This window comes from Felis catus, chromosome A3 (assembly GCF_018350175.1).
Source record: "Felis catus isolate Fca126 chromosome A3, F.catus_Fca126_mat1.0, whole genome shotgun sequence".
NCBI classification, from domain to species: domain Eukaryota; kingdom Metazoa; phylum Chordata; class Mammalia; order Carnivora; family Felidae; genus Felis; species Felis catus.
Window position 1 is genome coordinate 47,272,349 of NC_058370.1, and position 72,089 is coordinate 47,344,437.

The window sequence follows — 72,089 nt, forward strand, 5'->3', positions numbered from 1 at the left end:
ACTCTTAATGATAGAGAACAAACTGAGGGTTGATGGAAGGAAGTGGGTGGGGGATGGGCTAAATGGGTGATGGGCATTAAGGAGGGAACTTATGGTGAGCACTGGGTGTTGTATGTAAGTGATGAATCACTAAATTCTACTTCTGAAATCACTGTTACCTTATATGTTAACTAACTAGAATTTAAATAAAAAACTTGAAACAAAACAAAAACAAAACAAAAAACAAAGAATAAAGACCATAGGAAAAAGCACTGTAAGGACTCTGCTAAATGCTGAAGGGGATTCAGACACCGTAGGTGAGGAAAGAACTGGAAAAGTCATTTGCCAAATCCTTTCAATGACTCTATAGGAAGCTTCTCGCATAGATGAAGACATGAGATTAGGCCAATGGGGGCCTGAGTGTGCCGAGGTTTGCTTGTTTTCTATGATATGCAGATGTATGAGATGAGACACCAGTGTTCTGAGAAAGGATGAATGGACCACTCATGAATGTCTTTTGTTTTCAGCTTCATGATGCTGCTTCAGACAAATCTCAATAGTGTGGTTAGTAACTGAGCTCACAACCCTGGTGAGCTCACAGGTCTATATACAGTCACAAAGGTTGGGAAACAATAGTCCAAAGACAGACAAGAGAGAGGGAGAGGAAATATAAGGGCAGGTAATGGGAATATAGTACCAGTCCCCATTGTGTGAAACAGCGTCCAGTTAGAAGCCAGAAACTGATGTAAATGAGAGTCTCGGGCAGGTGCTCAGAGAACAGCTGTCTCTCACACAAAGAAAACTCATATTAAAACCACTGTGTTTACTGTACAATTACATTTACCTTTAATGTCTTCTGAGCATTATTCACATGCTCCATTATTGCCTAGTGAACATTTTATTTTACCTAACAAGGGATTGATTTTTCATTCTGTCCCTACTGAGTAATCTCTTTCAGAATTAGGGAAGCCAGAGTGGTCACTGGGTCGACTTCTGAAAGACTTTGTCCTGACATTTTATAAACTATTATATAAATGAGGTGAGAAGCCTGGGAAGGCTTGGGTTCTTTCCCATTTGACTCCACATCACATTTTAGTCAATAAAGCACTTAGCAGAATTCACGTTTGGTTAGGCGGAGGGAGAGACCGAGCCAGGCGGTATCAGACAGGGTCTTCATGCCACACGGTACCAGCCTAACTCCCACCCCTTAAAATTAATTCCAATGGAAGAAGCACCCCTCCTTTATTTAATAAAGATATTTTATAAGTGTTAAAATATGAGAAGTGTTTTGGAAGTTACATTGTAACTAACTTTCAAGAAACTACTTTTTATTGTGCTTTGCTGTGTCATTAAAAACTATCCACAGTTATCTGAAAAGGCTATTAAACACCTCTTCCTTTCCCAACAAACATCTGTATAAAGATAGCTTTTCTTTATATATTTCAAACCAAGTACATGACACAAACATAACACAACAGCTCAAATACAGAAGCAGATATGAGAATCCAGCTGTCTTTATTAACCCAGACATTAAGGAGATTTGCGAAAATATTTTAAAAAATACCACTCTTCTCCTTAAATGTTTTTTTTTCTTCAGGAAAATATCGTTATTTTTATTAAAAATATATTAGCCATGTTAACATTCAATGGCTTTATTATTGTTCTTTCAAGATAAACTAATGAATTTTTTTTTATTTTTCTCAGTTTCAATTATAATATGGTGAATATCAAAATCAATAGATGTAGCCCACATAAATCAATGCTCTTTGGGGACATCAGTAATTTTTAAGAATGTAATGAGGCACTAGGACCAAAGAGTTTGTGAAGTGCTAAGTTCTCATCAACTTAGTTTTATAGTGAAAGGCAGAACCTTCAATCTACCTACCTATCTACTTGTCAATTTCAATCACAAGAAAGTCAAGATGTTGAAGGAATCTTTGAGGAATCCTGGAAGAGTTTCTACACTAGTGTGTTAATCAAGTTCTGAGCTGAATCCCTTGACCAAAAGCTCTTTGATGGTCTCCACCAACTCTGTATAGTTGTATAGCCCTTGATCTTTCAAGGAAGAGACTTAAAAAATTAAGTGATTGCATCAGGGAGGGGAAGACATATGTCAAGTCCCAAGGACATGCTTCCTGTGGGGTCCATCTCCTCACAAAGGATTTCTCGGTCACTACATACAGCTTGGAGCTGCCCAAGAAAGCAGACACAAAGCAAGTGAAAGTCCCCAGCCCTGCTCTGTAGGAAATAATGAAGAAACAAAACCATACCAGGAGATGTGCCTTAGACACTTTCTGCATCTGTTTGAGTTCCTTGAGGTGGGTGACTTGGAGCTGAATGGTGTGCTGGCAGGATGCCCCATGCACCCCACTGTCAGGCCCTGCAGGGAGGAACACCCCATCTGTTTCCTTCCCATAGGTAGTCTTGCTTCAGAGCACTCACCAGGGAAATAGCTAACACAGACTATGTTATGAGTACAAGGGGACACCCACCTTCTCTTATGATCCCTGAATGCCCTGTTATATCTTTGGCATCAGGAAATAAAAAATATTTTTAGAACATTTTGTTACTTTCGTTTTCAACCAAAGCCTGTGTACCACTATCCACATGATGTTTTATTATTGCATGTTTATAAAGCATTTAAATTATATGTAAAATGAATTGCTGATTAAAAAAAAGCAAAGTGAAAAAAAAGGTCATTTCTATTCCTCATGAGAAGACAGGAGCCTATTTGTTCAGTTTTATATCCTGGGGTTCCCACAATGCTTCACTCATCATAATTTGCTTTGTAATTTATTCATTTGTTTATTTATTTGTTCAACAAAATTCCAAGTATATTCTAAGTAATGGGGTAGGAGTATTACAAAGAAATATTTCAAAATGCAAATCATGAGAAATATGACCCAAAAGAGTCACAATCATTTAATAAATATTAAATAATGGTATATGAAATAACTAATTATTTTAGTGTATCCACCTTTTACAGACTTTTTATTTAAAAAAAATTTTTTTTAAGTTTATTTATTTTGAGGCACCTGGGTGGCTCAGTTGGTTAAGTGTCCAACTTTGCTTCAGGTCATGATCTCGCGGTTCGTGGGTTTGAGCCCGCGTTGGGCTCTGTGCTGACAGCTCAGAGCCTGGAGCCTGCTTCGGATTCTGTGTCTCCCTCTCTCTCTGTCCCTCTCCCGTTCACACTCTTTCTCTCTCAAAAATGTATAAACGTTAAAAAAAATTAAGTTTATTTATTTTGAGTGTGTGCGTGGAGAGAGAGAGAGAGAGAGAGAGAGAGAGAGAGAGAGAGAATACTAAGTAGGCTCCAGGCTGTCAGTGCAGAGTCTGATACAGAGCTCTATCCGACAAACCTTGAGATCATGACTTGAGCCAAAATCAAGAGTCAGATGCTTAAGCTACTGAGCCATTCAGGTGCCCCTACAGATAATTTTTAAAAAAGAGATTCAGTAATTTGCCCAAAGTCACACTTAATTTTTTCAAGAATCAAGAAAACATTGGAAGGTTTCTTCCTCATTGCTGGTCCTCAAATAGGTATTTAATAAATATTAGTTTCAGGGTGCCCAGGTGACTCAGTCAGTTAAGTGTCTGACTTCAGCTCTGGTCATGATCTCATGGTTCACAAGTTCAAGCCCCATGGGGCTCTCTGCTATCAGCATGGAACCCACCTTGGATCCTGTGTCCCCCTATCTCTCTGCCCCTCCCCCATTTGTGATCTCTCTTTCAAAAATAAATAAACATTTTTAAAAACGCTTTAAAAATTTTAGGGGCGCCTGGGTGGCTCAGTCGGTTAGCGTCCGACTTCAGCTCAGGTCATGATCTCGCTCTCCGTGAGCTCAAGCCCCTGGTAGGGCTCTGTGCTGACAGCTCAGAGCCTGGAGCCTGTTTCAGAGTCTGTGTCTCCCTCTCTCTCTGACCCTCCCCCGTTCATGCTCTGTCTCTCTCTGTCTCAAAAATAAATAAATGTTTTAAAAAATGCTTTAAAAATTTTAGCTTCTTTTCCTTTTCTCTGAATCCAGATCCTGGTCACTTTCTACCAAATTCCCTTTTTTGCTTTGTTCTTGGTAGTCACATAGAATTGAATGTGATGAAATAGACCTGCTGACTCAGTCACAGAGGGAAAATATCACGAACACTTCTGGCTCCGAGTGAGTGCAGTTGATGGATGAATCCCAGCTCTCGGGGATTGTGCTTCAAGGGATACACCTGCCTGAGGTTGTTAAGGAGGGATCTATTTCTAAAGAGAGAACAGCCATAAATCAGAAAGAGATAAAAGCATTTAAAAACAACAAAGCAGGCAACATTTTTTGAGTAATTGAGCCTAGTTTTAGAAAACAAGAAATGTCGGTGTCAGTCCTTGCCTTTCAAACATTATTCTCTGTTTGGTTAAGCTATACAAACACCAGGACTCTGATGGAAGGAAGACTTTTCTTTTTGTACGTTGTACATAAATGTCTTTAATCTTTTGAGTTAGGAATTTATTGGTTGAGTCTTCATGGGTAAATTCAGCAAAGCTCTGAAATGGTCTTTCCTCGGAAAAGAAACTGAGGTGGGAGGAGGCAGGGAAGGGTCAGTGGGGCTCAAACCAGAAAATCAATCCCCAACCCCACCCTGCAAAAAAAAAAAAAGTGTTTTCCTGGCACAAGAGAATAGGTGAGAGTCCAGCTGACCTTTAGCCAGCTTGACTCTGGGGTGTAGGTCAGGTGGGGGCAAAGGGGCTGCCCTTGAGCTTAGCAGTTGCAAATGAAGGTGCTTGGGATTTCAACAGCAGCTACAAACAAAACAAACTCACACCAGAGTTTGAGTCTCACAGCTGGGCTCTGGCCACTTGCTCTGGTTTTTCTCTTTTTGCCTTTTCTACAATTCCATGGTCAAGGCCATATCACAGCATGGCCACATCAAGGGCAGCTTAGGAGCTGGGATTCAGCCAACTCTCTTGCTGGGTTGTTGAAAATAAGCAAGGAGTGCTTCCTGAGTTGGTTGAGAGACAAGGAGAGTGTATCAGAAGAAGCAAAGCTGCCACTTCTGGTTTCACTTCTGTTCCCTCTCCTACTATCCCTACTCCCAGCTTTTGTCCTCACATCTGCATTTCCAGCTCCGTGAAAAGATTTTGCACATGATGTCTGCAGAAGGCAGTTGGATCTGTGACAGTTTTGCTTGATTGTTTTAACAAGAAGGGTAAATTTTTAATGGTTGAAATATATGAAAGAGGTCTTAATCTTGACCCCCAGAAGTCTGGGAATTTGCTATTTTTTTTCTGGGAATTTAGAAGGGGTAACTTTCTATAAGATGTAAACCAAAAAACTCTTAGAAACTCGGTGTGGGGCGCCTGGGTGGCTCAATCAGTTAAGCATCTGACTCTTGATCTTGGCTCAGGTTATGATCTTGTCGTTTGTGAGATAAAGCCCCGAATCAGGCTCTGTGCTGACAGCGCAGAGCCTACTTGGAATTCTCTTTCTCTCTCTCTCCCTGCCCCTCCCCTGCTCTCTCTCACTCAAAGTAAATAAGTTAATTAAAAGAAAATAAATTTGGTGTATTCGTTTGCTAGGGCTGCTGTAACGAGTGACACAAACTGGTTGTTTTAAACAATGTGAATTTGATGTCTCACAATTAGGAGGCTGGAAGTCTAAAATCAATGTGTGGGCAGGATTGGCTCCCTCTGATGGCCATGAGGAAAGGATGTGCTCCAGGCCTCCCTCCTAGCTTCTGCTGGTTTTCTGGCAACCTTTGGCATTCCTTGGCTTGTAGAGACATCACTGCAACCTCTGCCTTCATGTTGGCAGGGAATTCTTCCTATGTATTGTCATAGATTGAATAACTGAATGAGTGGAGGGATGAATGAATGAGTGAATGTATTCACAAGTGTGGTCGGAGCACTGGAGTCTAGTTTACCCAGGTTGAGTAACTTGAACCCTGGAGTTAGAATATCTGGCTTTGAGCCCTCCAGAGTGCTCTGTGACAGGTGTTTCTGCTATTGAGGGACAGGAGTGGAGTGTTCACCCACTGGAACTGCCCTCCAATTACCAAAAGCTGTTCCATATATGTGTTAAGTGTTCCCTCTCCCTCTTCCGGGCTCTGTATTCGTGGATGACTGGACACTTCTCCAAGGCTGAGCTGGAGACAAGGGCTTGGTGTCTATAATTATTGGAGAGGTGATCCTAGAAAGGTGGAGTGTGGCAAGGGGACAGTGAGAGAGAAAAGGAGGCGAAGCAGGACAGAGTACCCCACTGAGTGGTTACTGCTGCAGGTGTCTGCTTGGGACCCTATGGAATGTCTCAAATCTGTGCTCCAAAGGTCTCCCTTACACACATGATCCTCCTCCATGCTGGGGGTGGCTTGGAGAAGTGAGCTCCCTTGCTCTAAGGAAATAAGACCAGAGTTTTGAGAGCCCCTCCCCACACTTCTCCCACACCTGCAGCCCTAAATTGAGACTGAACACCTCTGGAGGATGGCCATGACCACCTCCCTGACTCCCCCACACTCCCCTCCTGCCCCCTAGCCCCTCTTCTTGCCTGTGCCTGAGCAGCCACCTCTCTCAGGCTCTCAGACATCCCAGGTGCACTGCTTCCCCCGGGATGACCCCCAACTCCTGCCTCTCAGCTGGAACCCTTCATCATGTGGAGCTGGCTCTCCTCACTGACTCCCCAGCTCCTTCCTGGCTTCCTGTGGTGCCTTCCAGATTGTAGGCCTCCAGAAAAACTGCCCCCCCTCACCTGACTGAAAAATTCTATTTTTTAGGCTCCACAACTTCCATGAAGAAAGACTGCCTCCCACCCCCAAAACACACACACAAACATACACAGCACACACATACTGTATATACACACACCACACCCACCCTCCACACACACACACACACACACACACACGCACACATCACACCCACCCTCCACACACACATACAAACACATCACATACATAATACGCACACACATACCACACCATCCACTCCTCAAATCCCTTAACAGATTACACACAAAAACCCTCACACATACCCCATGCATATAAAACACACATACCATCCACTACACATATACACACATCACACACACCTCACATACAATACGCATACCACACATATATACCACATACTACATACCCCTCACATCCCCCCACACACCCACACACAAATCCTTCACATCAACCCACATACCATACCCATACAATATACACACATATACCCACCACACACACACACACACCACCACCACCACCACCACCACCACCAGCTCCTTGCTGTGTGTTCTTGTACTGGTTTAGTTACAGCTCTATTACTGGTCCCCACATCTTTGTGTTACGGTTATTTATACTCCCTCCCAATTTTTTCTTATTTGGTCCATAGAAGCAGATTTTATGTCTGGTTAATTTTTTTTCCCCAAAACAAATCAGTGTCACAGGCATGGTGGCCTCAGTGAACATTAGGTGAATTAAACTGAATATGATAACATTGGAGTTAATTTAACAGGTGGAGGACATAGAACAAGTAAATGCACAGCAGTGGGGACTCCACAGGCCCTTTAGGGAAGGTGGGCCTGCCATTTTCCTACATCCACAGACTCACCTCACCATCTTTCTGACTGTGTACTCACTGAGAGGCATATCCTGATTTCAAAATCATTACGGCAGGAAACGAACTTCTGCATTGGGTCCTGGGACTCAAAAGTCCCCTCTGATGGCAGCAATGAAGGACCCAGAGGAGATGTTCAACCAAACAGAAGGGAGGCTGGAAAAGCCAGGTCAGGACTTGGATTTCTACGGGAAGGTCATGGGGAGCTGCCTCAGGGCTTGGAGCTAAGATGCAAAGTGATTGAATCTGTGCTTTAATCACTGACCATTAGGTATATTTATGTGGAAAAATCTTCACATTTTGCAAATAAGCCAGGTATGCATTGTCTGCCTCATCGGAAATTCCACACACAGCTAGACGCGCTCACAAATTCACAATTCAGAATTAATTGGTTTTTAGGCCATGCATTTAGGTCAGATCACCCAGACACTCCATTTCATGTGGTGAAAAGAAATTAAGTCAATTTTCCCCCACCAGACCCTCAGCTCTCATCTTGCAGGCCTGGCGAGCCGTCCCTCTGCACGCACGGGAGGAGACAACCTTTAAAGGCATTCTCATTATTTCTCAGGGAGATGTCATTAAGTACTGTAAACATGTCCTGAATGAGTCCATGTCACAAAGACTGCAAAGTGTTTATAGAATAAAAACCTATAAGCACAAAAATGAGATAAAATGGGGAGGGGAGGGAGAAAGAGGGAAAGAGAGATTTTTTTTTTCTTTTTAAAAGGAAAAGGAAATGTGTTCTTGACCAACTCATTTAGCTAAAGGTGCAGACTAAGGTGTATTTGTCCTGAGGAGTTTTGACAAGAGGAAAGCAGTGGTAGAATCTACCTGGTCCAAGGGCCCACCCTTCCTGTTTCTGAGCTCCTGGCAGACATCACTAATTGAACACACCCATTTTCTCTGAACTCACACCTGGCAGACATTCCTAATCGATCACACCCACCTTGTCCTCCAAATTCACACCTGGCCTCAGAATTCTCGGCAATGGAATGATCCAATCAAGCAATCTAAGTTGAGTTTAAACTTCCTAATATGTCTGTTTGCAAGAGGTTCAGGATATCCCTATTTCAAGTCTATGATACAGCATTATAACAAAGAGAATGATTGGCCAAGAAGAGATCAGCACACCATTTTTTTGACATCCTCTTATTTGTTATTTTACTCTGTATGGTTGTTTACGATCAAGTTAAGGAGACAAGAGGCTCAAAGTCTGCATTGATTGTAATCCCCCAGAGCTGTACTGTGTGTGCATCAGGCCCCAGGATGATGTCAGGAATAGATGATAAATAGAATTAAGGAGGATTGCTGTGCTCATTTCCAAGGTGGGATGGCAGCATCCAGTTCTCTTTGGGGCTCCACCCTCAGCTACCAGAAACACTTTGCCCCCATCACGCACACAGTAGAAGTGCCTGGGAATTTACACCACCACACCTTTGCCCCAGCAGGCCAGTGGTCTTGCCTTGGGGAGGGAAAATTCTGAGACACACATTATGCACCAGATACCCCTCAGGGTTAGGCTGAAGCTACCTTCTGAACAATTTTGAGATCACACACCTGCTTGACTTTCTTGCTTTGTGCTCTACTTCTTCCACCCACTCACCATCCCTGGGAATACTTTTTAATACATTATCACTTGCATGTGAATTCCCATCATGGACACTGCAAACCTTACCTGTGTTTTGTCACTCTTAGGTAGGCCAGACCCACTCCTGGGACCCCTCTTTACCTCTTCTCCCAGGCTGTACCTGGCCAGGTCTCCATACTAGACAACAGGGCATAGCTGGAGCAGATCTGACCAGCTGTGCAAGTTTCTTTCTGTGATGAACACAGACATCACCTATCCCTCATGCCAGGAGCTATGTGGGGACTGTGTGTCAGGCAGACCTTGAAAAAAATGTCACCACACAAATGACACAAAATCACAAAAGATCACCCAAAATCTTCCCAGGAAGAAGCATGAGAAGAAACTACAGGGAAACGTCAATCTCTGGTAGGGAAGTTTGGAAAAAATTTTCAGGTATATAAAAATATTTACTGAAGGGGTGCCTGGGTGGCTCAGTCAGTCAAGTGCCCAAGTCTTGATTTCGACTCAGGTCATGATCTCATGGTTCATGGGATTGAGACTTGCATTGAGCTCTGCAGTAACAGTGTGGAGGCTGCTTGGGATTCTCTCTCCCTCTCTCTCTGTCCCTTCCCCATTTGCACTCTCTCTCTCTTTCTCTCTCCCAAAATAAATAAACTTTTAAAAAATAAAGACAAAAAAATAAAAATTAAAGTAGATTTTTTTTATAATCTACTTTTACTTAATCATAAATACGAATACAGAGTTAGCATTTGTGAGGCTATTAAGTAATTTACAATGTATTTTTACTCATTTGATTTATTGTATTTCACAGACACAGTAATTTGTACTGGTTTTAAATAAACAAGGACAACTTTTACAGTAAGATGGGTAGTAGTTTCTTTATAGCAATAATTTTGGGGAACTATTCTGTTTCAAATAGGGGCAGCATTATTCAAAACAATCTTGGGTAATAAAATTTTCCTTAGAGCCTATAATACTTCTTTAAAAACACCAAAAGGACAGGACTCTTCCTATGTTTAAATGTTTAAAATCAATCAGAGCCAACTATTTGAGAAAGAAGAGGGGAAATGTTTAAAAGCTTCTGTAGTCAAAATTAAAATGTGGCAAGAAGACAACTGGGTCAGATGCTTCGAAATTTGTGCAGGGAGGAGATTTGTGCCTCATCGAAGGACCGCACTTAGGGTAAGTGAGCATTACACACACAGAAGCACTGAAAGGATGTCACCTACTCTGAGTTATATTTATATTTTGTTGCATTTCTATTTTTATTCTATTTATTTTTTTAAGTTTATTTATTTATTTTGAGAGAGAGAGCACGCGCGTGCAGGCGCTTGCAAAGTTGGGGAGGGGCAGAGACAGAATCCCAAGCAGGCTCTTCATTGTCACCTCAGAGCTGGATGCAAGGGTTCAAACTCACCAATCGTGAGATCATGACCTGAGCCAAAATCAAGAGTCAGGCGCTTACCTGGTGTCACCCAGGTGCCCCTTGTTGCATTTTTTAAATAGCCATCTCATTATTTCCAGAATATATTCAAAGGATATTATTTCCATTTCTATTGCCTTCCTATCCTGGGCCTCTGTTCCAAACTGTGGTCTGTGCCTGGAATACCCCAGGGGATGCTGTTCAAGACTTTTCTGAACCCTCCAGTCTGAATATGCCCATCCTGAACAGAATGCTGAGCCTCTGTAGTGCTGGTCCCCATCAGAATGCCAGACCACCAGAACACCCTGCCCATTACATCTTTGTTAGCCCTGCCGGTGCCCAGTGCAGTGTTCTCAAAGCTGAAACTGGACATTTGGAACTGGAAAGACATACCCCAGTATGACATGAGAGGAACTGAAGCTGGTCCCTTTCCCTCTGCTCCCCTCTGCAGCCGAAGCCTGCACCTCAATATGTGGAGCGTGGCTTTCACTCCAGACTCTTGCTTTCCGTAACTGCGGTACCCACGCAGTAATCATATGTTCTGAGGCCAGCAGCATTTAGTCTTTCTTAGAGTTCACTGCGTGTTGTTTTCCATCTGGAATATAGCCCTTGACATCTGAACTGAAATCCTTTACCTGGAGTCCATCATCTGGAAATTCCTAAAACTGAATGCATTTTTTTTTCCTTGCAAGAAGTACCTGTCACTTTAAAAAAAAAAAAATTTAACGTTTATTTATTTTTGAGAGAGAGAGAGAGAGCAGGCGTGCACGTGCATGAGCGGGGAAGGGACAGAGAAAGAGAGAGACACAGAATCCCAGGCAGGATCCAGGGTCTGAGCTGTCAGCACAGAGCCTAATGCCGGCCTCGAACCCAGGAACCTGGAGATCATGACTTGAGCGGAAGTAGGATGCTTAACTGACTGAGCCACCCAGGCATCCCGTACATGTCACTTTCCTTAGATTCTGAAAGGGGTCTGTGTTCATTTTCTATGGCTACTGCAACCAGTGACCACACAGTGGCTTAAAACACAGATTTCTTTTCTGACATTTCTGTTAAGTTGGAGGTCCAACATTGGCCTCATGGGGCTAACATCAAGATATGGGCAGGGTTGTTGTGCCTCTGGAGGTTCTAGGGGGCCATTCATTGCCTGAGGAGAATCTGTTTCTTTGCCCATTCCAGCTTCCAGAGGCAGCCTCTTTGCCCATCTTCAAAGCCAACATGGCAGGGGTGGAGTTTTGAGTCCTTCCTCTGTGTCTGTCTTTTACAGTCACATCTTCCTCTGAACTCCCCATTTGTACCTTCCTCTTCCACTTTCAAGGACTCTTGTGATTATTTTGGGTCCCCACAAACACCTTCCTAGAGAAAACAGACCAAAAGGCATGTCAGGAAATGTCATGGGTACTCATACATCAATACTTCACTAATACCTCCTGCATCAAGTATGTATTGAGTATCAAGTCCATGCCCATGTGTGTGCTTAGATGGTAAGGCACAATTAGAAACAAAAAAATGTATAGGGTGACAACCATCTTGATTTGTGCAAGACAGAGGTTTCAGGGATGCAGGATTTTCAGTGCTAAAACTGAGACAGTCCAGGCAAACTGGGATCATGGCACACTCTAGATGCCATCTCTCCCCTGAGGAGCTGATAACCCAGAGCAGGGCATGAACAAAATGTAGTCGACCATACTTCACCAGTTGCTGTATGTGTTTTGAAGGGAAAGGGGAAGGGGTGAGTTAAAGATGAACAAAATGGTGGCATAACTTCCTCTGCGAGCATCCCTTTTGGATAACACTGATTGTACTCCAAACACCTGCCAGAGGTGCGCTAAGTGATCTTTAAACCTCACAGAAGCACCACAAAGTGAGGATAGTCATTGCCTACAGCTTTCAGAGGAAGAAACAAAGAGAAATAACTTGTCCAAACTTCAGAAAACCACTGTTTTAGGTCAGGTGCCCCAGGAGCAGATCCTGACAAAAGGAATCACAAGTAAGCAATTTATAAGGAAACACTCCCAAGAGAAAGGATAAGATTGCAAGGACAAGATTTAGGAAAATTTCCATACATTGTGTGCTCTCTCTCATGATCTGACAGGGGAACTCCAAGGTGTAAATTACCCCTCAGTTTTTCCCAACAGGAAGTGGAATCCATTCTCCCCCACCCTTAGTTGGCTGGCTAGGGACCATTCTGGGAGCATGTAAAACTACCAGGCGTTTCTGGTTCTGTCTGCCAGATGGGCAAAGTGGCTTCTGCTTAGGAACTGGACACCAAACAAGAGTCCTGTATTTGGGGCTGTTGAAAGCAGAAGACACCAAGGCTGGGAGAGAGGACATAGAAACAGAGAAGGTAGCTAAGGTGGTCTGAGTGGAGTATCAGCAGCATCCACATCTACTTCAGCTAGTAAGTGGTAAAGCAGAGTGTGAACCAACCTAGCAAGTTCCAAAGCAAGGTTACTAAGCTTCTCTTCCAATCCATCTACTTTCATATTCTTACAAATTTTCTTAAAACCTAAGATCTGTGAGGGGGGGGCTTCAGATTTTTTTCTTTTGCAGGAATACTTCTATTTGCCAGGATTGTTGCCATAAATATTAAAACTCAAAGTGTGCTGGCATTCAAAGTTGACTGTTGGTGTAACAGAGTGGCACGTACATAATTTACTACAGTTTCCTTCTGACAGTTGACTTGCTAATAACAGAACTGATTAGCATATCGTTGAACTTTCTGGATTTCAGTGATTTTTCAAATGGCTTTTAGATGTCATAACTCATGTTAGAATTTCCTAATACACACAGATTGTAGTTACGTCAGGGCCTTTGTGCAAACGGGAGTCTAGGAAGCAGTATTGTGTCTTTTCAGAATTGTTACAGGAGTGGTAAGTCCTAATTTCAAACATCAGAAGGCCTTCTTATTTACTGCAAATGTGAAGTTATAGTGTGACCTTGGTTCTTTACTATCTCAGAGAACAGATCCTTTATGGGTTCCAGATGGGAAGTGTAAAGTTAATAACCCCTCGTAGACTAACACCCATATGTTTTCCATGCACTGCAGAGATGTACTTTGTTCACAGTGTCATTTATTTAAATGAAATTAACATATAAATGATGATAGATTGTTGTTTCCGAGTTTTGTGCTAGACATAGCAAAAAAAAAAATTTAATATAGGCATTAAAAAGTCTGGCAGAAGAAATGGGTCATCCAAATGATGATTAAGGATCACCAACCTCTCTTGTAATCGTGTGCGTGTATGTGCCCTATGTATGTTTGGAACAAGACATTCTCGTGCACCAAAGTAAACAAATACAAAAATCGTGGTTCAAATCTGCCAAAGATTTATGTATTTGCATTACTTAGGACTAGGTTTGACCACAAGTAACAGAGATCCACAATGAAACAAGAAATAAATTCATTTCCCTCAGACATAAAATCTAAATCTGCTCCATAAATTCCTGACAGCTCACTAATCAGCTATCTCTAAGCTATGGCCCTGGTCTTCATGATCCAAGATGGCAAACCATATTCTGTTTTTAGGCAGGAGGCTGGATTAGTTGCCTTTGAAGGAAGGATTCACAAAGTGGCTCCACACTTCTGCTTTTATCTTATTGGCCTAGCTAGTCACATGGCCCTGCCCAGCCCCAAGGGAGACTGAGGAATGTGGTCTTCTCCATGAGTAGCCAAGGGCCCTGCTAAAAACTGGGGAAATATTACTGTGGACAAGGGGTGAAAGGATCTCAGGGAATAAAAACAGCCTCTGTCATAAGCATTCATGATAATGTCTGAAAATGTCAGTATGGCTAATTTCAATAAGGACTATCTCTTCTTTGAGTCAGAGGGAATTGCTTTTAGCCCTCAGCTTGCTTATTCCAGAGTTAGAATAAATCTGAGGTCAACTCTAATTGCCATGTTGGATGAAGTCCTTTTGGAACATGTGAAATCAATCTGTGGCAACACCAGGATCCCTTTAGCAAGACCTTGTTCTATAATGGATACTTTTATTGCTTCAAGAGCAGAAAGCTTCTTCGCCCAAAGCCATGCTTTTTCTTCCAGGAGTCCCACATGCAGTGACTTATCCATGTGGGACAAATGCCCATTGGGTAATTGTAATCTTTAAGGAGAATATACTGTATCGAAGAGAATGGGCATCTGACTACCTGAGCTCCATCTTGGCTCTGCCATATCTAGACAATGCAATGCTGACTGAGTCAATTTCTTCCTAACATCAAGATAACACCCTCTGTTTCAAGGGTTATTGAGTTAAGTAAACTAGTATAGTTAAACTGCCAGCTTTTCAACATCCTCCTGCTGACCTTATTTATGCCCCAGGCTAAGTTAGAATTTACTTGCCCAAATAAATGGGGAAGGGCATGGCTTTGGCTTTCTTATTGAACTTCGCAAAGTTCAGGGGATCCTCAAAAGGAATATTCAAAACACTACGCTGGGGCCTCTGATTTTTCTTAGGGTGGCCAATTGTTTTTTTTTTTTTTTTCCTCTAGTGAACAGCCATGCTAACTATGTTTGGTTTTTGACCTTGGATGGCTACTCCAATTGCTTCCAACTATTGGATTATTTTCCCACCTTTTCCTCAAGGCCCAGAAATTTTGCTTTGCTCAGAAAAAACGCAGGGTTTTAATGTGCTTATTCTCAGAACATTAGTCAAACTACTGATGTAAAATATGGAAAACCTAAGAATGGCAGGTTAAAGTAGTGGTTCTTAAAGTAGGGTTCATTGACCAGGAGCATCAGCATCAGCTGGAAACTTGTCAGAAATGTACATTCTTGGGCCCCTGTCCAAATGCACTGCATCACAAACTCTGAGGATTCAACAATCCATTTTAACCAGCTCTTAACTAGAGTCCTATAAAGTTGGGAGGTACCTGAGAGGTACCCAAAGAATATAGACAGGAGAGCCTTCCTTGAGAATATTGCACTAGTCTTAAATCCCCCCACCTCTTCCATATATGGTCGGGATTTGGGGGCTTACCTTAACACAAGCAGGTTTTCCAAAGTTGGTCCTGTGCCTTTGGGAAAAAAATAAAAGCAACCATACATTTGTGAAAATTTTACAGTAAATAAATACTAGACTTGGCAAATCTTTCCCAACCTGTCCTCCAGAAAAAAAGAAAAATGTTGATAAACTTTTAAGCCACATGAGCTGGAAAAGGCTCCAGCCACTGACAGTGAATCTAACCACTGTGCAGGCAATAAAGGGCTGGCTAACCTGCCTTTATTTGCTTTCTGCTCAAGATAAACATTTATCACTGGGTGTATTGATTAACACCATATCACTTCCCTACCTTACACTTTCACAAAGGGAGCAGGCTCCCCTTGGGAACTCAAACCTTTGTGGGGCTCAAGAGACCCCTTGTGTTCATTGGGCTATGAAGCACCATGGACTACTAGAAAGTGTGGGACCCTCTCTGCCAAGGAGAAGCCAGGACCATATCCCAGAGTGGGTGTGAGTATTAGTGATGCTCCTCCTGGGAGAGCCAATCAGGGAGCAAAAGAGTTGCTACAGTGTGAGATGTGGAATCCACCATACCATGGGTAAGAGCTGGAGGAAGTGGCATTTTCCAAGTGCAGAATCCCTACTGAAGATGTCTACATTATTCACGATCTGGAAAATTGGCTGCAAATAAACTTTCCATTTTTTGAAGCTTTGCTTTGTTTCTGTCTTTTGTTTTTGTTTTTCTATTTTTGCCAATGATGGAAAGGCAGGGGAAACCAACAATATTGGCTTGATGTGTCATTTACAAAAGACATATTGATGAGTAGCTATGGTGTGAGAGTGTTTTAATATTTAAGGTTGCCTCAATTTCTATCTAGAAGTTGGTGGGATATAAACATATAATTTTTTTTTTAAGAGAGAGAGAGAAGGGGAGAGCACATGAGCAGGGAAAGGGGCAAAGGGCATGACAGGCTCCATGCCCAGATTGGAGCCTAACATGGGGCTCGATCCCACAACCCTGAGATCATGACTGAGCCAAAACCAAGAGTTGGATGCTTAACCGAGTCACCTGGGCGCCCCTGGGGTATTAATTATAAATACATGGATAAATATGCATTGATTCAGCTCCAGCTCTTTCTCTGATCTTTTGTTTTTTTGTTAATATCCATTCCTGTAGTTAATAATGTGGTTATTGAGCTTATACAACTGGTAAATTAAATAATCTGTATTTTAAAATCGTGATTATGCATCCTGAGAAGGATATTTTTAGTAAATGTAGTTTAAATATAGTTTAAGGAGGTTACTTTATGATTAGTTACATACTGTGACTAACCTGACCAACTGTTTTTCAGACAAATTACTGTACCATTAAATTTAACAGTTTCTTAGTTTGCTCTTTTGGTTCGGGAGAGTACCTTGGTTATCTATTTTTTAAGGGAACTTATGTGGAAGGAAGCCTTTGAGTTTGTAACTATGAGTCCCTGGAGAACCAATGGGTGGCATTAGGATCACTGGCTACAATTGTTTTTTTCCTGCTTTTCCGCAGATGCAATCTGGCTTAAAAACTCAAAAGTCACCCTTGTTAAAACCTGGCACAGGCTTTTTTTTCAAACTTTAACTTTATAATAATTATAGATTAATATATAGTTGTAAGAATGCAACGAGATTGCATGAACTCCTTAGCCAATTGTAAAATTATTGGATAATATATCACAACTGGGATAGTGACATTGATATGGTCAATATTGAAACATTTGCATCACCACAAGTCTCCCTCATGATGTCCTTTTACAGGCAAACTGTGTCTTTCCCATCTCACCCTTTCCTTCACCCCTGGCAACCATTAATTTGTCCTCCACTTCTGAAATCTATATTTTGTCATTTCAAGAATGTTTTATAAATGGAATGACACTTTATGCTACATTTGGAGATTTAATTTTTTCCCTTCAATATAATTCTCTAGAATTCATCCAGGTTATTGTATGTGTCAGTACTTTGTTCCTTTTTTATTGCTGAGTAGTACTCCATGATATGGATGTAGCACATCCTATTTAACAATTCACTCAGTGGGGACACCTGGGTGGCTCAGTTGGTTGAGCATCTGACTCCCGATTTTGACTCAGGTCATGATCCCAGAGTCTTGGGATCGAGCCCCATGTCAGGTTTCATGCTGAACATGGAGCCTGTTTAAGATTCTCTCCCTCTGCCCCTCTCCCCTGCTCCCACTCCCCTCCTCTCTCAAAAAAAAAAAAAAAAATCACTCACTGAAGGGTATCAAAGTTATTTCACTTTCGGGCTGTTTTGAATGCAGTTTTCATAAATATTTGTGCACAGATTTTTATGTGAGCATAAGTCTTCACTGCTCTGGGGTAATGTCCAGGAGCACTACTGGGTCATATGGTAGTAGTTTCTTTTGTCTTGAAAGAAACTGGTGAACTGTTTCCCAAACTGGCTATGGCATTTTACCTTCCCACCAGAAATATAAGACTGATTCAGTTTCTTTTCATCTTAACCAGTGTTTGGTATTGGCACTATTCCTCATTGTGGTTTCAATTTTTCATTTCCCTAATGGGTAATGATTTCCCTAATCCTTAATTAATTCCCATGTTATTACTTGCAATCTGTATATCCATCAAATGTCTCTTTGTACCCAGTTTTAAATATGATTGTATAGGTCTTTGCTGTGGAGTGTTGGGAGTTTTTAACGTATTCTATATACTAGTTCTCTTTGGATAAGTGATTTGCAAGTATTTTTTCCCAGTCTGTGGCTTGTCTCATCCTCTTAACAGGGTCCTCCACAAAGCAAAATTTTTTATTTTGACAAAGCCCAATTTCTAAAAGTTTCCTTTTATGGATCATGTGTTTGCTATCAAGTCTAAAAGTCTTTACTTCATCATAAATGCCTACAATTTTGTTTTATGTTTTCTTCCAAAAATTGTATAGTTTTACATTGAAGCCCATAATTGTCTAAGGGTTAAGACTTGGTCAAGGTTCATATTTTGCCTATGGATATCCAATTACTTCAGGGCCATTTATTGAAAAGGCTATCTTTTCTCCATTGAATGACTTTTGTAATTTTGTCAAAACTCTTTGGGGCATATTTATGTAGATTTACTTCAGGCTCTGTATTCCATTGATCTATGTGTCTCTCTGCCAGTTCCACACAGTATTGATTATGGTAGTTAAAAATAATGTCTTAAAATCCAGTGCACTGATTCCTTCCACTTCTTGTTTTTCAAAATTCTTTAAGCTATTTTAGTCCCTTTGTCTTCCCATATAAATGTTAGAAGAATATTCCTTATATATGTATACAAAGTTTTGCTGGAAATTTGTTAGGAATTCCATTAAACCTGTAGGTGAATTTGGAGAGAATTGACAACTCTACCATGTTGGGCTTTCCAATCCATGAACACAGTATGTATTCTCCATTTATTTAGATCTTCATTGGTTTCTTTCAGCAGAATTATATAGCTGTAAGCATGAGTCCTGTATATGTTTTGTTAGATTTATACATAAGCAGTTTGCTTTTTTGAACAATTATAAATGGTATTGCATTTTGTTGTCCATTTGTTCATTGCTAGTACTGTATATAAAAATACAACTACTTTTTGTGTGTTTCTCTTTTTTTTTAATTTTTTCAATGTTTATTTATTTTTTGAGAGAGAGATTGACAAAGTATGAGCAGGGGAGGGGCAGTGAAAGAGAGGAAGATATAGAATCTGAAGCAGGCTCCAAGCTCTGAGCTGTCAGCACAGATCCTGATGCGGGGTTCAAACCCATGAACTGTGAGATCATGACCTGAGCCAAAGTTAGATGCTCAAGTGACTGAGCCACCCAGGTGCCCCTGTGTGTTTCTCTTGTATCCTGCAAACTTGCTAAATTCACTTATTAGTTCTAGTAGAATTTTTTTTTTGTAGATTCCTTGGGATTTTCTGCATAGATAATCATGTCATCTGCAAATAGAGATAGTTTTATTTATTTATTTCTGGTATGTATGCCTTTTATTTACTTTCCCTGCCTTATTGCATGTGCTAGAGATTCCAGCACCATGTTGAATAAGTAAAAGTGAACATCTTTGTCTTACTCCCAGTCTCAAGGGAAAGTGGTCTTTCACCATTAAGTATAATGTTAGATGTGGGTTTATGTAAATGGTCTTTGTCGTGTTGAAGAGGTACTCCTCTATTCCTATTTTTCTGAGAGTTTTTATCCTGAATGGGTGTGGAATTTTGTCAAGTGCTTTTTTCTGTGTAGATTGGTATAATCATGTGATTTTTCTCCTGTAGACTGTTAATATGGTTAGTTAGATTCACTGATTTTTAAATCTTGAACCAGCCTTGTATCTCTAGGATATATCCAATATGGTCATGGTATATAATTATTTTTACATATTACTGTATTCTATTCTAATATTTTAAGGGTGTGTGTGTGTGTGTGTGTGTGTGTGTGTGTGTATTCAGGAGGGATTTGATATGTAGTTTTCTTTTTGCAAAGTCTTTGTCTGGTTTTGGCATCAGGGTAATGCTAGCTTTATAAAATGAATTAAGAAGTGTTTCTTTTGTCTTCTGGAAGAGACTTTTTAGAATTAGTGCTAATTTTTCTTTATACATTTAGAAGCATTCTCCAGTGGAACCATCTGGGACTGAAGATTTCTTTTGGGGGTAATAATGAAATCACTAATTCAATTTCCTTCATAGTAATAGGGCTACTGAAATATCTATTTCATCTTGGGGGAATTGTGATAGTTTGTGATTTTCAATAAATTTATCCATTCATTTCAGTTCAATTGTCAAGTTAATGTGCTTTGAGTTCGGTTTCTAGTATTTCCTTACCATCATTTTGTTGTCTGCATGGTCTGCCGTGATACTGACTCTTTCATTCCTGATACTAGTAATTTCTGTCTTCTCTTTATTTTCTTTGTAATCTTGTTAAGAGGTTTATCAGTTTTATTTTCATTTCAAAGAATCCACCCTTTGTTTCATTGATTTTCTGTATTGTTTTCTGTTTTAAATTTTGTTAATTTCTTATCTTTATTAGTTTCTTTTTTTGCTGGCTTTGAACTTATTTTCTCTCCTTTCTCTAGGTTCTTGAGATGGGCACTTATTTTATTAATTTGAGACTTTAACTCTTTTATAATGTGTACATTTAATGCTATAAATTTCCCTCTTAGCACTGCTTTAGCTGTGTACACAAATGTATTGTATTTTCATTTTTATTCATTTCAGGTTTTTGTCTGTTTGAGGACTTGAGACTTCCTCTTTGACTCATACACTATTTAGGACTGTGTGTTTAGTTTCCAAACATTTAGAGATTTTCTTGTTATGTTACTTATTCCTAGTTTTACTTCACTGTGGCTCAAGAATATAGTCTGTATAATATAAATTCTTATAAAATTATGGAGATTTTTTAATGGTCCAGGATATAGTCAAAATTGGTACATGCTTCATGGGCAGTTGGAAATAATGTGTATTAATTCCACTGTTGTTGGGTAGAGTGTTCTATAAATATCAAAGAGATCCAGTTGATTGATGGTGCTGTTCAATCTTTTTTTTTTTTTCCTTCCCCCTTGGTCAGCCTAACTGAAGCCTTGTTAGTTTTGTTGGTCTTTTCATAGAACTCACTTGGGACTTTGTTTCTTTTCTCTGTTTTTTTTTTTTCTGTATTCATTATTTTATTTATCTTCACTATAATCCTAATTATTTTCTTTTTTCTGATTTCTTTAAACTTAGTTTCCTATTCTTCCAGGTTTTGATTTGATATCTTTTTTTTTTAACGTAGACAAACATTGACAGTCTTTCATTTTTGCTAAATCATTGAAAATTTGAAGGAAAAAACAAAAGGGTTTTTTTTTTGTGTGTGTGTGGATAGTTTTTAGCACATGACCTGAGATTTCATATATGACTTACAACCTGGCTTTCTCTAAATATGTAGGTCAGTAATCCATTTTCACTATTGGAGCAAGAAATAAATATTCTCTCTGCTTTTTTCTAATTAATTAAACATTTGAATATAATTAGAGTGGTAAAATGGGAAAGTCCAGCTTCTGTTACATGCTATTGAGGTCTGCCTTCTAAACATGGCCTCCTCTCAAGGATGGAATCTCTCATAAAGTCTATAGGTGAAGAGTTATCCTATTCAGTCTTGGATTTCCATTCTCTTCCACATCCCCCATGTTTCTTTTGCCCTTTTCTTCCCAGTACCTACTAGGCACCCATGGTTTATTTGTTCATTCAAATGTTCATCCATTCATAAATTCACTCACTTATTCACTGAACCAAACCTATAAAGGGCCTACTACAAGCAGGTCCTAGTATGTGAACAGGCATGAAATAACCTGAATGTTGACTTTGAGACACTCATTGTCCATGACTGTCCCATATGGCACATATCAGGAACCAATCCCTGGAGCATAGGCATCTGGCCCTTGATATGTTGTTTACTCTTCAGCCACATATTCTGTATGCTTAAAGTTGCTTGGACCACAGGGAATGAAAATAAGTCTTTGATTTTTTAAAAATCTAACCAGAACACATACATTTAAGTGAGTGCAGAATTCTTCAGAGCAATCACTTCAGAAAGATAAACTCTTCTTCTGTTGATGATCAGAGAGATTTAGAAATTTGTAGCACACCCTGTCAGTGCTCCTCCTGTATCTTGGTAGCCCACCCCAGGGGTCACATGCAAAGGATCCAGACATGCCTGGATCCAAACATGCTTCCACCCTCTCTCTGCCTGAAGGAATTCTCTAGCCACAGGAGAGTGTGGGGATGCATTTGAGGCAGGCTGGAAACTCTGAGGTGCCAACAACTAATCAAACAGGGCAGGGAATTAGGGAATCAATACCCTTGGTAGGATGATTCTGAGGCATGTCCTACAGTTTCTCAGAAACTCCCCAGTTGGTTTGAACCCTAATGCCCAGACTTTGTGTTTTAAAATAACAAATGCATATGCAATATGCATGTACATATTTTTATATGGATATATTATTAACTAGAAACATATCCTGATGAACACTTGGTAATGGAGGGGCAGAGGTGGGAAGAAGACTAACTTATCTATTTTGGGAACTAGACTGCCTGGATGTCAGTCCCAACCACTACAACTGGCTATGTGTCCCTGGGAAAGTTGCTTATCCTCTCTGCAAACTGGGGATAACAACTGCACATGCCCTACAGTTCGTTGTGAGGATCATAGGAATAAATATATGAAAAGTGCTTAGAACAATGTCTGGCACAGAGTAAGAATCATATAAAAGCTAAATGTCATCATCAACATCATCATTATTATTATTACCATGTATTTTGTTTCTTTGTGTTATTTTGTCCCCTATTTTTGTATTGAATTTTTCAAAAAATAAATAACTTGAAAACTTCTAGAGATGTGTGAAAAGACTAGTTTTCAGACTAAAACCAATCAGGAATCATTATTTAAGCCATAACTGCATATTATCAGTGAGTGCTACAGGACACTTTCTCTGTACCTGTAACTTTGAAGAATTTAAGGAATACAATGATATCTGTTTAGATTGTAAAAGAACACAAAAGGGAAGACAAATCGTTGGAGATACACCAATAGCTGATTTTTCAGTTCAGCCCCATCAGAACGTTCCTTCATGCCAGTTTCATAATTGTGTTCCTCATAATCACTTATTTCCGGTTTGGCTACTGGAGGATGCTTATTGAACTACAATTTTGTGTTCTAAGTAATTCAGGCAACAGTGACATCACCTGTCTGCAAGCTTTTGCAAGGGAAAGCCAATTATGTATGAGCTGAAAAAAAAAGTAATGATCCCTTAAAGTTGTTTGCTGACATTGGGTGCCTGTACTGACTGGTGACCAAGTCTTCATCAGAAAAAAAAAATCAAAGTTTAGGAACGAAGGGGACTATACAGAATAAACACTCCCACCACCCTGCACAATAAGCGGCACTGATAGATTACAGTAGCCTTGATTGGCGGTTGAGGGCTAGAGGCTGCTCACATTTCTTCTGGGGTCAGTGTCAGCTGGACCCCACACACCTCAGCTGTGTTTGACCTGATATTCACCAACCCTGAAATGCATTTGAGTAGAAAGACCTCGCTGGGTTGTGTTTTGTTTTGCTTCTTTAACTGGTAGTTCCGCAGAACGCTGTATTTAAATATCAAACACTGGTAATCTGTGTCAGTGGTAGTGATAGTTTGGATAAAATGTCTTTCCTGTTGTAGCTAATTGCTTGCATATCTGCAAGCTGATATACTCTTTGTAGACATTTGTGCTGTCCTCTTTTTATAATTTTATTTCATTTTCTGTTCATTTCTGGTGTTGACTCAAGGGGCCTTTATCACCTGACCCTGATAATCTGTGCTTTATGGCTGCTGGTGTGATTGGGAGCAGTTGAAGCAGCAGCGAGCAATAATGCGCACATATAAATATTTGAACAGGAAAAAGAAAGTCTGTCCGATGTAGGCCAAGGAAGAAATGCATTTAAACAAATAATGCCACTAGAGGGACCTTGACTCTCCACCAGGACTAGGCAAGGTCACTCTACCCTTGCGCTACTGTAGGTGGCCACTAGGGCCACGGCAGATTTCAAAGGGCCAGCCCATTCCATACCCCACCTTAGGGCGCCCAGCCCAGGGGGCCGCTGCGTGGGCTTATGACGTCATTGTCATGGATCACTAAAATAACTCCCTCTGAGAAGAATATATTTGCTCTGACCAGGGGTTAAAGACCAGAGAGTTTTTAATTAGTTTACCCAGGCTTTGCATTTGGTCACCAAATGTTATTGCGGGTGGGGGTAGAGGGGTGTTCAAAGCACATGACACGGTGTGTCTCCCTTTCCCATTTTCCGGGGGGGGCCTCTCCCTTTCCGCACCTCTTGTGAATAGTTGAAAATGGGCGCAAAATGACATTCGACTTAGAAAGTGAGAGCACCAGGAAGCAAAACTGGAGGCAAACAGAACAGCTAATTTGGCCAGGCATAGCTGGTGCTGTCCGCGGTTGTCCCTGACAGCGGGGCCGGCTCCGAACCACCTGTGTTTGCTCACTAGCTTTCCCCAATCTGCGAGAAAATGGCCCGGGCCGGTCACATGGCAGCCAGATAGGCCAGGCACCATGGGAATACAAAAGCCAGAGCTTTTAGCAGAGTTAATCATTAATGCGCCTTTTCTTTGTCCCATTCAGGAGTGCTGACAGGGCTTTGATAGCCGGTATTTGCCATGGGGCGGCCGCAGCCCTAGCCAGGTACTAATGAGCCCATTGGCTCCAAGCTCCCCTCCAAGTGCCCACAGAGCCGGACCTAGAACTGGAGGCTGCCCTCCGCCTGGCCCCTGGCTGCGACCCCCTCCCGGTCAGGGCTTGGTATTGAGCCTCCCCTCAGCTTCGGTCCTCTGTGTTTCTGTTCATCATCTGCCTGAGTGTCTGGGGAACCGAGGGGGTGGTGTGTGATTACTGAGGCCGGTGAGCCTCCCTTCCCCAGGTGTTATCTTTCCTCCAACCAGAAAAATGAAAAATAAAGTAAAAAACAAAAAACAACAAAAACAAAACTACACTGAATATGTTTTTTCTCTTAAATGTGTACTAAGGATGAACCATTTTGCTCTCACAGCAATGGGCTAGTCTCTTCTCAAAACTTAGAGATTTACGCACAGGATAAGTATTCTGATATTTACATCTCAGCAACTAAAATGCAGGTTTCCCTGACAGATTTTTTTTTTTTAATGGAAAAACCCACCTACCAGTCTTAACAGTAGGTAGCTCCTGAGTCAACAGAATGCATTCAGGGTAAATACAAACCAAATTAAAACCCTCTTGCTACCTGTTCTTTGACTCTGTGAAGCTGCCCCACTCCCATGCACAAAATAGCCAAACCCCTTGGATTTCTGTTTTTGCCTCTAACTTGCTGAAAATGTTTTTTCGATTGGTGCTGCCAGGGTACAGCCAGCCCTCTTGAACACACAAAGTAGCTGTCACCACATAAACTGTGAGTATCCCATTGTCCTTCAAGAGTAGTTGAAAACAAGCAAATAAAAGTACATCTTTGAAGCCTGGCTTATAAAGGACAGACCTTTTAAAATTTTGAGCCTTTAGGGGTGCCTGGGTGGCTTGGTGAGTTGAGCGTCTGACTTTGGCTCAGGTCATGATCTTGCGGTCTGTGGGTTCGAGCCCCACATTGGGCTCTGTGCTGATAGTTCAGAGCCTGGAGCCTGTTTCGGATTCTGTGGTCTCCCTCTCTCTCTGACCATCCCGCATTCATGCTCTGTCTCTTTCTCAAAAATAAATAAACGTTAAATTTTTGAGCCTTTAAAGAGCAGAGCTTTTTCTAGGCATTGAGCACATGAAAATTTTACTGATGACTGTGGCTCGTGTATGAAGACATCGCCAGTAAAGATACTACATTCAAAACACAGTTCTCCACATGTTCATATATCTCCTGTTGGCCAGAGTCAAAATACCTTTAAAGATTTTATCCAATTGTCTTTACAACAACAAGGGCATACTGGATGATGACACATTTTATTGCCTTTTTTTTTTACAGATGAGGAAGTAAAAGCTGACTGACTTGCTTCTTCATCTTGGAACCATAACAACCTACAGATGATTAGAGCCCCAGGAAAATTGGAGTGAGTGGCCCGTGTTTTAGGATCAACGTGCTGCTTATGATTGCATGCTGCATCCTATGCCTTGCAGCTTGGTTTTATTCTTAAGGAAATTGTTCATTCTCCCTCAAGTTTATTGGTCATCTACTATGTACTAGAGACCACTCAGCTCTGGAAGGAGTAAAGATGGAGACAGTATGAGTTCTAACCCCGAAAAGCAGCTCAGCAGATAACACACATACCACAAGTAAATACAGTGACCAAAGGAAATGTGTTCCATATTTAACTACCCCATGAAGAAATGTGAGAGTTTGTACATCCTCGTAGAGCTTTGCCCCAGATCTGAAAACTCTCCAGGGGGAGGAAAAGCTGATGATTTCAGAATGCCTGGATGTTAGAATGTGGAGTATCCAGTTCAAATAACGTTATCAGTTTTAACATAATGAGTATGGGCTGTGGTAAATCAGCCTCTACTTTTTAAAATGCTTTTCATACACGAAGCATGACCAAAGTCTATACTCTGCATAATCCATTTCACCCCAGGCTCATTGAGCACAGACTTGTGTAGAAAGTTAAAGTTGACTCTACTACAAAGAAAATCCATCTTTGTTTCTCTGCCCCATGCAGTTGGTCGAGAATACAAGCTTTGGTTTTGAAAGGGAGCAAAGCTGTTGACTAAGCATACATTGAGACAAATATATCTCACTGCACCCAAGGGACAGAGGAAAAACCTATTCTGTGATTTTGGGGGAAAAAATTATCTGAATTACTCCAGCAACTCAAATGACTATTTGGGGCAAATAGTGGAGGTCAAATTGATGTATTGATATTAATTGATATTGACATTCTCCTGTAATTGCTAAAGTGAGTGGATTGAATCAAGAGAGAGATACCAATCTGTGCTGTGCCTAGTCTCATTTCTTGGGGTGGAGACAGAAGTCTTAGTTTGGGATACCCCCTGCATGCAGCTCCTAAGTCAAGAATTTGAGTACAGAATGTTTATTTGGAACATGATCCCAGGAAACAGGATGAGGGAGAGAAGTGACAAAGAAGGATGAGAGCCAGCAAAGGATGTGTTATTATTTGTCAGGTTAGCAGGGTGGATGACTGGAGCCCGACCAGCAGGGCACCCAGTGAGAAACTATGCAGAACCCACTTCAGGACTGTCCCACTAGGGGAAGGAAACCTGGGCTATTTTCCCACCAATGCCTGTCCTTCTTAGATTGAGGGTTTCTTCTAGGATTGTAAACTCTGCAGCACTCTGACCACCCCACCCACCAGGGAACACATACCTCTGTTCAGAGTACACCCTCTTGCAGAAGAAGCGTTCCATATGTAGAGAAACTGTCTTCAGATGACGTCCTATGGGCCAAACGGATATGGGCAGGGCATCAACACCATCAGACACAACAGACTTCACTGAAGCAGAATGGAGGGAAGACCAAGAAGGCTAACACTCATTTACACAGTTCATAACAAGAGCCATTGTCATGGAAATCTCTAAATATAAGATAGAATATAAGAATCTCTGGTGCCTTCGATTTGCAATACAAGCATACTCTAGCCTGGAGAAACAGGCTCCACCAGAGCCAGAGACTGCAGGTGTCCATTGGGTTTATTGTAAAAGCATAAGAAAGCCATCATGAGTTCTGGGAGGTTCCACTACAAAGGCTTTGCAAATGCCCCATGTGGGCTGTGGGGTTCCTCATGGGAATTCATCTTCCCAACCATCTGGAGAGCTAGGTGGGTTGACTGTGATCATATTGAAATAAAGAACAAGGAAGTGGAATAAATGAATTTATTCATTCATGTTTCTGGCATGCTTAGGGTCCTAATGTCTCTCACATTGTAGGAAGTCATTTTATATGTTCCATTAAATGAAGCCATGTTCCTTGCTGCAACTCATGCCTTAAATCATTGATTCTCAAAGTGTGGTCCCTGGACCAGCCACATCAGTATTACCTAGGCCTCAGACCGGCTCCTTCAGAAACCAGGAGTTTCTCCAGGAATCTGTGTTTTAATAAGACCTCCAGAGATCCTAAGGCATGCTAAGGAGTAAGAACTTTCTGGTGAAAGAAGTTCTGCTCACTGCTCCTGCCCTTCTGCCTACACCCATTCTCAGTTTTATATGTATATATATTTTACCTTATTCCTCGGGTATTTTTTCCCCTTATCCTTCAGTTTTAAATGGAATTCATTTCAAGATATGCTACCAAATTAATAACGCCTTTCCAAAAGGAGGGGAGATTATCTTGATTGTATTGACACATCTCAAATGTTCACAAAACATGCAAATATGAAATGCATACACAAGAAGCTCAGAAACACAAGCATTCCGGGTGCCCCACATCTGACTGTAACAACAGCTAAGGCTTATTGAAATGGCAGTTCCCTCTAGGACTGTTTCTTACAAGATATTATTTTCTTCCCTCTCTGGACCAATCTTGACCTCAGGAGAATAGTAGAGAAAAGCTGTTCTTCACCTGGAGTGGCATGGAATTCAAGGGAATTCAGCAATACCTTAGCACCATGAGGAAGGAGCTGATGTCAGAGTTGCTGGGCATGGACCCCATTATTCTTCCCCACTGACTGCATACCACTAATTTTGGCCCCTGCTGAGGTGCGTCAGGTGGGAAAGGACCTGTGTTTTTCTGCTCACGTTCCCAGTCCTGTGTGCCTCTCAGGACACAGGCATCTTAACCATGGATGTCTTTGTCTACACAATGGTCTCTAAATGCAAACCCAATGCTTCTCCTACTGATCCAGTTCAAATGAATGCCTCATTACCATTTGTTAAAAAGACTGCCTTTATTCCATTGGATATTCTTTCCTGCTTTGTCAAAGATTAGTTGGCCATACTTTTGTGGGTCCAATTCTGGAGTCTCTATTCTATTCCATTGGTCTATGTGTCTGTTTTTGTGCCAATACCATACTGTCTTGATGATTACAGCTTTGTAGTAGAGGCTAAAGTCTGGGATCGTGATGCCTCCCACTTTGGTTTTCCTCTTCAATATTACTTTGGCTTTTCAGGGTCTTTTGTGGTTACATAAAAATTTTAGGATTGCTTGCTCTAGCTTTGAGAATAATGCTGGTGCAATTTTGATTGGGATTGCATTGAATGTGTAGATTGCTTTGGGTAGTATTGACATTTTAACAATATTTATTCTTCCAATCCATGAGCATGGGATGTTTTTCCATTTCTTTGTAACTTCTTCAATTTCCTTTGTAAGTTTTCTATAATTTTCAGCATACAGATCTTTTATATCTTTGGTTAGGTTTATTCCAAGGTATTTTATGATTTTTGGTGCACTTGTGAATGGGATCAGTTTCTTTATTTCTCTTTCTGTTGCTTCATTATTGTTGTATAAACATGCAGCTGATTTCTGTACATTAATTTTGTATCCTGCAACTTTGCTGAATTCATGTATCAGTTCTAGCAGACTTTTCTTGGAGTCTGTCAGGTTTTCCGTGTAGACTATCATGTCAGCTGCAAAAAGTGAAAGCTTGACTTCATCTTTGCCAATTTTGATGTGTTTGGTTTCATTTTGTTGTCTGCTGATGCTAGAACTTCCAACACTATGTTAAACAACAGCAGTGAGAGTGGACATCCCTGTCGTGTTCCTGATCTCAGGGGGAAAGCTCTCAGTTTTCCCCCATTGAGGATGATGTTAGCTATGGGCTTTTCATAAATGGCTTTTATGATGTTTAAGTATGTTCCTTCTATCCCGACTTTCTCGAGGTTTTTTATTAAGAAAGTATGCTGAATTTTGTCAAATGCTTTTTCTGCACCAATTGACAGGATCATATGGTTCTTATCTTTTCTTTTATTAATGTGATGTATCACATTGATTGATTTGTGAATATTGAACCAGCCCTATAGTCCAGGAATGAATCCCACTTGATCATGGTGAATAATTCTTTTTATATGCTGTTGCATTCGATTTGCTAGTATCTTGTTGAGGATTTTGCATCCATATTCAGCAGGGATATTGGCCTGTAGTTCTCTTTTTTTGTTGAGTCTCTGTCTGGTTTGGGAATCAAAGTAATGCTGGCTTCATAGAATGAGTCTGGAAGTTTTTCTTCCCTTTCTATTTTTTGGAATGGCTTGAGAAGTATAGGTATTATCTCTGCTTTAAATGTCTGGTAGAATTACCCAGGGAAGCTATATGGTCCTGGAATCTTATTTGTTGGGAGATTTTTGATAACTGATTCAATTTACTTACCAGTTATGGGTCTGTTCACATTTTCAAACAGAACATGCAGGAGAATGAAACTAGACCACTTTCTTACACCATTCACAAAACCAAACTCAAAATGGATAAAGGACCTGCATGTGAGACAGGAAACCATCAAAACCCTAGAGGAGAAAGCAGGAAAAGACCTCTCTGACCTCAGCACAGCAATTTCTTACTTGACGCATCCCCAAAGGCAAGGGAATTAAAAGCAAAAATGAACTACTGGGACCTCATGAAGATAAAAACCTTCTGCACTACAAAGGAAACAATCAACAAAACTAAAAGGCAACCAACGGAATGGGAAAAGATATTTGCAAATGACATATCGGACAAAGAGCTAGTATCCAAAATCTATAAAGAGCTCATGAAACTCCACATCCAAAAATCAAATAATTCAGTGAAGAAATGGGCAGAAGACATGAATAGACACTTCTCTAAAGAAGACATCCAGATGGCCAACAGGCAGTTGGAAAGATGCTCAACATCACTCCTCATCAGGGAAATACAAATCAAAACCACACTGAGATATCACCTCACACCAGAGTGGCTAAAATGAACAAATCAGGAGACTATAGATGTTGGAGAGGATGTGGGAAATGAGAACCCTCTTGCACTCATTGTTGGTGGGAATGAAAACTGGTGCAGCCACTCTGGAAAACAGTGTGGAGGTTCCTCGAAAAATTAAAAATAGATCTACCCCATGACCCAGCAATAGCATTGCTAGGAATTTACCCAAGGGATACCTGAGTGCCAATGCATAGGGGCACTTGTACCCCAGTGTTTATAGAGGCACTTTCAACAATAGCCAAATTGTGGAAAGAGCCTAAATGTCCATCAACTGACAAATGGATAAAGAAGATGTGGTTTATATATACAATGGAATACTACTTGGCAATAGAAAGAATGAAATCTGACCATTTGTAGCAATGTGGATGGAACTGGAGAGTATTGTGCTAAGTGAAATAAGTCAGGCAGAGAAAGATAAATACCATATGTTTTCACTCATATGTGGATCCTGAGAATATGTGGATCCTGAGACCATGGGGGAGGGGAAGGGGGGAAAAAAAGTTACAGAGAGGGAAGGAGGCAAACCATAAGAGACTTTTCAGTACTGAGAACAAACTGAGGGTTGATGGGGGTGAGGGAGAGGGGAAAGTGGGTGATGGGCATTGAGGAGGGCACCTGTTGTGATAAGGGGTGTTGTATGGAAACCAATTTGACAATTATATATATTATATATAATTATATATATATAAATAATTATATTTTATATATATTATATATATATTTTATATATATTTTTAATTATATTATATATATTATATATAATATAATATAAATAATTATATATATAAATAATTATATTTTATATATAATTATATATATAATTATATATATAAATAAAATATAAATAATAAATAAATAAATAATATATATATAAATAATATATATATAATATATAAATATATAATATATAAAAATGCATTATATATATAAAGGTATATAATATATAATATATAAATATATAATATATAAAATATAATATGTATAAATTATATATATTATATATATAAGTATATAATATACAATAAAAATTATATAAAATATATATATTTATATATATATATAAATATATATATATAAATATATATATATAAATATATATATATTTATATATATATAAAAGGCCTCGTTACCTATTCAGGCTGAAGGGAAGGGAATGCTGACAGCTTCCACCCACTTAAAGGAGCAATATTAGTCTCCAGCGTGGCTCCTTCTGATAGGATTTGTAAGAATAAAATCTACAGATGTTGCAGGTTGGATTCCTGGACACTGAAATGGAAACTAGCAGGATGTTTAAACAGGGAGTGAGATCTCCAGCTGGGAGAGGAAAGAGAAGGAAGCAGATCTGTCAGAGGGAGTCCCAAAAAAATTCTTAGCTGTCCCCATGGGGAGTTCTGGAGCTGGGGTGGCCTTCAAGGTGGTTCCCCTTGGGGCAAGGAGGCTGAGCCTTGACCTCAGCGTTAATCAGGCTCTGGGTAGGACTTGCCCTTGGAAAAGGGCATGGCCTTAGGCCACACAGTATTCTTCAGGACCTGGAGAGTAAGGCCTTCAGCTCTGAAAGCGAGACCCCAGGACACATCCCAATGTCCACCACAGTAGAGTTTGCCTTGTCTGTTGACTTTGGGATGACCCACACAGAAGAGGGACCCTGAAGTATTCTGATCTCCACTTACTATTTTGGATCACCTATTGGAAAATTGTCTAATTTTTAATTTTTATTGCAAAAAAAAAAAAACAGCCAAAAAGTAAGACTTCACTTTCCCCAGTTTTAAAAAAAGCACAAAGTAAACTATGTTTTTGTGCCCTTTGTTATTATAATTGCCCTCCCCACAGAAGGAATTATTTATTAGGACACTAATTTTCTCCCTCAATAATCAAGTAAAGGATAATTTTTCATTCCTTATCCCATTCTGTCCCTAGAGTAATGTTTCAAACACAATATATATGTTCTGGATGATTTCATGTCACATCCAGATTTGAAAGTTTACCTGCAATGGGCTTAAGGGATGATGGTCAACTATTTAGGGGTCTTATGATAAACCTTAAAAGGTTAACCCATTTATAATACTAAAGTGAAAACAGCCCAAGTGTCCATTAGCAGGTGAAGGGATAAACTGTGGGACATCCAAATGATGTAACAATACTCAGCAATGAAAAAGGATGAACTTTTGATACCACTAGTAATGTGGATGAATCTCAAAAACATCATGCTGTGTGAAAGAAATCAGGCTCAAAAGACTATGTGCTGCGTATTCAATTTATATAAAGTTCTAAAACAATTAAGATTAAACTACAGTGAAAACTTAAAGAAAAGCAGTAGCCTTAGGAAGGGAGGTACACCAAACAAACTGGGAAGAGGCAGGATGGAACTTTCTGGGGTAATAGAAATGTTCTATCTTGATAGGAGTTGCCTTACACAAGTGTCTACATTTATAAAAATTCAGTGAGCAGTAAATTAAAGGTTAGTGCCTTTTACTATATATAAGTTTTTACCTTGGAAAAACTGCAAATAATTCTTGAACCCTACCCTGCTAATAATAAAATGCATGCTGTTACATTCAGGGGTGAAATGCATGCATGTGTAAAACTCACTCTGAAATGTACCAGAAACATTGAGGGATGGGTAGATTATTGTGTGAGAAAGAAAGTAAAGGGAAGTGTTAATGATTATAGAATCTGGGTGGTTGTTCATTGAACAATGCATCCAACTTTTTATGTTTTTGAAATTCTTTACTATGTAATCCTGAGGAAAAATCACTACAAATGCATTTACCCCTTTCTCATTCCTGAAGTTGCCCTTGCTGGTTGGTGATCCCAACCCCTAAGCCATGATGGTAAAAATTAATTTCTTATACACAAGTCTCTTTGGGGACCTTTACATGAACAAGAGGAGAAACTCATGAATATTTTGTAAGAATATAATTTTTTATTTAAAAAAAATTTTTTAATGTTTATTTATTTTTGAGAGACAGAAAGAGAGTGTGAGCAGGGGAGGGGCAGAGAGAGAAAGAAAGACACAGAATCTGAAGAGGCTCCAGGCTCTAAGCTGTCAGCACAGAGCCCAACACAGGGCTCCAACTCACAAGCTATGAGATCATGACCTGAGCTGAAGTCAGACGCTTAACCAACTGAGCCACCCAGGTGCCCCTGTAAGAATGTAATTAAGTAGCACTGTTTGGCTTGTACCAGAACTAAGTTTTGCATCTGTTTAGAATGTTGTACTGGGTTACTCTTGAAGCTCAATCATTTTCAGCCCTCGTGCAAATAGGGGAGGTTCTTCAAACCTGTGGGCATGTACAGGGTATGCATTGCTCTGGCTCCAGTGATGAGAATGCTTAGTGGAGTAGGCTTTTGGAATATTATTGAAATAAAATAATTCTTGTTTGTTATGGACTGAATGTCTGTGTTTCCCCCAAATTTGCCCTAATTCCCAAGGAGATGGTATTTGCAGGTGGGGAGATCATTAGATTTGGATGAGGTCCTGAGGATGGAGCACACATGATGTGCTTAGTGTCCTTAAGAAACCAGAGAGCTTTCTTGCTCTCTCTGTCTCTATCTGCCATGTGAGGAGTCAAGCCAGGAAGAATGCCTTCATCAGACATAGGATCTGCCAGCACCTTGACCCTGGACTCTCTAGCCTAAAGAACTGTGAGAAACCTATGTCTGATTTTTTTTTATAGAGCCCAAGCAGACAAATATGTAGTTGTTCTGAACTTCCAAAATTCGGGCTCATTCTAAAGACCAGCTTTCACTAAGTGGCTTTAAATTTTCTCACTATTTAGTCTCATTGGTAAGTCATTCGACATCTCCATTCTCCACTTCTATAAGGTGGTGTTGTGAACACATACTCCAAGATGGCATCCACTATGGACAGGGCAGGGCCCAGGGGGAAAGAAAGGGGGAGGGACAAAGGATCCAGGTCTAATATCATGGAGGTGATGCTGGTTTGGTTGGTTGCCAGAGATGCCATGGCAGTGACTTCCGAAGGCTGCTTACTATGGCCAGTGATTATAGAGGAAGGTCAGAGCTAAGAGTGCCTTAGCCACAGGTTTACATAAGTAAAAAGACCGGTGGAGGCAGCACAGTGGGGACAGTGTCTTTGGAAAGCTCGATAGGGAACAGTGGAGGAGACACTGAGGGTAAAGACTGCCAATATTTATTGAGGTCTTATTTTGTGCCAACCACCACTCTACTAACTTTCCACTTAATTGTTAAAATGTACAAAAAACTCTATAAAGTAGGTGCAGTTATCAGCTCCATTTGACAAAGAAACCGATACTCATAGAGGTGAGAACTACCCAGTGTCACATAGCCGCCCTGTGAGCTGAGTGCAGCTCTAACTCCAGCCCTCTTGGCCATGCCACACATGTGCCAACCTCAGCTTCTGGTCTGATCCGCGGTGTGAATGGTGGCTGCTGAATAGGGGTGCTATGGAGATTCAGTGAAATGGGGCAATGGACATGAACATGTTTTAGAAAATGAAAATCTCTCTGCAAACATCAGAAACTGTTGTAGTTGTTTTTTCTCATCTGTGCTGGAGAAGAGAGGATGCTCTTTCATCAGCTGAGAGAGTATGCTGGGCATGACACCGGAAGCTCTTCTATATCAAAGGTAAATAGTTGGCTGTTGGTCACACCATGGAGTTAAAATCTCAGACCTCTTGCTGGCATGAACAATGATTTCACAGGCAGATGGCCCTGGAAATGAACTGCTGAGAGGATCTACAAGAAACACCTGCCTGCAAATAGACCTCCCACATGTTCCCCTCCCATGCCAATCCTCTTGCCCTATTTGTTCCCTCAGCTACAGGAAGCTCCCAACGATGATGCCTCATAACCTTGCTCATCTTTAGAGCAAGACCACAGGTGCTGTGCTTGGGTAATTTGATGGGCACCTGACCCTCTTGATGGCAGCAGCTGCCTCTCCCACGTGACCTCCTTGTCTCCATCTAGAACGTGGGTTGGTGTTGACTAGGGACAAGAGACAGCACAGGCTGCTTGGGATACATGTGCTTCAGATCTTGTTTACAGACCTCCTCCCCCACCTCTTCCAGGGACCAGGAGCCCTCTGTGTGCTCAGCAGATGTTTTACCAATGCTGTTTTCACAGTGACAGCTTTTTCCTTCCTTCCTTCCTTCCTTCCTTCCTTCCTTCCTTCCTTCCTTCCTCTTTCTTTCTTCTTTCTTTCTTTCTTCTTTCTTTCTTTCTTTCTTCTTTCTTTCTTTCTTTCTTTCTTTCTTTCTTTCTTTCTTCTTTCTTTCATCAAGGACTTCCAAACAGCTGTCCAATGGGCTGCTTGCTTCTAAGAATACATTTCTTCTGCAAACAACAGCTTCAGTCTGGAACAGCCCTCAGACCTAATACCCTCCCTTGATACCCCATCCTGTTTTTTTGCCTGTCTAAATTTCCCCAGGGGAACACCAGAGAAAGTAAAGTTAAGATGCGTTTTTGACAGTGACCAAGTTCTGCAGCCTCCTGCAGGTCAGCAGTAACCTTCGAGAAGCTCCAGCCAACCCAGCATGGGGAGCCTCTACCTTCCCCTCCACATGGTGGTCCTTGTGCCTGAAAGGGTCATCCTTGCCACTGAAGGAAACTGAAAGAAATTCCAGAAAACTTGAATCACCACAATTTAATATTTTTGTTGTATATTTATAGTTGTATATTTTACCCACAAAAACTCTGCCTGTCTCTAAGACTTTGATGTGAAGGTGTTTCCTCTGAGACCAGAAAGATCCATAGAACAAGAAGGTACAGGGAATATTTCAGAAAAGGAGGAACATAAATAGAGTGAAGAGGTGTGTAGAGATGATGGTGAGGGCCCCAAACCATAGCTCCTCTTACATTGTACTTTGAAATGACTGCCACTTTCCTCCTTTACCTTGAACAAGCCTCCCCCTTCATTCCCTCTTTGGAGTTCCTGTTGCTTCTTTCTATCACTACCTATCTTTTTTTTTTTTTTAATTTTTTTTTTTCAACGTTTATTTATTTTTGGGACAGAGAGAGACAGAGCATGAATGGGGGAGGGGCAGAGAGAGAGGGAGACACAGAATCGGAAACAGGCTCCAGGCTCTGAGCTATCAGCCCTGAGCCCGACGCGGGGCTCGAACTCCCGGACCACGAGATTGTGACCTGGCTGAAGTCGGACGCTTAACCGACTGCGCCACCCAGGCGCCCCTATCACTACCTATCTTAAACTGACCCAGGGACTCAGTGCGCTCCACTTAGGGTCAATGGACCCAGGAAGCTGTGCTATATATATTCTTGGGCTTGACCACTTACTGGAGACAATTAATTCAGCCCCCAAAGGCTTTCTGTTACTTGCATGGATGCCATTATTGGCCAATCTGTAATGGGCATTATGAGAAAAATATGGGTGAGATCATAATAATCATTTTCAGCACTGGAAAACCAACTCCAAAATCATGCTCCCTATGCAAGGTGTTTATAGATTATTGAATACATATTAAATATATATTGTTGCTTTGGGAAACAACAGATGAACACAGTAATTGCTGTCTCCTTGTACCTGGTGAAATGAACAGAGCATTAGACTTTGAATCATGACACATAAGTTTGAGTTCCAGCTTTGCTAATGGCCAATGTCTTGGGAAAGTCACTTAGCTTTCCTCTTTAACCACCTCAAAAATAATAGGCATAATCAAAATAATAAGCTATGCATTTTAGTTAGGAGTTAGGTGTCTGTAGTTCAGATGTAGACATCAAGGGCCCAAAGCTGGGGAGTAGAGGAATGGGATCATCAGAATCTGCTATTCCTAAGGTGATCTCTCCATAGCCACACGCCCAGGAAATTATGGATTTGTCTCACAATAGAAACCACCTATGGTCAGCTCAAGGCACTTGCCTTCAAGCTGTCACAGTGCTACATGCTCATTCTGAAAGATAAAGACACACACTCATGGCCTTGCTTTGCACTGCTTTCTCAGACCCAATATCCATCCTATGTCTGTCTGTGTTCCCTGCACTCCCAAATAGTGCTCTCACCTTTCCAGTCAGCAATGGCCCTGTTTTCCTTTCCAGCTCTGCTGTTTCGGGTAAGCAGTTCTCCTGGTTCAACACAGCTGTGGTGGTTTACACTGTGTCAACCTGCTTAACTTGGGAATTATTTTCCCCAGAATCCCCTTCCCTGTATTGCTATGAGTTAACATTGACCAAAAGAGGGATTAGTACAAGACTGGGGCTGCAGAAGCAAAGCAAATCTCTCAGGGGATTGCCAAGAGTGGGATACAATGATGGACAGAGGCAAAAGTGCCTGGTGGAGTTCAATTTGTCCTGGTTCTTCTCTGCTCTGTGTCCAGTTCACTTTCCAGACCCTCAGGTCTGCTGACCAAGAACTAAATTTGATACCCTTAGTGGTAGCTACACAGAGGAAACAGCTTCCCACAGATCCATCTCCAAGCTGCCCCATCACAGCCCCTCTTCTATGTCAGGTTGTGCTTGTCATCTCAGATTGACTGGCTGGTGATATTACTCTGATCTTCTAATTTCTTCTTCCAAATCTTCACTCCCCCAGGTATGGTCAGTAATATAAAAAGTCCACTTCTTTTCATAAATTCCTTTTTCTTTAAGACTCACCATATCCTTTCTTCCTGCCCAAATACCACATTCTTGTGGCATTTATGCTTCCCAAGACCATGAAATATAAAATGAATAAAGAACATTTTGGGAGCCTGTGGGTACCAAAGACCATTTTATTCAGCTACATCATTTTTATAATAAAAAGCTTCATTTTTAATTCTTTTTCACTAATTTTTTTTCAATATATGAAATTTATTGTCAAATTGGTTTCCATACAACACCCAGTGCTCATCCCAAAAGCTGCCCTCCTCAATACCCATCACCCACCCTCCCTCACTAAATTTTTTAAATGCAGGAATCCTTTCTCAAGACCGGCAGACATTTCTTAGCGCCTTATTTTCTGAAATCTTCAGGGTGATCAATTAGAGCAAAACAAACAAACAACAACAACAACCACAACAAACAGAACGGATGGCTAAAGCCTAAATCAGGGTCTCCCAAAGGGGTTGATGATTTCTAACACCTGTGTGGGTCTCCATAAATGTGAAGTCATGTTTCTAAATTCTCAAATAATAAGTACCATAAATCTACCCTAAACACAAAAGGTCAGGAAAAGAGATGGCCAATGAGAAATGAAGCACAAATCATTACAAAGTCAAATGATCAAGAAAATACCTTCCCTGGGAGGTTGGGAGGTGGGTTATGAGAGAGGTGGGGTTACTCTCTAGAAGTGTTGTTAGAGGTGACGCCCAAGACCTGGGTGGCCAGCACCCATGCTGTCGTGGCTATAAAGATAGCATGTCAGGTGACAGATGGGCTCCAACACTCCTTGGTGACATTACCTGGTGCCTGGGGAGAGACCTGTACAGAGGGGCCTTGAGGAGCAAGGATCAGCAAACAGGAAGGAATTAAAATGTCTCCTACCAGCAGCGAAGATAAGCCTTTTATAGGGGGCAGGCAGAGCAAGATTTAAAAAAAAAAAAGTTTGCCCCACCAGAACAAAGAAGTCATTCTTTTCCTTTGTTAGGCACTGGGGTGGGGGTGAGGGTGGGGGTAGGGGCAGAGGAAGGAAACTTCTACTCAAAGCCTTTCAGGAAACTAAGGCAGCCTTTGAAATTCCCATTTTGAATTTAACAACCAACATTTGGTGTCTGCTTGGTGTGCTAGCTGGGAGACAGAGGAACCCAAAATTGGACCTTTGGGAAGCGTAGGATGGAGCCACCAATTGCCTGTCCCCAGAGTGGGGAGACTGACAACAGATGCTGGGTGGAGGGCAAACAAGGCTCTGAACCAAGAGGAGGCACTGAGTAAGGGAAGGGAGTCCAGCCCAGCCAGATGACCCAGAAGAGGGGCAGCATGTCTGGGAAAACAATAGTTTGGTTTGCCCAGTGCACACAGGAAAGTGATCAGAGATAATGCAAATCTAGAAGACAGGGTCACACAGTAAGGATCTTGCTAAGGACACCAGATTTGGTCCTCAGGACACTGGGCTCCATCTGGGGACTGTTAGCATTGTTCACAGGATCAGGTATGTTTCAGGGGCCAGATTCCTTGGAAGCAATAACACAATCATCTCATCCCCACGTTTTATTTTTTTTTTTAATTTTTTTTTCAACGTTTATTTATTTTTGGGACAGAGAGAGACAGAGCATGAACGGGGGAGGGGCAGAGAGAGAGGGGGACACAGAATCGGAAACAGCCTCCAGGCTCTGAGCCATCAGCTCAGAGCCTGACGCCGGGCTCGAACTCACGACCGGACTGTGAGATCGTGACCTGGCTGAAGTCGGACGCTTAACCGACTGCGCCACCCAGGCGCCCCTCATCCCCACGTTTTAAAGCACTAAATTAATTGTATCTGAACATCTTGAGACTCTAAGTGGAATTCCTTTTTGGAATTTGCTTGACAGCAGGGGTTGGGTCCTCACAAAGTTATGAGATGGCTCTCCCAGCATAGCAGAGGTGCTGGGAGCACTGGCCCAACTACGGAAAGGGAGGTTCCAGACACAGAGAAACATGGGAATGTTGGCAGAGTCCTAGTGTGAGCTAGAGGTTGTCTGAGAACTCAGCGTTGGGGAGAAGGCAGGAAATTTCAGATGGCCGTGGTTATAAAAACCTACCGCAGAATCTGTTGGAGTTCAGAGCTCTGGACCTGCTCTGTGACACAAGCCACATGTCAGGTGCTCAGTGGCCACATGTGGCTATAGCCTATTGTACTGGACACAGCAGATATAGAACATTCCCATCATCACAGACAGTTTTATTGACAACACTGCCCTAGACACTGACATTTTACATCATCATAAGCAATATTAAACATACAAGTGTTTGAAATCCCCTTCTCACATCCCACATTGCTTGCTGTTTTTTCACTAAGCAGAAATTTAGGGATAGAGAATTCTAGAAAAATTCTTTTAATTGGCCAGTTTCATCTCTAGGCCCCAATCTCTTTCTCTTACCTGGTTCACATGTATATGTTAATAGTTTGTACATGTCTTTCATGCAGCATCCTAGGCAGAACTAAACCATCTCCATTAAACCAACTAAAAAATTCTCATAATCTCCAGCAAGGAGACTGAAGGCAGCACGTGGCATTGAATACGCTGGCGTCCCTCCTGGGGCCCCTCGGGCATTGGCTTGTGTCTGTTCTGAACACAGGAGAGTCACAGCCTGTGAATTCTAATGTAGGTGTGTAAGGTACAAATATGGTTGACAGTAACCCCTGAAAAATCTCTGAAATCACCCTGAAAGATGATGCTATGTTGTGTCTCAGGATATGGAAACTTCCAGGAACAGTTCCTCTTCCAACAACAGGAAAAATGGTATTTCCTTACACAAGCAACTGGTGAAGTATTGACTGGAGTTCCAGTATTCATTTGTCCAGAACACAAGAATCTTAACAGTTGGTGCAACAAGACTCATGTTAGGAGAAACAGGCTGGATCCGAACCAAGGGAGCAGCAGAATTCACAGGCTGTCTCTCTTACCCAATGGGATGGCAGCTAAGCTCAGGCAGGACCTGCTGACTCTCTCTCTGAACCCACAGAATAGGGTCCATGGGCGTTAAGTGCATATGTCATGTGGCACCAGTGTTGCTGCACCAGCTACCTATGTATAAATATAATCACCACACACCCCTGCCTCCCAGAGCCAAACTCCTGCCAGGACACTGAGCCGGATGTCCAGAGTCTGGACTGCTGGGCTGTCCACATGGGCAATGTTTGCAATGCAGAGGCAGCACTGCCTGCTAATTCCTTCCTGCCCCCCACCCCACCCCTTACCAGGTGCTTTGTCTCTCTGCAACAAAGCAGGCAGTGCTACTCATGGTCTCAAAACAAAGTGATGCCCCTTGTTCCAAATAACTGCAAATAGAAGTGTTACCAGGTAGGCATTGCAGGGAGCAAGGAAAGTAGCAATAGCCAAGTGTTCTGGGGGACATACGGTTCTGAGTGTTCATGTGTGAGTTCCTAACCAAGTTATTTAATTAAAAGTTTTCTTTTCCTAGAGGCACCTGGCTGGCTTAGTGGGTTGAGCATCTAACTTTGGCTCAGGTCATGATTTCACAGTTCGTGGGTTTGAGCCCTATGTCGGGCTCTGTGCTGACAGCTCAGAGCCTGGAGCTTGCTTCAGATTCTGTGTCTCTGTCTCTCTCTGCCCCTCCTTGACTCGTGCTCTGTCTCTGTGTCTCAAAAATAAAAACATTACAAAAAAAATTTTTTTTTAAACTTTCTTTTCCTGATAGCATGAGAGACAAGAGTGCGGCTCCAGAGCAAAGTGACAGAATGCAATCAATTCTGCACTGATTTGTTGCAGACTCTGGGGGTCTCTTATCAGAAGTGGATCTGTAGGGCTACATTACATGAGCCTAACAAATGCATGATTAAAAAAAATCACTGTTAGGGCATCTGGATGGCTCAGTAGGTTAAGCCACTGATTCTTGGTTTCAGCTCAGGTCATGATCTCATGGTTCGTGAGTTCAAGGCCCACATTGGGCTCCACAGCTGGCAGCGTGAAGCCTGCTTGGGATTTTCTCTCTCTCCCTCTCTTTCTGCCCTTCTCCAGCTCACATTGTCTCTGTCTTTCAAAATAAATAAATAAACTTAAAAAAAAAATCACTGTCTTAGGGCACCTGGGTGGCTCTGTTGGTTGAGTGTTCAACCCTTGATTTGGGCTCAGGTCACAACCCCAGGGTTGTGGGATTTAGCCCTGCATCAGGCTCCACACTGAGCATGGAGCCTACTTGAGATTCTCTCTCCCTCTCTCAAAATAATAATAGGAGTAATAATAATAAATAAAAACATTAAAAATTTTAAAAAAATACTATCTTAACGCTTTCTATGTAATGTGAAGATAAAGTACCAACGTCAAAATATTTCCATATTTCCATCCAGATGTTTGCTGTCTAGACCAGTTTTTGAGGGCAGCTCAGGTGGTTAATAATTTTCTGTTTATTTTGCTTCCCTAGCATGTGTTTTAGGGACCAGGAAACATTTGCTTAGGTTTTTTTTCTTTATATTCTTTATTTTATATTCTGAAAATTATTTTGAGATTGGAATTACAAATGGCATGCATACTCTACTGAGTTGGAGCTCACTGGAGTCACCACCTGATGATGTATTGGCATCAGCTTCAGAATACAGCTACACCTGCTCTTTCCTATCACTGAGGAAGACATGAAGATTTCAGACAGATTGTTCTTTGAAAGGTATCACTTACAATGGCCCAGTGCTGTGAACCAAAATTTTATGCAGACTGTGCAACCAATAAAGTTGTTTTTAAAAACCGTGCATTGAATTTGATATATAACTTTTTATATGATGAAAGCTATAGGTTTATATGTTAACCATAGATCATCACAGTTGACTTTAAGATAAGCAAATGTTACCAATTTAAACTAAGAATCAGTATACTAGCTAGTTATTAAACTAATAAACTATCTCCGTTTTGAGTTTTATAGATTGAGGTCTGTGGCATAAGAATTTATTTGAAAATAGGGCTAGTTATTTTTCTGAAACAAGCTTGGGAACCATAAGGATCTTCCAAACTCCCCATTGTATAGGAGAGAAAAATAAGGCCTAGAGAGTAAGTTCATGGACCAATTTATCAGCAGAGCTGAGACAAGTGTGGTATCTTCTCTTCTAGATCCACTAAGGTTTTTATTTTAATTTATTGCTTCTCTCCCCTCAACAAGCTCAAAAATAAGTTGGAATTTCCAATTTGCTTCTGAAGTAAAAGTACACAGAGAAGCTCTGTGATATGGCTAACCACAAGTAAATGCAATCTTAAACTAAACTAAACTAAACTAAACTAAACTAAACTAAACTATGATACAATACAATACAATACAATACAATACAATACAATACAATACAATAATGTTTTTTAAAAATTATAAAAGCTAATTGAGATTCCAGCTCTTCAAACAAGCTTGCCATATCTCTTGCCAGGCTGACACTAGATCACCAGCACAGGTGAACCACCCTGGGGACAGCCACCCAGCAGGCTCAGAGTACACATTTGTCAGTGCCCTCTCATAGAAGGGATCTAGGCTGGCGGGCAGGGGTCAATGTCCCCAGTTTCCTCACCAACTCACTGGTCACCTAAATTCACCCAAACATATTTCGATCTAGATTTATTAACAACAACAACAAAAAGTAGAATGGGGCATGAGGGAAAAGGTCATTTGGTCTCTGAACAGGAGAGGGGGTGTCTGGGAGTAAGAAAAGAGAATAAGAGGAGAAATAAAACAACAGCAGTGGCTAATAAAGCTGTATGTATAAGCTTCCATATCCTTGCAGAAATCTCATACCTGCTGGTTCTTACCATGTGTGAGAGGTGGCAGGGTGTTGTGACCCAGCCCTGCCAGAGTCAGTACACCCAGCCTGTGGGTTGGCTCTGGGACAAAGGGACCTGTGGACTCCCAGCCCATTATGTAAGAGGAGACTAACAATAGCTAAGGTTTAATAGGTATCTTTTAGGGCAGTGATTTCGTCTTGCTGAATGTGTTTAGCCACCAGGCAAGGAAGGCAGAAGAGAAGTTGCTGTTTGGTCTGTAGGTCAGAGAAGGTATGGAAATCACTAAACACATCTAGATAGTTGACAATAAAACAAGACAAGTCCCCATCTCTCCCAAGTCCTATTAGTGCTTTTTCCACCACAATCACCATTTATGAGGAGGAAGCTCTAATTGACAAGGAGCTTGAGGATTACCAACCTACAGAATTTATCTGTAGGCCAGAGTGCTTGGGGGAACTTTTGCCAAGCAAGCAAAGAAGGAAAAAATCAACAGAGTAACTCCACATCTGAGATGCAGGGTTTTCCCCACGTTCACTGATTTCTCTGTGACCATCCAGGTGGGCTCTGCGTACCACTGGCAACTGGACTCATTGGCTTTTGCTCTGTTCCTGTTTACTTGTTTTATCAAGAAGAAGGCAGTGTGTCAATGCTTTGCAGGACATTAATAAAGATAAGAGAGGCCCCAGCTACCAAACAGAGTTTTCAAAAACCTTCCCCTGGTTTCCCTGGCTGCAGGGCTGCGTGCACAGACACACAGAGCCACTGATGCAGGAACTATTATTACCATCCGATTATTGTCATTGTAATGCCTATTCAACTGCCTCTTTGTAAGTTCCTAGAGGGCAGGGACCGTGTCTTGGGCTGCTTTTCATGAATTCATGCCTTCCTGCTTCCATTCACTCATCCTACAAACATTTATTGAGTGCAGCCCTCACTGCGCCCACACAGTGCTGCAGACACAGAAAATATATCACATCCTGTGTGTCCTCAGGAGCACAGCCCTGCCCTGGATGCTAGCCCTCATCCACCCTTCCAGGAATGGAGACCCAGGAATAAAGCACAGGCTGCACCATCTATAGTAGCCTCAAGGCCACAGAGCAACAGGTGGAATCTTCCCCCAGCATCTTTCCTCAGTCCAAACTTCTACAGCATGCCCATGTTCCTTTTATAATAGAAACAGCAATCTAATAAAGTCTATTTTTATACCTAATATTTTTACCTACTATTTTAAACCTAAAATTCTAGTTTTCTCATCCTTGGCTACCCATTTGAATCACCTGAAGAACGTTGAAATCCTGGTACTAGGTCCTGCTCACAATGGGTCAGATTTCTTGACCCGGGCTTTGGGAGTTTTCAAAGCTTCCCAGGTGATTCTAATGTGTGTCCAAATTGAGAACCATCGTTCAAACTCTAGAGAGGGGAAAGAAAGCTGCAAGCTCAAAGCAGGGATTGGTCTTGGATTTGTTTCTCTGTGAACCAGCCATGTGTTTTGGACCTCAAGATACTGACTCTTCCTGTCCTGATCCCACACTACTCATCTACCCCTCTGTATTTGAGATCTCACTGGGATCCATGCCTTCCTGTATGCTCTTGAGTCAGGATGCCTCACATTTGCCTGGGGACTCAAGACATGCTGCTGTGCTCTCTGGTCCAGCTAAGGTTCCAGGACTCCGGCCCAACATATGGTTGTCTGCCTCACAGTATGTTCTGGTTCCCAAAAGCCTACTCACCTCCACTCCATGGACTCCAGGACTCCACTCCATCTCAGCCTGGAATGAAGACCCCTTTTGGTCCCCCTCACTGTCAGGTACATGCCACTCCACCTCCTGGTGGCAATGGTGTCCTTTCGGAAGGGGGATCCCAATGAGATGTCAGCACATGCAACCATTTGGTGGTTTCAGGAGATGTCAGGAAGGCCTGTGGAGGGCTCCAAAGATCAGTCCTGACAAATGCCAGAGGGTTGCACTCTTGTGCTTAAAGTCCTTCCAAAAGTCGCTTGCACAAAGATGACTCTTAGAACGTGCAAATCAAAATCACCATGAGATCCACTTCACACTCCCTAGGAGAGCCATAATTGTTTTTTAGAAAAAAGAATACAAGTATTGTTGAGGATGTGGAGAAATTGGAACTCTTGTACATGGCTGGTGGGAAAGCAAAATAGTGTCGCCACCATGGAAGTCAGTTTGGTGACTCCTCAAAAAAAGTTAACGTGGAATTCCCATATGACTCAGCAATTTCACTACAGGCTATATACCCCCCACAAAAATGAAAATGGCTACTCAAAAACATGTACCGGTAAATAATGGCAGCATTATTTATCACATACAAAAGGTGAAAACAGCCCTGATGTCAGCTGAATGGATACATTCATGAGTGAATATTATAGAGAGAGAAATAGATGGGGACCACCAATCTTCTAGACCACTCCCACAATTGTTTCCTTTTGCTAAGATATTCCAGGAGTTAAAATCTAAAGAGATTTCCCACCCTCTATCTCTGCTTTCTGTCCTGGCTTGAAGATTTAGATTTAAGGGCAAGATTGGTTGTGTGGCCGTTTTTAAGGTAACTTGTTTTCCAAATTTCCTCTGGAAAGACAGCGTGAATAGTTGGATTCCTTCAATTGGATCTGTCTGCTCTGAAGAGAAAACTGTTTGTGACATGCCCATGAGCATGATGAAATAAAGGTGGGGAGGTCTGATGCTAGAATATGAGTACAGACACATGCACTTGAAGATCTCTAAACCCAGAGCTATTTTCAACTTCATACTTGAAGCTTCATGGAGCCCCCTGTGCATCTAACTTGGTGTTTGTCTCTTATCAAATCCAGTCCCTTTGGTAGATAAGAAGCTTGCTTGTGTCCTGAGAGTCTGAGTGAGGGCCAGAGATAAGGCAGCTGGGCGGTGACTGGCATCCAGGCCTGAGGTCTCCACCCACTGGTGTGAGGGCTTGAAGGGTGAGTTTCAAGGACAGCATCACAGGGAAGCTGATTCCTATGGCTGCCATTGTGAAGATGTGCTTGACAGTTGTAATTACAGTTGACCCCTGAAAAACACAGGGGTTAAGGGTACCAGCCCCCTACTTACAGCTCTGACTCCCCCAGAACTTAGCCTATGACTGGAAGACTTATGATAACACTTATGATAAGCTGTTGATTAAACATATTGTGTATGTTGTATGTATTATGCACTGTGTTCTTACAACACAGTAAGCTAGGGAAAAGAAAATGTTATTAAGGAAATCATAAGGAAGAGAAAATACATTTACAGTTTGTACTGTTTTTATTGGAAAAAAAAAACCCTCATAGAAGTGTATCCACATAGTTCAATTCATGTTGTTCAGGGGTCTACTGTGTGTCTACACTGTAACATCTGGAAAACGAACACGGGGACACATTACCTCTGAGCAGAGGAAAGCAGAGCAGGAGAAATTAATTCTGAAAGGAGAATTTTGTTTGATTAAAAAATTGTGTTTACAAAATAAAATCTACAAACTACTTTAATCATCTTCTTACACATCTACTCTAAAGCACAATGGGCAAGCTGACAAGAAAATCTATATGTGTTGAACTATATCAAGATCCCAATATCTGACTGTTTTAGATCTACAAAATCATAAAGTTCAAATAGTTCAACCTAACCCTTAGGTAACATAATCAGTAAAGTGTGACATTTAAACAGAAAAATCTTCTACTGGGGTATAAAAAATATATCTGAGAGTTGGAGGGGTTCTAATTTAAGAACAATTAACCAAGAAAGAACATTAAATCAGCAATAGTTACATTTGAACAAATATAGAAATTTCTCCTAAAAGAAGAAAAACCAGGGGAAAGTCAAATGGGCAAGTAAAGCTTTTACACACATCGTGAGTGGTAGGTGGACAGACCGAAAATCCATACTCCCTTTCAAAACTGTTCTCTGGCAGGAGCCACTCTGTACAAGGACAAACTATTATCAAGAGTGTTGGGAAACTGATCTAATGCACCAAGAAGGTGCAGTGTCACTTGCCGGTGAGCAGACAGCAGACATGCTGGATGGGGCCAGGGTTCAGACAAAGCCTCCTGTTCTGTTTGGTGGGAACAGGTACAAGACAGATGGTTTGTTAAACATTGCCAGCATACTTGAGCAGTGCCATTTGGCGGTCAGAGCCTGGATAATGGTCGCAAGGACATTGTGTAGCCGCGCGTTGGCTAATTTCAACCTAGCTAAAGCTATTGCTTATCTTTGTTGGTTTTGCAAAGATTAAGGCCATTTCTCTGCTTTGAATGCACCACAGCTGCCCAGCAAAGCATTCCTGAAGTTTTGTCTGGATTCCCGCTGCTAAGAGGGGCCAAGCAGAACTTGGCACATGCAGAGACATGTTTTGCTCACTGTTGGAGTTGCTTCTTCTCCAAAGATCTGGCCTTTGCTTTACACTTCTGGGGGGGGGGGGGGGGCGGTGGATACTCTGGAATCACTGCGGCCTCTGAAATCTGCCTTGTGGGCTTTGAAATGCATCTGCTATGGATTTATATTTCCTATTAGGACTGATTCATTTGCTCCTTTTGTGGAAAAGGGTAAACACCATCGTAAATTCCATCCGGTGAATCATGGGGAGGCCGGGGTTCAAATTTAACGTGTTTGCTTTCGGAAGGGGGCCCTTTGCTTCTTATCTCTATGTACAGAAGAAAATAGAACTCACTCTGGCCCCTGCAGCCAATGGAAATACACCTGGCCTGGTCAGCTGGCGAGGCTGGGCCTCCAACCTGCTGTTCCTCTGTGCTGTTTGCAGACAAAGGGAGAGGACGTAATGAAGAGAGGCTGGCCAGGTGGCTGTGCCTACAGCTACAAACCCAAGAGGTTATGGCCATTATCCAGGTATGTTAGGAAAAAGCGATCCCTTAAACAGTTGGGCATTTCCGACAGCTCAGATGGCTTAATCTTCTTTTATAGGTGGTGTGTGGACACCCCACCTCACTGAATAAGTGCTGTATTTACTTTAGGCAGCCTCCTTGGACTAAATCAAATTGTTTCCAACTATAAAATTGAGATACTGTGCTTAGAAGATAAGCCCTAAAATTACCCTTTTTGATTACATCTACAGAATGAAAGAGAAAGCCAAAAAAAGTTACCCTCCCTCTCATTCTCTGTGTGTCTCTGTTTCTGTCTCTGTCTCTCTGTCTCTCTCTGTCACACACACACACACACACACACACACACACACACACACACACTTGACTAGGCCTCAGTGTCTGCACTTAGTATCAGGTACCATCATAAAGGGTCAACCACTGGCAGCAAAGCACTGCTGACTTTGTGATCATTTCTAACGAGCCTTCCATTTAGAAACTGCAGGACAGGAGACCCTACTAAGAAACAATGTGCTAAATTCTGTGTTACCTTATTTTTGGAATTCAAGAAAGAAGGAGAAAAGCATGGGCTGGGAACATTTAAAAGAGCTTTGTATATCTCCTCAAGTACAAAGAATTGAAATAATAATAACACTGAAGCCATGGCATGTGATGTTCACACGAGACCCCTCTCTTGATTTATTTTACTTTGTTTTTTCCCCTTGACCCTCCCTCTGTATTCTGGTTCCTAAACCACTTGCTCACAAAGGTACCACACAAATGCATTTCATCTGCAAGTTGGGATCTGGGATGACCCTGGAAGGATGTGTGGGGCCCTCTGTGCTGACAGTGTTTGTCTGAGAATGGAAGCACTTCTGTTGATTTCATGTCAACTTCGTTCCTTGGATTCCTCCAGTAAAGGATTGCTATTTTTCTCTTCGCTATTGTCCATTTTACCTAGTTTCTTTTTTAAAATTTTTATCTTTATTTTTGAGAGAGAAAGAGAGACAGAGAGTGAGGGGGAGAGGGGCAGAGAGAGGGAGACAGAATCCAAAGCAGGATCCAGACTCCAAGCTGTCAGCACAGATCCCAATGTGGGGCTTGAACTCACAAATGGGAGATCATGGCCATTGGCCAAGTTGACCAAGTTGGAGGCTTAACAGACTGAGCCACCCAGGTGCTCCTTTTTAACCTAGTTTCAATATGCATTGGTGTATAGAATGTTGCATCTACCTTTTTGTCATCTCACTTTTCAGAGAATCACATTTTAGTAGGGATTTGGGGCTCTGTTGATTTCTTACCTCTTTTATGTTCTTGCTTCTTGTTGCTTTGGCTTTATTGTTTTATTTTCTCTCTCTTTTTTTTAATATGCTTAGTGATGCACGTAGGCCTTTGGTTTTCCATATATCCTCTTTGCTGTTAGTGTATTCAAAATTATGCAAAATTTTAAGTGCTACTTTAGCTATAGGCCACAACATTTGACATTTGACACTCTCATTCTTGTTGGTTTTTAGATATGTTGTAATACTTTCTAAAATCTCCTTTTAATTAGGGCAATTGGGTGGTTCAGTTGGTTAAGCATCTGACTTCAGCTCAGGCCATGATCTCATGGCTTGTGAGTTCAAGCCCCGCAGCAGGCTCTGTGTTGACAGTTCAGAGCCTGGAGCCTGCTTTGGATTCTGTGTCTCCTTCTCTCTCTCTCTGCCCCTCTCTAACTTATGCTCTGTCTCTCTTTCTCTCTGTCTCTCAAAAATAAATAAACATTAAACAAATTTAAAAAAAAATAAAATATCCTCTTAACCAATCACTGTGTAGTATATGTTATGTTTTACAATTTTTTTATTTTTATATTTTTTGGGATAGAATGAGTGCAAGTGGGGGAGGGGCAGAGGGAGAGGGAAGGACAGAATCTTAAGCAGGCCCCGTGCTTAGTGTGGAGCCCGAGACAGGGCCCAATCTCATGACTTGAGCCAAAATCAAGAGTCTGATACTTAACCAACTGAGCCACCCAGGTGCCCCAGTATGTGTTATGTTTTATGGGCCAAGAAGATGTTTGAAGTTTCTTGTTGTTACTCATTTCTTATTTATTTCATTACGATCAGGCAGCACAATCTGTGTATATTTATTATTTGCTTTTTATTGAATCTTCCTTTGTTCTGTGAGAATTGAAATGAATACTCTGTGGGTATATGTTCAATGTATATCTATTAGATCAGTGCTGTCAATAGAGATATAATGCAAGCCATATATATAATTGTATATATTTTCTAGTAGCAATACTAACAAAGTAAACATATGCAGGTGAAAGTTATTATAATTATATACTTAATTTAACCTAATAGACCAAAAATAGTATAATTTCAGCATATAATCAATATAAAAGTATTAGTGAGATATTTTACATTATTTTTCCTATATTAAGCATTAGAAATCTGGAGTGACTTTTACACTTAGGGTATATCTCAATATAAATACTAAATTCACATCAGATACACTTGATCTGTATTTAGATTTCAACTTACAATTGAAAGCATGGATTCACATATCCAAGTTGTTGCAAACATTCTTATAAGTTTTCTAATACTTGAATCAAATATCTTTTAAATTTAAGTTTAAATTATTTAAAATTATGTAAGACCTGAAATCACAAAGCCCTATGAGAAAACATAGGCAATAATCTTTTGAACATTTGCCTATGGATATGTCTCTTAAAACAAGAGAAACAAAAGCAAAAATAGACTATCAGGACTACACCAAAATAAAACATCTTTTATACAAAAAAGAAAACCATCCACAAAGTCAAAGGCAATGGGAGTGAAAAGGAGAAGTGAATGGGAGAAGATATTTGCAAATGATGTATCTGATAAGGGGTTAGCATCCAAAATATATAAAGAACTCATACAACTCATCAAAACCAACCAAACAAACACTAAACAATATGATTTAAAAATGGGCAGAGGAGCTAAATAAACATTTTTCTAAGGAAGACCTACAGACAGCCAACAGACACACAAAAAGGTGTTCAACATCACTCATCATCAGGGAAATGCAAATCAAAACCACAATGAGTTATCACCCCACCTGTCAGAATGGCTAATATCAAAAAGACAAGAAATAACAGGTGTTGGTGAGGATGTGGAGAAAAAAGAACCCTTGTGCACAGTTGGTGGGAATGCAAACTGGTGCAAACACTGTGGAAAACAGTATGGAGGCTCTCCAAAAAATTAAAAATAGAAATCCATATGATCCCATAATTCCACTATTGGGTATTTACCCAAAGAGAATGAGAACACTTATTCAAAAAGACATTTGGATCCCTACATTTATTGTAGCATTATTTACAATAACCAAGATATGGAACCAACCCAAGTGTCCATCCATAGGCAAATGGATAAAGAAGGTGTGGTATATGTATACAATGGAATGCTAGTCACAAAAAAAGAATAAAAACTTGTCATTTGAGACAATATGGGTGGACCTAGACAGTATTATGCTAAATGAAGTAAGTCAAACAGAGGAAGACAAATACCATATGATTTCACTTATATGTGGAATCTAAAATCAAAACAAAAGAACAAACAAACAAAAACAAACAGACTCACATACAGAGAACAAAGTGGTGGTTGCCAGAGGGGAGACGGATGGGCTTTTGAGAGAAATAGGTAAGGGGATTAAGAGGTACAAACTTTCAGTTATAAAATAAATAGGGGGCAGAGATGAAAACACAGCAAAGAGAATATAGTCAATAATATTGTAATAATGTTGTATGCTGACAGATGGTGACTACACTTACCATGGTGAGCACTAAGTAATGTATAGAATGGTAGAATCTATATGTTGTACATCTGAAACTAAAATAACGTTATATGTCAGTTATACTTCAATTTAAAAATATTTTTAGGGGCGCCTGGGTGGCGCAGTCGGTTAAGCGGCCGACTTCAGCCAGGTCAAGATCTCGTGGTCCATGAGTTCAAGCCCCGCCTCAGGCTCTGGGCTGATGGCTCAGAGCCTGGAGCCTGTTTCCGATTCTGTGTCTCCCTCTCTCTCTGCTCCTCCCCCGTTCATGCTCTGTCTCTCTCTGTCCCAAAAATAAATAAACGTTGAAAAAAAAATTTAAAAATATTTTTAAAAATAGTTAAAATTAATAAATTAGTAGAATTAAAATTCCGTGACTTACTTGAATTACCCATCTTTCAAATACTGAAGAGCCACATGTGTTTTTGCTACCATATTGGACAACACAGCATTAAATTATTCTTATTCCTGGTTTTTGCACATTTCATATCTTTGCTAATTTTTATCTCTTTGATCAGATAGTTTTTATTTTAAAGATACATTGACATCTCTTGCTATAATTGACTATCTTTCAAACCTTACATATATTTTCACCCCTGTTTTCTTTGTTTTTTTTTTTTCTGGTGCTCTGGTTATATGTAGAGATACTCTTCTATTCTCCATGTTCTTAACTGTTCTTTTGTATTTGTCATCTCTAACTTCCTGAGGTCTTTAGAGGTTCTTAATCTGATCTTCTGCTCCCTAATTTGTTCTTCCACTGTATCCCTCCTGCTATTCGGTCCCTCTTCTGAGCTCTTTATTTCAACAATTGAAGTTTGTGTCTGTGTGGTCCTGTTTTGTGTTTCCTCATCTCTTTGAGGTTATTTATTAAGCTTCTTACCTACCAGTGCTGTGTTATCCAGTGGAGGTTACTCACTTATCAGGGATGCTCCTAATAAATCTTTTTATTTTCCTTGTGAGACCACCTGCCCTTGGCAGCTGCTTTGGTGGATCAGGTGTCCCTTGAAAATGGAACAAGGCCCAGTCCCAGACTCTCCCTACTTCCTGGTGAGGACACAAGTCAGGAATGGTGTCAAAGTGGAGGATTTCAGTGCTTATACTCAGCCAGATCACTTCCAGAGTCACTCACCTTGTGCCAGGGGGACTGAGCCACTCTGGAGAGCTCCTGGGACCCTGCGCTTTTTCCACAGATGTCTCCTTTAAAAATTATCACCAACCTGGCCTAGGTGGGAGCTGGAGAGGAGAGTGTGCTCAGGGGCCAGCCAGTGTGATTCTTCCTGTTATGGCCTCTGCACCCCAGCTGGTCCTGTGCTAACACCAGGCTGGTGGGATTGGTTCCCCACCAAGGTGATGGGTAAGCAGTGAACCTCTCCAAGGAAGTGTGGGGAAAGAAAACCACATGATGGGGAAACCCCAACCAACCTCCCTTTGGTACCTGGCCCTCTGACCCTAGGTTGTTGTTTCCCTGATTCACTGAGTCAACAACCTTCTGTCTCCCATCTGTGGTTCACCATGTTTAAGACCCATCTACATTTTGTTAGCTCTCCATCTGTCCAGAATCTCGGAAAATGATGTTTAAAATGCACGTAAAAGTATTGGTAAAACTGATCAACTTGATATTATTGCATCATTTTGCTATATTTATTTTTATCATGATTCCCAACAAATTCTGGAAATTGAAGTCAGGATCAGAGAGATCTTGCTAAGTTCTTTAACCTTCCCAAACCTCATCAGTGGAATGGGGAAAATAATGGAATTTTCCTCTTTGAGTTTGGGGAGAGTCAATAAAATAATGCACTATGGGGTCCAGCACATAGTAAGTCCTCATTAAATAAGGAAAAAGGGTCCCAACTCTCTGGGCTTCAGATTCCATTGACCCATTGACTTGTTGAAAGGATTAAATGCCTAGCACAATGACCAGTTCAGTAATGCTTCCCTGGATGGGAGGGCAGGTGGGGAGGTGGGAATCTCAGGTAATCAGTGTATCAAGTTCTTAAAGCCATGATAATACATGACCTCTCACAGTTCAACTATATTGCTAACGATTTGACAATGCAGAGTAAACATAAAAAAGTGGCACAATTGTTTGACCCAAGGCTATCAGGAAATTTTCCAGGCTAATACCAGCAGTCCTTAATCAATGAACCATGCACACTTACAAATGGGTAGGAGGGAAGAATTGTCAAGGAAAACCCTTCTCATATATTGCTTCTCAACTCTGAAACCATGGTGCCAGGGGAACAGGGTTTTTGACCTAGCCAGATGAATTCTTATGCAAAAACTCTGCTACTCAGGTCTGCTATAAGCCTGGACTCTGGTGTTACAAGCAATAGGTATCAAGTTGACAACAGTGGTCAGATGCAATGAAGAATTAACAGTTAGATGTATGAGTCACTAGTAGGATTTATGAAGTCTGCTCTAAAAACTATCTCATTTATGGCACTAGAATTTAGAGTTTATTTCCAATCATTTATTCATTACAAAAGCAAGCAAAGTCAATCTTTGATACAAAACCTTTTCCTAAACTGGGATCTGTTTAGAACTATTATGTTCAATGTGGTAGCCATGACCCATATGTGTTATTGAGCACTTGAAGGGCACTTGTCCAAATTGAGATGTGCTATGAGTGTAAAATACACACTAGATTTTGATGACTTAATATGCAAAAAATAATGTAATTATCTCATTATAATTACATAATAATATATTATACATATATGTATATGTATACATATATGTATATGTATACATATATGTATGTAATAATATATTATACATATATGTGTATATGTAAATGTATGTGTATACAATGTGTATATGTATATGTAAATGTGTATACAATGTGTATATGTATATGTAAATGTATGTGTATGTGTATGTGTAAAATACACACTAGATTTTGATGACTTAATATGCAAAAAATAATGTAATTATCTCATTATAATTACGTAATAATATATTATACATATATGTATATGTATACATATATGTATATGTATACATATATGTATGTAATAATATATTATACATATATGTATAATAATATTATTATACATAATAATATAATTATAATGTAAATTATCTCATTAATATGTTTATATTGATTAACTGCTGACATAATGTTGGGATATATTAGGTCAAATAAAATACTATTACAGCTAGTTTTACCTATTTTTATTTTCTAAAGATTATTTATAGTTTTAGAATTTGGCTGGTAGTATAAATCTCTCTATGCTTATCAAATAAGTATCAAATATTTGCACTTATTTGTTCAATGAAAAGGCGATTTTAACCAGGATTCTAACAAGGGACCATGTTTCTGAGTCATGCCATTTGTAATTGATTCTTAGACACCTAACATGACATTCAAATGTTTTCAAAAATATTGTACCCATTCATTGATTTATTCAGTTGGTAAACGCTACTGACCACCTTCTGTATACCAGACACTACTCCTAGCACTCAGTTCCCTGCCACTGTGAGTTTTACATTCCCATGAGCAGAGGCAGTAAGTAAGCAATAAAAGTAAGAAATAAGTGAATTTTAGATCATGCTCAAAGCTTCAGAAAGTCATACTGGAGCAAAGATATGAAGAGGGTGAGAGTGTCAACCACACTGGGAGAACATTCCAGATAGACCAGAGGCCCATGGAACAGGAGCAGATGACCAAGGAGGAGAGTAGTTGATGGTCTCAGTGAGGGAGTGGGGCTGAACCTGTAGGAACTTCTACTTTAATCTCAGGAAGATGGAGAAGTCACTGGAAATAGTTAAGGTGACATGTGGTTTAAACCACCTTACATTTTTAGAGGATGGTCCTTCTTGCTTTGTTGAAAATCAGCTGTAGGGAGGCAATATGAAACCAATGAGGAGGCTCCTGCAATAATCCAGAAGCAAGGTTGTGGAGGGTCATATTGGTAACAGGTAACAGTGCAGGTGGCGGGAAGTGGCAAGACTCTCTATCTGTGATCCTGCACTTTGGAGGTGCAACTAACAGGATGTCTTGATGGATTGAGTCTGTGGGGTATAAAAAGAAGAGATGAATCAAGGATGAATCCCAGCTTTTAACCTAAGCACCTGGAAGGACACAACTATTGGGTATCTACTTTTTGTGTCAGGCAGTAATTATGCAGGAACTACAAGAATCCAAATGTTCCCTACAATGAAAGACCCACAACAAAGTGGAAAGACAAACACATGCATGTGAGGATACACTGCCACTCCCAAATGATAGTGCACGTGTGAAAGGAAAAAAGACCACCACTTTAATGCAGCTGTCAGGGGCAGGCAAGTGAGGTTCAATTTGGTTATTTGGGGATGTATAAAAATTCATCAAACAAAAAAAAAAGAAAGAAGAAAAAGAAGTGAACAACATTCTGAGGTCAAGAAATAGCATGGGCAAAGTCCAATGCTGACAAAGAAGGTGTATTATTATTTGGGGACTTGCAAGTTGGGTGTGGATGGTGGGTTTGCCATGTGAAACAGATCAGCTGGAGGAGAGAGATCTAGAACAGGGGCCTTATGGTGAGGATTTGCACAGAGCTTGGGAGCTTGGACCTTCTATAGGCAGCAGTGAGAGATAAGAATTTTCAGCACAGTATAGCACATGGCCAAATTTGTGTTTTCAAAGGATAAGTCATAAAAATCTATGAAGAATGCCTTAGAGAGAGGATAAATTAAAGATACACAGAACTGTGAGGAAACTATTAAAATTGCCCGAGGTTTTGTGAAAACTTTTATGGAAGTAAAAGAGGTACTGATTGGGGGGCTTTTTGGAGGTTTACTTTATAGAAATCGTGACCAATTAAAAGGTGGACTTTCCAGTATGGAAGAATGAGAATAAAAATGAGCTCTTGGGGTGTTGTTGTGTCTGTGGGGGTTCAACCTGCTGGGAGAAGCCAAGAGCAAACCTCAGAATCCTCCACCTGGGATAGATGGAGCTGGAGTATTTATTCACCAATACTCAGAGAAGCCTTGATTCCTGACTTCTGTGTGATACTGGAAGCTGAGAGAGCTCTGTGGCAGAAAGGAAGGTGCACCCGGGAGGAAGCTCCCATGTTTTGCTCATGTCAATGGGAGGCCAAGTGCAGAGAGGAAGCCCGTGGGAAACTGACAGCAGAAGCGAAAAGGTGCCCATTGAGTGAGATGTTGAGAAGGATCTGCATGAGGAGATGCCAACACAGACCATACAGAATACAAATCTGAAGTTCCAATAAGAAGTCAAGCAAGAGACAGTGATTTGGGGACTCCAATGTATTTGGCTAATATTAACATAAGCTTTTTCAAAGTAGTTTCTTTTCCTTTTATTTTTTTTTTAATTTTAATGTTTTATTTATTTTTAAGACAGGCAGAGATGGAGCATAAGCTGGGGAGGGGCAGAGAGAGAGAGGGAGACACAGAACCCAAAGCAGGCTCTATGTTAGCACATAGCCTGATGAAGGGCTTGAACTCACGAACTGTGAGATCATGACCTGAGTTGCAGTTGGACACTTAACCAACTGAGCCACCCAGGTGCCCCTCCTTTTATTTTCTAAGTCTTTATTTATTAAAGTAACCTCTACACCCATGTGGGGCTTGAATTTAGACCCTGAGATCAAGAGTGGCCTGCTCCTCTGACTGAGCCAGCCAGGTTCCCCAAAGTAGGTTCTTTCCCAAAAATCCATTCCAGGGAAGACCCCTCTCTTTAAGACTTAGTGGTGCATGCCCCATCTGCCAGGCTCCAGCAGCAGCAACCTGAGTGACAGGCTGGATCCAATTTGTGCCCAGCTCCCCTCCAGTGATAAAATTCCACTCTTTTGGACGAGCAGCCATGGGATTTTATTCATAACTCTTCTGAGAGGAATATTTTTCTAAGATTTCATGTATAAAAGGTAATTTCACTCTATTACACAAGTAGGTGTTGCAATGATTGAAGCCAGCAACTGTTTCATGGGCCAATGTTACAAGCATTCCTGAATTGGAGTTGGAATTTTAGTTTTAGAAGAAAAGCTAAAGACTTGATAATAGAAATAAAAAGAATAAAGAAAGGTGGGGAACTCCTCCTTTATAGCAGGACAGGAGTACTGAATGGAAATAAACATATATGCATTTTCCTTTTAGAAAGAAAAACTGCTTCCTGGAGCGGGGAGCTTCCAAAGTGTTTGAAGCACACACATTGAATTCCCAGTCTGTCTTCCACAGCTGTAAGATCCCACTGTCTAAGAACTACTGTTAAGAGATTATGAATAGAACCTTGGAACCATGTTAGATGCTAGCCTAAGTTCAAATTCCATCTCTTTCCCATCAATAGTGGGTCCTTGGATGGGTCATTTGGTCTTTCAAAGTTCTGTGCAGTGGCAATAGGCCCACCTCACAAATTTTTCAGGATTAGATGGGATGGAGAGTGGAAAACTGCCAAACACTGAAAAGCTTTCAATAGTATCAAAAGTTTGGTCTAGAATGACATTCACTGCCATCACAACTCCAAATCATCCTTAGCTTCCATTTGGCTCTGGTTTAGAATGTAGGGCATGGTCTAAAGGTCTGAAGGGTAAAAGGCAGACATCCACCCCAGGGGTCCCCCAGCACCTGGGTCAGAGTGACTCAAACACTAGAGGCCCCACTGGATTCTGTCTTTCATGAAAAGCACTGGGCCATTAAGAGACCCTGAGATCCCTTAACTGTATGACCCTAGGTGTTACTCTGCCCCCCTGCATAAAGGAAAGGAATAAATTGGGTGGGTCTAACTCCTCCAGCTCAAGGCTTCTAAGCCTCTGTCCTTGACTAGCCCATACTTTCACCATTCTGGTTGACCAAGACACTGAGGTGATGGGAGCTTCGTGAGCCATTATTTTCCTAATGAATGCTAAGTGTCCATCCTCAGGAACTTCCCAGTTTTCTCAGCCCCTGAGAGTGTGACTCTACGACTCATCCTCAACCTTTCCTTTCAGGTTATCCTGCCTGGGGGACTCTAAAGTGGTTAGAAGGAAGGGGTACCCTGTTCGATGCCACCTCCAAATCTCAGCAGGAAATCTTTAAACTAAATTAGGGTTGACTTCATTTTCAACTCAGAGGGAACTTGCAAATCGGTAAACAAAGAATGTGGATTAAGAATGTAACCCTTTGATTCAGTTCACATCCCTGAGGGCCTACAATAGCCAGAGCTGTGCAGGACCCTGGAAGAAGTGATTGGAGTTGAACACTGTCTAGTAAAACAAACCACAGTTTAAAAAAATAAATATCATTTAGGATACAACTGACAGATGCACACTCCCTAGATATACCTTTATGTTTTTAATCATTCTGCCTTCAACTGTAAGACAAGTTTCCACCTTGGTCCTGGAAAGCATATGTTATGTAGAATGATGGTGATTCCGGCAAGCACGATGACTCAGGGACATATGGCATCCCCAAGCTCTTTGTTTACTCTTATACCTGGGGAGATTAGTCAGCCAGAAGCACAGAATCACCCTGAATGCCATCTGGCCATTCCCTGGTGCAGGCTGAAGGTGACAATTCAGCCTTACATACCTGGGTCATTGGGCTTGGATAGTTCAAGTGGGAACTTGAAGTTGCAGCCCTGAACTGAAGGCAAGGCTTGTGTCAGAACCATGGTTAGACCATGATTTCTTTTGCAAGGCAAGAGCTGCATTCTGGAGAAGGAAGCTTAGCCTTCAGTGGTGGTTTCAGTTCACTTGGGGTTCCTGTATGGACCTCTTTCCAGCCCCAGAGCACTAGGTGGCTGCCATCACACCTTCTCCTGCTGGTCTACAGACCTTAGGAGTTGGTCTAAGAGTTATAGGTATTCTGTATTCAAAGCTGGTGCTTCGTAAGTGGAATGATTCTAGACTTTGGCCCTGTGTCTGCCTGCTGGTCTTGAGGCCTGGGTAACTTTTTCAATCCCCTTAAGTCTTTCTTTGTTGAATGACAATCCTCATAGGGCTGTTGCCTAGGATGAACTTATCTGAGATAAACTATGTAAAGTACCTGGATTTAGGAAGAGTGCAATAAAAGTGAGTGCCCTTCCCCCTCCCTGGGATTATCAGGTTTTATTCCCCTCTGCCAGAGAGTCCTTGGTGAGCAGAAAGCTGTTATGTTATTTACCTATAATCTTCATGATGAAATTAAATTCTCATCAAAATGGTGTTGACATCTCATTGGTATGTCTGGGACACAAAAATAATGATGTGGTGAAAACGAAGTTGAAGCCATTGGCTGAAGGAAGAGATTAGCAAGTCACAGTGTGAACAGAAGGAAGCTGGTACTTGGGGCTCCTGGATCCTTCTCTGTGAAGAGTGCAATTGCACCTGAACTTCTGGGAAGGTTCTGGAATTTCTGTGGGCCTTCATGGCCCTAGGGCAAAATCCTCCCCAGGCCCTGGTATTCCGCATTCATCTTGGGGACTCCTTGAATCCATAGAATTGATGGCTCTTTCCAGCCAGCCCAGCAGCTCCAGAAGGAGACCCACTTGGCAATGAATTTCCTTACCTATCCCATGTGGACAGCTTCCCCATCATGGAGCTTGGGACAACATATTGAGTGAAGAAGTTCCAAATTATGAAGGCACCACCACTGTATTTCTACTGGCCTGATGGCTTTTGTTACAGAATTTTCATTTGTTTCTAAGAAGAGACATGTTGCCTTAAAAAAAAAAAGACAACAAAACAAAACAAAAAAAAAATAATTCTCTGCATGGAATAACCACTCACTGTAAGCTCCTGGGTGTTATTCTCACCGCAGAACTTCCCCAGTTCCTGCTATGGGGAAATTGTGACAACATCTGGCCAACTTTAGAGAAATTGATTAGAGCTGGAAGGGTGGACTTTGCTCAGTCATGGTGTTTCAATGAATATTTTCAGGCTTAAGGAACTGACTGTCCAAAAATCAAATTCATTGATTTTTTTCCAAAGGGCAAGTCCAAGCAGATGGCCCTCATTAGAAAAGGTTTCCCCAATGGTTTTCCAGCACTTGCTCTTTATTCTTTACGTTGAACAGATGCTCTTATGGAGGCTGAAAAGAAACGCACACAAATACCCTTAAGTTTGGCTACTGTGGAATATACAGAGGGCAGAGAGCATTTTTCTGTAGAAAAATCTGACTGGTTGTAGAAAGCCAGTTCTCAAAGCTCATGCCCTGAGTGCAACCACTCTAGGGGCTTCCACACCTGGTGGACCTTCTGGTTCCAACTTCTGGTATATGTTTCTGCACCAGCACGAGGCTGCTGTGACCAGAACAGCTCTGTCCCCACAAGATGAGAGCAGGACCCAGAGTCTGGCTGAAGGAGTACCTAACTGCAAAAGCGTAGAAGTTCTTCATATGCACAAAATGGGACCCATGGCCCATCAAAGAAGAAAGGGCTTCAGAGCAGGACTGGATACGGGCCTAGCTAGAGATCAATCTCTTCTGAGATAGTTACACTTCATTTTCCCCAGGCTCGGTTTTTTCATTCATAAAATAGATTAATGGTGCCTCTGTCAGAAGTGGGCTTTCAGTGTATGTGAAATGTGTTATTTGAGCAAGGATGGAACAGCCTGTGAGATCCAGTGACAATTCCTCCTGCTCCAACCCTGGGGGCACTTTGCTATGTCAGAGGGGAGCAGCAGGTTCAACCTCTAATTGTGTTCTTGCACATTGATGTCTGTGTCCCTAAGGTGGAAAATTGAAACCCAGAACACTGAGTTGTCCCGGAGAAATCACCATTAATGGTGAAAATCTACTTTTGAGCTGCAGGCAAGAACACTGGTCTTTGCTAGTCTCTGGAATGAAACTTGGATGGATGGTGTTGGTGGTTATTTTTCCAGAATGAACCCCTGCCCTCCCAAACTATCCAGATTCTTCTTGGATTCTTCATTCAAGGGAGAAATACAGCATATGCATACACTTGCTTTTTGTGTCTAATTGTTGTCCAAATTAGCCTTACATGTATATACAAAGAGAAATTGTGCCTTTAGAAAAGTGTTGGCAATGGATGGAGCTTTTGAATTCCCTTTGTAGCTAGTCTATTATCCTCACATTGGCATTTCTGGTGGCTGGACTACTGCTGAAACATGCCCCTGCCTTTATAGCCTAAAAATATCCAAAGCCACAGATAAGCAAAATCAGGGAGCCAAAAAGGCCATAGAAAACCTGTAATTCATAATTAATTAATTAATTAATTAAGGGGAGGCATTTCTGTAGGAGTGTGGTTCAACTGAGAGCTCAGCACTGGTACTACAGTGGCACCTCTCCTACTGTGTGACATTGAGCAGTCCCCTTAACCTCTCTGATCATGTTTCCTCATATATCAATATACAAATAACACCTAGCAACACCTGCCTTAGCTATACCTTAAGGATGTTGAGGATCCAGCAAGAAAACAGAACTGAAGCTATTTTGAAAAATACTAAAGACTGTAAGATATTATAATAAATTTCCATAATTATTAAGTCCAAGGACCACTAGCTGGAAGATGATACACATTTCTCTGTGTGCTGGTTAATTTCTGCTCATCATCTTCAAAGTCATGTATTTGTGCTCAAAAGTGTCCCTGAATCAGTATATGGGTATCTATTATAAAATTCTTTTAACTTTTCTGTATGTTTGAAATTTTTCATAATAAAATGTTGACAGGGGCACCTGGGTGGCTCAGTCAGTTAAGCATCCGAGTTTTGATTTTGGCTCAGGTCATGCTCTCATAGTCATGGGATTTAAGCCTCACATTGTGCTCTGTGCTGAGCATGAAGCCTGCTTGAGATTCTCTCTCCCTCCCTCTGTCCCTCCCCTTCTTGTGTGTGCATGCTCCCTCCCTCTCTCAAATAGTAATTTCAAAAATGCTGACAGATTAAAACAAAAAACTGTCCTAACTGAAAACTGCAGTCTCACACATGTCTAAAGGCAATGAGTTTGGAGTTTCTGTTTTGGAGGAAAAAGAAGAGAAGAGGAGAGGAGAGGAGAGGAGAAGAGAAGAGAAGAGAAATAAGAGAAGAGAAAGAAGAGAAGAAAGGGAAGGGAAGAAAGGAAAAGAAAAAAATAAAGGAAAGGAAGAAAAGAGGGAGGGAGGGAGGAAGGAAGGAAAGAAAGAAACTGGGGGTATTATTAAATGCAAAACAAAATTAAAAAGCCATCAATTCTGATCCAGCAAGACATGCTGTAGTTCCTGGATACTCATTACAATCTTATTTATAATAGCATATCATTCTCCAAAAAAATAAAGATGTTTGAATTTGCTATGGCACAGTACTTTGAGGAAATGCTCTACACCCATTAAAACAATAAAAAAATGATACAACAGCTTTCTGCCTATTATAGTGCTAACAAGCAACAGAAAGGCAAATTCTTACATGCTTATTACCACCAGGTTAAATAAAAAACAAAAAGAAAGACTAGAAGTAGAGGCACCCAAAAGAGCACGGTGATTGGATGAGGGGGCTAAAAATTCTAGGAAGACATTTTCTTTTAAGTATTTTTTCTTTGATGTGGTGATAATACATTTCCCTTTTTTTAAAGAATAAAAGACTTTTTTTTATTAATGTCATTTAGTGTAACTCTTTGATTTTGAAAAAAAAAAAAGAAATGGAGGGTTTTGTACAGGGGCCCTCCGGTTGGCACTGCTGGCAAGAGTAACTTTGTTTTGAAAGAAGACTTCATTGGGTTGCCAAATGCATTGTTCACCTGTAGCTGCATCAATGACTTTGAACACAATAGTTGCCAGGTTAAGGGGCACCCGCTGGGCAGCCCTACCCAGTGCTGGTTCAAGTCCATTGTTGCTTCCAGTACTCCTGCAAGGAGATCCTGTCGCCAAGCTTTGAAGTTAGGTTCACAGAGCCTGTTTTCTCTGAGCCTAAAGTTTATGTTGGAGCCAGATTTGGGGATGGTGGACAAGGTGTTCCAAAATGATCCCAAAGATCAGCATGATCCTCCAGAAATGTGTCAGGAAGAGCTAGGGAGAACGGGCTGGGGTGTCACTGATAAGGACACAGGGCACAGGCAGGACCTTTATTTCAGAAATGGAGCCCTTGATCAGGCCAGCCTTCGGTGAACCAGCCTCTTGGCTTCCACTTAAACTGCCTCTCATGAAAGAGCCATAATTGCCCTTTGTTCTTAGGCAGCGAGAATCAGGGTCACATCTCAGAAGATCACATCTAAAGCTCTGGTTTCCCAACTAGGGCTGGCCAAGGCTGAAAGGTCATAATTCAAGGGCAGCATTGCACTGTGCACTTTGTCCGGGTAGCAGACCTGGGATCCCACCGCTGCCCTGTTCCCAGGTGCGTTGCTTGTGGTCTCAAATTCCCAGAGTCTTGGCTCCAGCCCCAGCCACTGTAGGGAAAGGTCTTGGGTGCCCATTTTGTTTTAGAGAATCTTGGATTTTTTTTCCAGGCCATTGAGCCCAATGAGGCAACAACAATATATCTTGAAGAACTTCTATGTATAAAGGAGCTAAAGTGGTAGATATAAATACGACCCATTCTTGCCCTCAAGGAATTCATAGAGATTTAGGCTGTTGGGTGTCACTACTTACTTGACTTTGCTTCTAGAGACTTTGCCTCATTTAATGCCCACAACAGTCCTGTGATGTTGTTATGACAGCTCTATGGTATTGTGATTATATACATTTTACAGAGAAGGAAACTGAGACATGGGGAAACAAACACAAGCAGTCTGGCTCCAGAGCCTGGGGTCATAGCCACCTGTACTTCCAAGGGTGCCTCTCTTTAACATCTCTCAGTGACAGATGCCACAGGTATCATTAACTTAGGATGGGGAGGCAATAGCACTTACCCACATGTTTGGGAAGTTTGCTACTCCAATATGGGCTTTTCAATTGTCAGATCAAGGGTTCAAAGAGTTAAAGTCTTTATTTATTTCAAAATTTCACACACACACACACACACTATATATATATATATATATATATATACACACACACATATATATATTTTACATATATATAAATATTTCTTCATCATTATTAAAATGATATAAACAAGGGTGCCTGGGTGGCTCAGTCTGTTAAGTATGTCAACTGGGGTCATGATCTCAAGGTTCGAAAGTTCAAGCCCTGAATCAGGGTCTGCGTTGACAGTGCAGAGTCTGCTTGGGATCCTCTGTCTCTGCCCCTCCCCGAATTGCTCTCTCTCTCTCTCTCTCTCAAAATAAATAAATAAACTTAAAAAAAAACAATGTAAACAAACTACAGAATGTTTCTTAATTCAAGAAAAGCCATTTTCCTGTAATCTCAATGTCCCAACCCACTTAGAGTGATGTTTTGGGGCTTTCTCTTTGCCTTCTCCCCATCACTTAGCAGGTGCAATAATGCAACATACAACAATTTTCCTCCTTTGTGTTCCTGTCACCTAAATGTTTACCAGGTACAAAGTTGCTCCATCGTTTTTATATTCATTGTTTTAACGTATTCCTTCTAGTGGATGGTCAATAATTGACCATTTTCCTATTTTGTAGAACATTCTTCATTATAAATAACATTGTGAAGGGCATCTCTAGGTCTAAAGCATGTTTCACATACCATATTACTTCCCTCACCTGAGTTATCAGAGGTAAATTTACAGAATCAAAAGGTAGGAACATTTTTTTTAATTTTGATACACACTGCATATTATCCACCAAACTGTACCACAAGGCTGAATGTTTTACTTGTCAACATTTGATCACTTGTGAAGCAGAATTTTGAAGAATGAATTAAGTATATGTGTGAACAAGGATATAGGAGAGTCCAGGCTGAAGGAAGGGAGAGTTTGAAGTTCATAGAACCACTGACAGGTGGTAAGGATGGCCTGGAAGAAGACGCAGGGGGAGGCAGAGGTGGGCTTGATTCTGGAGATAATGGGGAACCCCTCCAAAAGTGCTAAACAGAGTCTCTAGGGTTAGATTTGCAGGTGTGAATTTCTCTGTGGAAGGAAGCAGTGGGGAAGATGGGCAGGGTGGGTGTTGATGAGAAAGCAGAGCTCACAGGGGGCAGACAGGAGGGTGGGTGTGCTATCCAATAACAAAAGAAAAGGAAGGCTTGAAAAAAGTCTGGAAAGAGGTGCTCAGTGTAGCTTGAACATGAGGCACTGAATATCCAGGGAGAGCTATTGAAGAACTGTACACATGGGTTTGAGCCTGGGGGAGGGGTCTGGAGAAGAGGGCTGGACTTGGGATCCCCACTGCTCAGGGTAAGCTGAAGCTCTCTGAGTGTTGTGATCACTCAGGAAGTGGTGCCAAAGTGGGTGGAAGGGAAAAGACTGGCAGAAATACTGACATTTCTGGGACAAGATGGATGACAAAGATTCAGGAAAGGGGGATGAAAATGAGGAGTGGTCTGGAAAATGGAAAGAGACCATGGCATGGTATAGCCAGCTCACAGGAGGATTCATTTTATTACTTTATTCTATTCTATTCTATTTTTTATTATTTTATTTTATTTTATTATTTTATTCTTTATTTTGTTTTACTTTATTTTTAAATAATTAAAAAATATATATCTCATCTGATCCTGGGAGAAATTAAAAAAAAAAAAAAGGAAAGGAGAGGAGGGGGGAGGGAGGGAGGGAAGGAGTCAGGGAAGGGGGAAGGGAGGAAGGAAGGAAGGAAGGGAGGAAGGAAGGAAGGAAAGAAGGGAAGGAGGGTTAACTACATCAAATATTGCAGACATCAGCCACCGCCCAAGGATTAATACTACTTGATGATTTTACAAACTCCCTGACTCTCAGTTTTCCTGTCTGTAAAATGGAAAATGTCACTCTGCCATTACAAAATTGTTGTGAGGTGTCGTTGAAAAAAATACAAGTGTGGGGTGCCTGGGTGGCTCAATGGGTTAAGTGTCTGACTTTAGCTCAGGTCATGATCTGCTGGTTTGTGAGTTCGAGCCCTGTGTCGGGCTCTCTGCTGACAGCTCAGAGCCTGGAGCCTGTTTCAGATTCTGTGTCTCCCTCCCTCTCTCTCTGCCCTTCCCCTGCTCTCTAGCTCTCTCTCTAAAATAAAATAAACATTTAAAAAATTTTTAATAAAAGAAAAAAAAAGAAAAAATACAAGTGTGACAATTTCCTATAAGCCAGCATTCCCCAAGGTGTATTTTGTAGAACGTTCCTTGGCTTGTGAGCTGTGAGATGGCAGATAAGCGTGTTCACAGTCTGATGGAAAAAGGACACATGATGTTAGAAAATATTCATCAAGTTTCCGTGGTGCAATTCCTGTCTGCATTTAGTGGACTCACATACATAGTGAGTTTCCAAGACAGAGTTACAGTTTTCTCAAACATGGAGTACTTTTCACAGAACATCTTGAGGGATCAGTGCCTGCAAAACCCACTCTGGGAAAGCGAATACATTGGGTACAAGGACACCCACCCTACCAAGCTGGAAGGACTTGGTGTGCTGACATGTTCAGAGTCCCTGGCAGAGTTGGTGGTCAGTGAGAACCCATTCCTTCCCCACGTCAGGCAGAGAAAGCAGGGGAGTCATTCTAGAAAACTGGAGCTAAAATGCTTAAAGGAGGGGCCCCTGGGTGGCTCAGTTGGTTAAGCGATCTCATAGCTCATGAGTTCAAGCTCCATGTCAGACTCTGTGCTGACAGCCGGGAACCTGGAACCAGCTTCAGAATCTATATCTCCCTCTCTCTTTGCTCCTTCCTCAGTTGTTCTCTCTCTCTCTCTCAAATAAATAAACATTAAAAAATGTGTAAAAGGAAGTATAAAAAGGCAATCTGGGACACTACATTCTGCAACCTCTTCTGGGAAGTAATGGTGATGTAGGTTCAAGTACTGGGTCTACTACTTCCTAGCTTTGTGATCTGGCAGGTGTGACTTCACCTTTCTGAGAAAGGATGTAAAGATGAAATCAGATAACTTTGTATGTGTTATTAGTTACTTCCTTCTGTGTAATGAATTACCCCAAAACTTAGTGGCTTAACCAACACACACTTATCCCAGTTTCTGCTGGTAGGAAAGCAGGTGTGGCATAGCTGGTTCTCTGCTTCAGAGTCTCTTATGAGACCACAATCGAGATGTTGGCTAAAATTGGGGTCTCATCTGAAAGCTCAACTGGAACAAGATCTTCTTCCAACCTCACATGTGTGGTGTTTGATAGGATTCAGTTCCTTTAGGGCCTCGATTCCTATCCAGCTAGTGGCCCAGAGACCACCCTCAGTTCCTTACCATGAGGCCCTCTCCAACATAGTAGCAGCTTGCCCCACCAAAGCAGACAGAGAGGCTACTGACAAGATGGAGTCACAGTGGGTGTAACTTACATGGAAGAGACATGCCCTCACTGTGCCCATGCTCTGTTTGTCAGGGGCGAGTTACTCAAGGGTAGCTATTACACAGGGACACGAATGCCAGGAGCTGAGTCACTGGGGGTCATCTTAGAGATTGCATGCCACATACACAGAAGCTTTTGTATATTATAAGTTCATATATAATGTTTGGTTATTTGTGGTCTTTTAAAAATTTCTTTAATGTTTATTTATTTTTGAGAGAGAGAGTCAGAGCATGAGCAGGGGAGGAGCAGAAAGAGGGAGACAGAATCTGAAGCAGGCTCCAGGCTCTGAGCTGTTAGCACAGAGCCTCACATGGGGCTCGAACTCATGAGATGTGAAATCATTACCTGAGCCAAAGTTGGATGCTTAACCAACTGCGCCACCCAGGTGCCCCTGGTTTATTCATACTTTAAAAAAAATCAAGTTAAAATTGAATATTCAGTGATATTAGCTGATTATCACCTTAGAAAGATAAAATATCTAGGAAACATGCTACTGAGAAAAGACAAAGGAAAAACAACACAGAACACGAGATGCACACATGGCCAGCTATGGTAATGGTAACCAGCCCCCTAAAATGATCTTAGATCATGAAGGGTCCGGAAAGCCACTGCTCCATGGTTTGGATGCTGGGGGATGAAAGTTCTTAGAATTGTATACCACTAACCACTTTTTTGTTTGTTTATCTTTTGAAAGGCAAAGATAATGAAAACTCATTATTTTCACATTTCACACACAGTAACTCATTTAATCCACAGGACAACCATGTGAATTAGGTTATCTCTATCAATAGATGAGGAAAGTGAGGCACAAAAAAGGTCACTGGATGGAGCCCATCATGCTGTAGCTAGTGAGTGGTAAATGGGGGTTTCCAGCCATCTGTGTGACCCCATGCCTACATCTTAACCTCTATATCTTATGGCCTTGTAAGAGTGGGCCTGTAGTGTCTCTGGCCACCTAGTGCAAATTAATATAAGAGAAACCAGGCTCTAGACAAACACTAGAGATTTGGTGGAGGTGGGTAGGATGAGAGGTGGGTGGGCGACAGACAGATTCACTACCATGTGGATTTGACTAAGGTTCTTGATTGGTTCTGCATATCTGTGGATGTCAGTTGGCCAAAACTGGCTGGGTTCTTGCCATAAATCACAGGGGATCAGGGTCCTGGTTGCTCTGCTGTGAGTGACGATGAATTTCTTGGATTTCCTGAACGGCAAGGTAAGAAAGGAAGATACTTAAACTAAAAAAAAAAAAAAAAAAAAAAAATCTCTAAGAGCCTTTCCCATTATCAAGCATCCACAAAAGCCTGAGTCACCTTGAGAGGCAGTGTTGGGGAAGGGGCCATGCCCCAGTTGGTAGAGATCACAATGGGCCTTTTTCAGACTGATGATTTGTGAGTGTAGCACAAAGATTGGAAGCCTGACAACATGAGTGCATGTTCTTGCACTTGGACAAATATCCCCAAATTGAGATATTATGAGGTAAAAGATGTTATTGTGGGGTACCTGGTAGACCCTGATGACCCCCAGAGAAAGGCAGCTTTTCTTCCAGGAAGAAAAGAACAAAAACTATCTTTCTCAGAAAGGAATCCTGGTGGTCACAGGGACAGTCCATGGCTATACTGAGGATATCACAGCACTGACAGGCAAGTTTAGAAGGAGCAGTTAGCAGTCACCATGTAACTGAAGAAATTGCTTGGAAGAGGGGCTGAGAAGGTGAGACCCCCAGCCACAATTACTCACCTCCTAAAAAATGAGAAGGCAGAAGGGGAGGAAACCACCAGTACCTGTGTCATTGTTCTGCTTAACTTTGGGGCCTGCTAATTAATCACTGAGCCAAATTAGCTGGGCCAGGAACAAAGATTGGTGGGGGCAGGGAGTAAAGAACAAAGCACTCTCTAGGGACGTGAGTTCATTCTCCAGGCCCGATATCTGGAAAGCTAACTGGAGAGGCGTCTGCAGCCTGTAGCCCTGGCATCAGGCTCCCATGAGGATCCTGCCATAAGATGCTCTCCAAACTTGTCTCAGGAGGAATTCTCCTCAGCACCCTTCAAGAATAATGTGGCCAGCACACATACTCGCGTGTACACACCCATATCACCTTCACCGCCATTCTGCCATTTTGAGACACATTCCCTCAATGATTCTAAACATTGCTCTGACTTCTGGGAGTAAATCCAATCACACCCAGAGATGCAGTGGGATTATTAGAATCTGGAATCAAGGAACAAGATCCAAGAGACAAAAGCTTTCTGAGTTCCCCAGCAGCAAAAAGACTGCCTTGATTATAAATCAATGTCTTTTCTCTGGTGTTGATGTCTCTGTGGACAAGAGGAGAGTTTTAAGTTTTATGACCTGAGAAGTTCTCTTCTCTTTTCCTGCCACTGGGAGGACTTCATTCAAGCTCCCCACTTCTGAGTTGTGTGATCCCAGACTAGATGTTCAACCTCCTGGGGCTTCACAATCATTCATATAAGTCAGGATCATCACAGAGATTTGGTGTGTTTGCTGTGAGCACTGAGTCATTATAATGTAGAAGACAAGTCTTATTTTTGACCCTTCATTTTCAAAGCATTTCTGAGATGATTCTCAAAGGCACTCTTCTCTTGCCTTGTCCAGGCAGATAAGTAAGGGTTTTTCACTTCCTTGCCAGCATCCCCAGGCAACCAGCACTTTGCATCACTCAGGATTCTTGAGGACAACTGCCAATATGGCCAAGCCCCTTGGTGTCCAAACCACTGGCCAGCTTACCTCACAAAACAAAGACTAAGAACTTGATTGATTTAAGGTCAACCATCCTCTGTGTACTCTGTACCATGCTTCTCCTCCATTTTGGGACTTGCTGTTAAGGTAGATGTTTCTAGTAACCCCTGTGTGTGCTGAGTCTCTACTTCCCCCCACCCACATTTCCCTCTGTTTCTTGTCCCTCAACTGGACTCCTGGCCTTGGGCCCTTATCCTGCTCCTTCTTGTCTTGCTGGTGACTGCTTGGCTCCCATTTCCAGGCTCCAGTGCTCAGAGCTGACCCCCATTGGAGATTCCATAATTGCAGCTCAG

At 41.3% G+C, this 72,089-nt stretch overlaps 1 long non-coding RNA gene across 1 annotated transcript; it reads right to left on the reverse strand.

The window, feature by feature from the left end:
* Positions 1 to 11,586: 11,586 nt before the first annotated feature.
* On the reverse strand, positions 11,587 to 27,548 carry LOC109498098. The gene is made up of 3 exons (XR_002154689.2): positions 27,375 to 27,548; positions 15,546 to 15,582; positions 11,587 to 11,922 (listed from the first exon to the last, which is right to left on the reverse strand). It is a non-coding gene; the product is annotated as an uncharacterized LOC109498098 (long non-coding RNA).
* Positions 27,549 to 72,089: the final 44,541 nt, after the last annotated feature.